This window comes from Melanotaenia boesemani, chromosome 19, assembly GCF_017639745.1.
Source record: "Melanotaenia boesemani isolate fMelBoe1 chromosome 19, fMelBoe1.pri, whole genome shotgun sequence".
NCBI classification, from domain to species: domain Eukaryota; kingdom Metazoa; phylum Chordata; class Actinopteri; order Atheriniformes; family Melanotaeniidae; genus Melanotaenia; species Melanotaenia boesemani.
The window spans coordinates 17767597-17828544 of record NC_055700.1 but is presented as its reverse complement, the minus strand read 5'-3'; the positions used below and the strand labels follow the sequence as shown (position 1 = coordinate 17828544).

Here is a 60948-nt window from a genome sequence, read left to right as displayed (position 1 = left end):
CCTAATCTGTTTGAAACAGTGCAAGCTGTTTAGGTGGTGTGACGGTCTGTAGGCACAGCACACCTGGTGCATATTTCTGGCCATTTTAACAAGCTGACATCTGGCGGGGGAGGCAGATAGCTCCTGAAAGCTTCTGTGTCTTGCAGATCTCTTCAATTCAGAGCTCTGTTCCTCGTACTGGATTGCTGCCCAGTGGAGTGAGAGGTGGCGGAAGCTCGTTTGGATACCACTGGGAGAGTGTTTGGCAGATAGCAAGAGCAGCCAACGCTGCTGACACAGACCAGCTAAGTGGCCTGAACTCTTTGCAAGAGAACAGGAAGGACCATTAGGGCAGCTCCCACACTAGAGAGGTAGGAGCATTTGGATGGCTCTTACATCCCTTGACATCATGAATCATACTTGGGTGTCATGCCATGTGGATGCATGTGACATATGAGGATGATGGTGATGGTGATAAGTTGTTTTGTTAAGAGAGTAATAGAAAATACAAATACCCCAGCTTTTCTATCTTTTAACATGAAAAACACACACTCTTTGCACATTAGACATGATGTTCAGCTTCTCAAACCAAACACAGATCTCTAAAGAGATAATACATTCATTCATTCAAAGCAATGGAATTGGATATTACAATATTATGATAGAATAAACAAACATTTTCATAACTTCATGGCTAAAACCTGAGTTATTAAAAAGTATTTCCATATGAAAGTGCACAACAATGCACATCAAAAATAAATGATGAATCATTAATCTGATATAGAGTATTATTTGCATGACTAAAGCTATGCTAATATTCATGAGAACTATACGCACATTAAGACATGGGTTATTTATGTACATGTATGTCTCAGGGGTCTGACAATATCTGAGAGGTCCAGTCAAAACACAGAACCACATTAAGACAGAATGAGTTACGGCATTTTTTCTGAAGTACATCAGCTTCAAAAAGCATGGCCTCACAAGAGAGGTGTGACTAAAATATTTTTTTATATATAATTTGATATTGTTTTTATTTGTATTTCTTTAAATTCTGGATTTTGCTGTGAAACTCAAAAGGCATAAGGATTTCGTGACTATGATGTGGGTTGTCAGGCTTTTTCCTCTTTTTTTCCTGTATGTATTCTGTTTGCACCTTTTTTCTGTTAGTCTTTGAAGAGTGGAGTCACAGCTCTTTATCCTCAGCTTCTTTGTTCTGTTACTGCCTTTTCCCCCTCCTCTAGTCCTCTCCTGGATGAAAGCAGGTATGACTGTTTACGTTGAGTCGACAGCCTGAGCACTACAGTTGAGCAATGTTCGATCAGCAGATTAGCTTTAACAGGGTCCTCGTTGCACTGGAGGGCTCCGCTGCACTCCCTGCCTGGGCGTCTGTCACAAAAAATCCTCATAGTCCAAGAGTTTGGAGTGTTGGCGAGTCTTCCAAAGGCGGTAGAGGCGAAAATCGAAGTACATCTCAATCATCTCTTTGCCTTAAGTAGTAAATGAGATGAGAAAAATCTGTATTAGTTAAGAGACTATAAATCTTCTCAGGGAATAATGTATAAGGAGATTAAAGCTGATCCAGATTAGATGAAGCAAAAGTGTGTGTATTTGTTTCTACAAAGTGTGCAAGTCATTTATAGAAAAACTGTGATAGGGAATCTAGATTTCTCTGTCTGTAGTGTGATGTTCAACTGAAGTGGGAAATTGTGACCTAAAACATAATTTATGACCGTGTTCAACAATAAATATGTAGCTGATTTAACTAAAGAAATATAGTGGGTGCAATTGCACAAAATGTGCTTTGTCTGATGTTTTCTTAGTAGCAGGAATAACAAGTGTGCCTTGGAGGGATGTGTGCCTATCCCATGTGTAATCCATACGTAACCAGATAAAGAGGGGTTTTGTTTTTTAGTGGACAGACAAAGATGGGATGTTACTGTACCGGTTCAAAAGGAGATTGAAGAGAGGATTCAAAGTGAAAATAATGACTAGTTATGTGGAGTGGTCTGCAAAACAAATCATCTCATAACTAATTAGCATCTAAAGATTAAATTTGCAACTCAAATAAAAAAGGGAGAGGAAAAAACAAAAGTCCAAGAAGAAAATGAGGAGATTTGAAATCCAAATGAAATAGAGTGACAGTATAAATAAATCAGATTCTTAAATAAGTGAACAGCTGTTTTTATGAATTCCTCCTTCAGTTGTCATCGCTGGACAGATGGTGTGCATATACATACTGGATGTACTGGTAACATGCGTAAATGTGTGTATGAATCATTGTGTGTGTGTGTGTGTGTGTGTGTGTTGGCTCTGTAATCTGCCTGTTAAAGGGTGTATGGATGTTTGTTCCGACCCACCCTGTGCAGACAGCTCCAGCGGTGACTCGAACTCAACGGAATAAGGCCTCATCAGATTCTTCAATTTCTGGAACAGCTGTTGGAGCGAGATAAAGCAAACACCAATTAATCCTGTTTCCCTTTCAGAAGTGGCACACAAAAACAAAAGCACACACAATGAATCCAGTTTGTGACTACAAATGCAAAGGAATTCATTCAGCTTTCACACGAAGAGTATATTGTAAAAGGTACTTTTGATCTTAGCATCAACATGTCCTGCCCTTGTAGCATCTAGTCTGTGTTAAATCGAATAAGTTGTGCTGACTAGAGACCACACTTCTTTTTTATCTAGTCAATTCAAACCTCTAGTGAATCTAGTTGGAGGGTAGTCAGTAAATAAAACGGTAAACAAAACAATGGCTAGGTTCTTGGCAAGCAACTACTGCAGAGCAGACTGGCCATGAGGGAAGTTGGCAGGTCAGTATTTGCTTCTAGCCTTAGCACAGACCAGTGTTCCCATTCTGAACCTCTGTTTCACTGCACACAGGTTATGATGTTGTCTCTGCTGTGATGGAAGAGCTGGGAGGTTTGGTCCCTGCTGCTAACCTGAGATCTCATGGGCACGGTTCATCCTGGATTTTTTGTTTGTTGGATGATTTCTTTTCCCAATCACAGTCTGTTGATCTATGGTCTATGCTGAAGTCAATAAAATCATTGCACTTATTATTTAAATGTTTTTGAATTTGTGAAGCTTTTTGCTTTCTTATACAATAACTACATATTCATTAGAATTTTTTAAAAACGTTTTTTTTGTGTCATAAACAATCTACAATGTCCAAGAAGCCAAAGGGCAAACATATTTCTGCTTTTGTTTATCCTTTTATGATGTTGAATTGGAAAGGGTGAAGAAAAAAACAGTCCCTTGTGCTTGTTGTGCTGTGTTTGCAGTCTTTTGAAAAAGATGAAAGACGATGGCTTGATGTTGGGTGCGAAGGAGAAAACGTTGAGGGATATGCAGGCAGGGCGGCTTGTCTGTACTGCAGAGTATGCTGGAGGCAAATCACTAATCCAAGAGAAGTGTGGTGCATGTTAGGTAATTTCCTGTCTCTCCTCAGTGGCTTCTTTCAAGCTGTTAAGGCCTGTTGATGCTAAGACATTAGAAGATGCAGACTTTGCGCTCATGAAAGCAAAACACATTAAAGAATCTCTTGAGGGCTGGCATCATTCAAAAACTGGGTTACGCTTTCTTTTTGACCGTCTCAAGATTTACAGCCTTTGTTTTCATTTCAAATGGAGCTCTTCTAAAACCAAACTTATGTCTTAACAGTGATGAAAGTATGGTCCATAAATAAGATTAACAAGGTAATATCAGAGATCAAATTAACATTTCCAAATCAGCTTTTGATGTGCTAACAAGCAACATGCCTTTGATATTTGCTTGTGATTTACTTAATCATACAATCACATTTTTGAAGGAGCTGGTTTAATATTCCTGTCAGATTGAGTGGATCTACTTTATCATGTTTACATGATCCTGTGTGAATTTTAATATTCACCATATGATATTCAGTATATATATATATATATATATATATATATATATAAAGAAATAAATAATATATGCCTCTTACTATAATTACACAAATAAATATGGAGTATATATGAACATGAAATACATTTGTGTGTATCAGTGTGGTATGGTTACAGTATAATGTGTGACTTGACACACTTGCTGTTGTAATTCCAGTGTCTGTATTAAATTCTTACAACATATGGTACTAATGCTTGAGTGGTTTTTGAGGATTATGACATGCTGTCTGGAGTGAAGAATCTGGAAGCATCGACTTGCTCTTGAGGTACTGTTATTACTTCTGCTCGGAGTATGGATAACATGGGCAGGGTGTAAGTCATAAGCAGGCCTAGTGTTTGTAACACAGCTTAGGCTCACTGTAAAATGTGTAATGCATAGATTTGGCTGTTTGTCCAAAATGCAGTAGTTTCACAATCCATGGGTATAAATTCTGGGGTGGCATCGGATCGTTTAACTATTTTTTACTGTTGGGCAGCATCTCTGTGGCATGACAGTCTTAAGAGTTGAAAAAAAAGAAGTTCTGAGCATACTGTTTAGATAAACATGTCATTTTAATGGGCAAATCTTACCTTGCACAACTCTCAGCAATTCTATTTTCTACCTTCACAGTTATAGAGACTAAAGAAGAGAAATCCCTCAGCCAAAAATATCAATTTAGGATGTTGGAATCAATCCAATCCCTTAAAAACAAAGAAATGGACCTGTTTTGACATCCTGGCTTCACATACTCATAAAACATTGTGTTTGTAAGTCTTTTGGGGTGGACATATCACTGATGTGCAGTCTGTTCAGCAGACAGCCCATCAACCCTGGAGAGAACCACTTTATATAACAAAGCATTGTTTGGCAGACATGCCTGGAACAGACAGTTGGGTCAGACAAACACCGCTGGCAGTGGTTTGTGTCTGTGTATGCGAGTGCCAGCTTGTGTGTGCACATACTTTGATTTTGTTCAATTTCTTTTTAGTGTGTATGCGCGTATTGTGGCTGTTTGTTTCTGTTTGTTCACAACAGGTACAAAGAGGCGCATCATCACTCGGTGCTGTGCTTGTTTCGTTTTCTCAGTAACATTACCAAGAGATGTGAAATAATAGTTGTGCAGGTGGAGGAAGAGAGAGAGAGAGATACCAGGACAGCTAGGTGGACAGCATACTGATTATCTGACAGACAGAGATAGCACCCAGACACTGTGAACATTTTATGAAAGAAGAGGGCAGCAAAGAGAGAAATAGGAATAAAGAGAGAGGAGACCAAATTGAGCAGCAGAAAGAGCCAAACTAATTTCAAGCATCTAATCAGTTTATGTAGTATAGAAAACTCAGATTTCAAACATGTTATGAATAAACATAAAGCTGTGTGTAATTCTATACTGTACTGTATGATGGTGCAGATTTGATCCACATATTGGACATTTCATGCACTATGCAGGAGCTTTAGAGTAGATTAGCCTAATCTTTGCACCTGGGCTGTTTGCATATTTTATAAGTGTTGAATGTGCACAGAAGCTAATACATCACCAGCATTTTAACGAAGGAAACTGTCAGTTCAGATTACTCATTATTAATCACTATTTTGCCATCTATTTTTTATTTTGTTTAATGAGATGTTAAAAGAAGGGAAAAACCTGACTATGAACTTGAGGACACCATAGCCCTGTTTCCCCTAACAGCTCTAGCTAAGTACAGGATGGGTTCATTCGCATTTTTTTGTGTTTTGTTAAAGGCAAAAACTGGGATCCTTTTTGGGACCCTTCTGTTGGGGTCCCAGTCTTACCAATCTGACCGTTAATGGTGGAGCTTGACTCACTGCAATATGTCGATTGGTCAAAATAATTGTCACTTCCTGTGCGACTGGGTAAAAAGAAGAAAGTGCCATGTTTAAATAAAGTATGTTTTTCTGTTGTTGTTTTAAGGCCATTCTCATCCGTGATTTCGGTGATGCATTTTTTGTTGTTATAATTCAAAAAAGGTGCTGCACTGCTAAGATGTCATGCAATTAAATGGCTCATGCATCTATTGCTTTCTGGCTTATAACCCACTTAACAGGTAAGGGTATGATTGGATGTGGAAATGCAACAGAGATCAGGGTTTACCACACCAAATGACACCAAACCCTTCAATCCTGAGTCAAACTTGATGGTGGAAACATGGCTTAAGACTGCCTTTATAATAGGAAAATCCACTATCAGTCAAAAGACAGTTTACTGGGGCAACAAATCAAGTAGCAAATCTTAATCAAATCAGACATACTTCTAAACAATCAGTTATTTTTCTGTGAAAGTACATCTTACAAATATTACATTTGGTAGGTCATCATTTCAAGCATCTGTATCAAAGGACCGGAATAATCCAGAAGAAGCATTGAAATTTCACATTTATTTCAGGTCTGCTTGAAAGTGATTCTAACAGATGCATACAGCAGGTTCTAGCTCACTATTTGCTGTTATTTTACATATGTTTATTCTTTTTTTCTTACTTAAACTGTGTTGTTTCAAAGTGGTTTTTTTTTAAGTTTATTTGTTTCCTGTTGTTTTTTAAAAAACTTTAGATACATAAGTAATATAGTAACATAAGTTAGAATAATAATTTAAGAATAAAAAAGTTCTTTCTGCAAAGACAATAATCACCCTCTGCAGGGCTAAGAGAGAATACAAATTCCTGGCAGTAGCACAATTGTCTTTCCTTCTCAAACCTGGAAGAAACATCTTTTTTCGTACTATATGGACTGTTTTATTACACATTGTTATATAAAGAGAAATACAGTGTTTGGTAGTGTATTTGTTGTGATTAGGGTCTGAATACCTTCTCTCCATTGGGGTTCCCCAGAACGTAGCATCCCATTATGTGGATGAGGTTTGGCTCTGGGTTTAACTTGCTCATGAATCGACTGAGCCGCTTCCAGAATCTGGGGAACATCAAAAGCTCAAGTCATGTGGGACAGTCATATGAAAACAAAACAACTGAGAACCGTGCAAGCTCCCAAGGAGCATCTTTGAATCACAAAAAAAACATACAAAAAAAAAAAAACTTTATAGCCTGTAATTAGTAGCTGAGCAAAGAACATTTAAACAGCAAATTTGTTTCAAGTCTAGTGATGCTGTTTAATGCATCATAACATTTAACCAACCACCTCTATCTTAATTATTATTCATTATTCGTATTTTAAAAGTCTGAAATTACCTTGCACAGCTTCCTTAAGTCAAAGTCAGGGTTAAATGTCTAATGACCATGTTTAGGGTTGGCAAACTAGTTCTCCATATTAAGTATCATCATATTTCTGTGTTTCAAGGAACAAAAAAATGAAATATTGAAGCCATCCTTTTGCAAAAATGCAGAATCAGAGCAGTAGCTTACTGGCTCATATCCTCCTCCTTTTCCACTTTAGCAAAGGTTGCCACTTTATTCTTCAATAAATACAGATGTCCAGGTCCTCCCTATCAAAAACACAACATCATTTAGAATACATGCACAGCAGAGCATTGGGATGTAACGGTCAGCAAGTAAAACACATTTCTGTAGAACACAGTTTATCTTTTTTTTTTATCGGTACCTCCTTGTTGCTCACCTGACAGAAGATGAGCATCCTCCAGAATTTGCTTCCTCTCCTGTAAGCTGTGAGCTTCTTGTCTATTTCCTCTGTGACACAAGAAAACGGTAAGATTGACAAATAAGACAGAGTCTGCAAGAGTAAAGATGAAAGGAAAATAAAGATACTGCACTGACAAGAGAGAGAGATGTGAACGTAGAGAGAATCTCTGGAGGGTGGGTTTAAGTACAGATGTAATGACAGACAGCTGGATATGTAATCTAAACTCCAGGCCAAAAGATATTTAGATGAAAACCTTATATCATTATGTGTAAATACATATTTAAGAGAAAATAATTGTAACCTTCGTTGCATTTTTGTCTTTCTGTATGTGGAGTAAATGTTGGAACAGTCTGGATGTCCAACACAAGCAATCTATAGATTTAAGCTGCTATATAAATGTATAATTTGGTCAATTTCACTAATAGTGGTATTGTCAATTCTTACTTTGTTGGTATGTAGTTATCAATTTAATGTAAATAACAGTTAACTGTAACCTTTTGTTACATCACAGCAAATATATCTTTTTCACAAATTTTAGTCAATGAATGCTTTTTCTATTTTTCTCATATTTTGGTAAATAATGTAAAAACTGTTGAATAAGTTCATTGTAATCTGGTGCAGCTAAATACGTTTTCTTCTTCCCACTCCTTTTCAAGCATTAAGGACAATTTTTCTTTTTTTCTTGTTTTTTAATATTGTGCCTGCATTTATCTTATTGAATGAAATTGAATTGTCAGATGCTGTCATTTGGGGGTTATTAGTGCCATAAGTGCTCGGAATAAAAATGAAAAAAAGTGAAAGAAATCTAACCTGTCTATAAGAGCCTGTTATTAGAAAACTCTGGAGATCACTGAATTTAAATGTATCTAGCACCATTTTGTGAACGTAAACACCAATATTCTTAAGCAGTAGTTAAGTCACTCGCAGGATTTCAGTGGTTACAAATAAACATTTAGGAGCAAAAACTAAGCTACTACTTGGGGATTTTGTTGCATGCAAGGTTTTCCCTGGAGCCACTTTCCTGACCTTTAATTCCCTCAGAGCAATATGAGTCAGAGTTCAGACTCCACTCTTCAGCCAAGCTGCTGAACAGTTGAGGCTGAAGACCAAAAGGTTTTCTTCTTTCACATGAGTGAACTGATGTAATCTTACCCTCTTGTTTATAGGCATGATCTCCTGCTACTTTATGTCTAGTAATTTTTTATTTGACTTGTTCAGTGTGTCCTTTGTGTGATCACTTTTCATCTGTTGCATATTTGCTTTTAGTAAAATCTTCACATACAAATTATTGCACTGAATTTGCATTGAAGGATCTGTCACGAGCACACATTCAACAGAAATACTCACCCAAAATATCATCAAAAGTTGCATGTTCATGGTCCTGAGAGGAGAGATATTCAAACACAACATTTTAGACAGAGTAATAAATGTTGGAAAAACTGTTTTTATCATAGAAGAGTTCTTGAATTAATAATTAGCTCGTTTAGCTTTTTTTATTTGTTAGTGTGTACAGCATACTAGTGCTTTAGTGTGTTTGACTCACATAGAGGATGGGGATGATTGATGGATCATCCCTGCGGATTATGGTGGGAATGTACTCTGCTTTGGGAACCTTAGAAGAGATCAGCTGAAGGTGATGTGGAAAACGAGGGAGGATAGATTTGTAAAGTCAGATGTCATGGAAGAGAAAGTGAAAGATAGGAGAAAATAGAGAAAAGTGAGGTAGAATGAGAAACCTGCAAAGACCGATATGCACAGCTCTTAATAATTTTTACAAAATTCAGGACTTGGTTTTGGTGCTCGCACAAATATATGACCTAGAAACCAACCGCTGTAAAATTGGCTAAAAATCCTTAATTTGGACACATTCATCCTTCTTTTCAGTAAATATGTCAAACAGCACCAAATGTTTCACTAAAAATAAGTTCAGTGCATTTAAATAAATACACATCATATAACTTTTGCTATGTTTATGTCTGGACTCAACACTCCTCATTTTGAGGAGAGACTTTTAGAAAATTGCAGATGACCCAGATGGAAAAGTCTAGGTTTTCATTTTATGTGAGAATCAATGTAATTTTCTCTTTCAGCTCTGAAAGTTTAAAGCGGGGGGAATCTTTGGACTCAAAGTTTCCTGTATTTCTCTGGTGGCTTCAGTTATGTTTTCATATACTTGTCACTGATGTTCATGTTTTTCTCAGTTTGTTTTGTGCTCATGGTGATTCTTTGCTTTGTTAATATTTTTGTTGGGTTTCTTTACAGGTGTAGCAGCTGGTTGTCTGCTTTTTTTCCCCTATTTTGGTAGTGTTTGTGGTTGCTGTTGTTTTGTTTATTTTTTTTAACTCTTTTAAACTTTTAATTTTTTCCTCACTTTCCCCTTTTATTGTTTTCTTTCTGTGAGGTCCAGCATTAATATGTGATTCAGCAATAACCAAATTAGAAAATAAAGAAAAATACTCAATGTGAAGGGGAGCCTTGTATCCACAAAGTATCATTCCCTTTATATCCATTAAGTTCCCCCTTGGTACAGCAAATTTGTCCAGCAAAACACGGCAGCCAGACCATCATTCTGCTTGCTTTGATGCTGGACAGGACAAGAAAAAAGACAAAAGGAGAAATAAATATCTATCTTGCCGATTTGAAGCAATAAAATATTGGTCTGGACTGGGAAAAAAACAAAACAAAACAAACAAACAAAAAAAAAAAACTGTTGGAAAGAAAATTGGGGATTCGTCAGTCAAACAAAGACTCCAGCCCCAGCTACCAGTTATTAATTACAAATGGAGAAATTATTCCCCGCGTTTCTGAACATGTTTTGAATTTATGCTCTGCATTCTTTTCATGGCGCTTTTAATTTTTTTATGAGCAGAAGAAAAGCTTTTATTCAAAAGCTGTTATCACAGTCTTCTGGATATCAGTGTAATTGGGTCTGTGTCCCCAGGCGGCTGTTTTTGTCCTAAAAGAGTCCAAACCTTTTTCGCAGAGTGCCTCTTTCAAGCATTCTCAGTAAAACCATGATCAATTTCCTCTACTGTCATTGCTGACCAAGTTTATATTGTAGACAATGGCTCTAACCTTCTGACTGAAAAGTGAGAAGAGTGACACTGGTGAGCTCAACAGTGTTTCAACAGTTGAATTTTCTTCAACTAGACACACAAAGAGTGCAGTTTAAAAGCTAGAAATATGCTGAGGGTGTTGGGGACGAATGTAGAGAGCCATACAGTGTGTGCAGAATTATTAGGCAAATGAGTATTTTGATCACATCATCCTCTTTATGCATGTTGTTCTACTCCAACCGGTACAGGCTTGAAAGCCTACTACCAATTAAGTATATCAGGTGATGTGCACCTCTGTAATGAGAAGGGGTGTGGTCTAATGACATCAACACCCTTTATCAGGTGTGCATAATTATTAGGCAACTTCCATTCCTTTGGCAAAATGGGTCAGAAGAGAAATTTGACGGACTCTGAAAAGTCAAAAATAGTGAGATGTCTTGCAGCGGGATGCAGCACTCTTAAAATTACCAAGCTTTTGAGGCGTGATCATCGAACAATCAAGTGTTTCATTCAAAATAGTCAATAGCGGGTTCTTCAGTCTGGTTGGGTGGCGGCTCCCGGTGCAGACGGCTCCCTGTGATAGTGTTTCCTTACCAGGCTCATCTGTGCTCAACCTCACATTAGTCTTTTAATATGTGCAAGTATGTGTATGTGTATGCTTGCTTGTACACAAGCGGGGATGGAGGGGGTTGTGTGTGGTGGTGGGGGGGGGCATTGTTTTAACCATGGAAAGCACTTTGTGCTGCATTTATGTATGAAAAGTGCTCTATAAATAAAGACTGATTGATTGATTGAACAGGGTCACAAGAAGTGTGTTGAAAAAACAAGGCGCAAAATAACTGCCCATGAACTGAGGAAAATCAAGCGTGAAGCTGCCAAGATGCCATTGGCCACCAGTTTTGCCATATTTCAGAGCTGCAACATCTCTGGAGTGCCAAGAAGCACAAGGTGTGCAGTACTCAGGGACATGGCCAAGGTAAGGAAGGCTGAAAAACGACCACCACTGAACAAGACACACAAGATAAAACGTCAAGACTGGGCCAAGAAATATCATAAGACTGATTTTTCTAAGGTTTTATGGACTGATGAAATGAGAGTGAGTCTTGATGGGCCAGCTGGATGGGCCCGTGGCTGGATCAGTACAGGGTAGAGAGCTCCACTCCGACTCAGACGCCAGCAAGGTGGAGGTGGGGTACTGGTATGGGCTGGTATCATCAAAGATGAGCTTCTGGGACCTTTTCGGGTTGAGGATGGAGTCAAGCTCAACTCCCAGTCCTACTGCCAGTTTCTGGAAGACACCTTCTTCAAGCAGTGGTACAGGAAGAAGTCAGCATCGTTCAAGAAAAACATGATTTTCATGCAGGACGATGCTCCATCACACGCATCCAAGTACTCCACTGCGTGGCTGGCCAGAAAAGGTCTAAAAGAAGAAAAAATAATGACATGGCCTTGTTCACCTGATCTTAACCCCATAGAGAACCTGTGGTCCCTCATCAAATGTGAGATCTACAGGGAGGGAAAACAGTACACCTCTCTGAACAGTGTCTGGGAGGCTGTGGTTGCTGCTGCACGCAATGTTGATCGTGAACAGATCAAGACACTGACAGAATCTATGGATGGCAGGCTTTTGAGTGTCCTCGCAAAGAAAGGTGGTTATATTGGTCACTGATTTGTTTTTGTTTTGTTTTTGAATGCCAGAAATGTATATTTGTAAATTGTGAGTTGTTATATTGGTTTCCCTGGTGAAAATAAATAAGTGAAATGGGTATATATTTTGGTTTTTGTTAAGTTGCCTAATAATTATGCACAGTAATAGTCACCTGCACACACAGATATCCTCCTAAGATACTAAAACTAAAACAGCCCCACTCCAACTTCCAAAAATATTCAGCTTTGATATTTATTAGTCTTTTGTGTTCATTGCGAACATAGTTGTTGTTCCATAATAAAATTAATCCTCAAAAATACAACTTGCCTAATAATTCTGCACACCCTGTAAGTGTAGAACATAATAGACAGCTGTCTGTCAGACATTTAAATAGGTTCCAGTCTCACCTCCTGTTGAAATAATGAAAACAAAACACCTCCGGTTATTTACTGTAACAACAAGCAGCACCTGATCACATAAAATCTGAAGTGATTTTATTTTTATTTTCAAATGTAATTTATGTGCATCAATATTTAAAAGTTTAGACACTCTTGGTGAAATAAGTAAAACCTGATTTCCAAAGATTTTAAAAGATAACAAATTTCTCTATTATAAAGAAACATTACCATAGATTTCTGCTGTTTTGATAACATCACTAAACTTTCACCTTATTGCAAGCCTCTAAATTTTCAAATAGATCTTTTAGAGATCTGTATCCTCCTGTTCAAGCCACCCGCTCATCATCCCCTTTTTTTATACTGTGTGATTATTTTTCTTAATAATTTGATTGTGCTTTCTAAATGTACTCCTCCCTACAAAATACATTTCCTCATGCTACACGCTGAGGCACAAGCCCAAAGCATGATAACTCCACCCTCATGCCTCACAGTAGAAAAGGAAATATTGTGACTCCTTTCATTTATTTTATCTCCAACACAGCTGTGCTAATAGCAACCAAATATTTGTCTTCTACCTTCACTAGTTTGCAGGTGTTGTTCCCAAAGACCATCTGGCTTGTTTGGATGTTTACTAACCATCCTCTAACAAAAAATGTCAAGCAGGATCAATATGAAATTAAAATAGAATTACAGTATGAAATACAAGGATTCTTGGGTGTCTGGAAACCCTTAAATAACAGCTTTAAGCTCTTTCCAATATCAAAATCAAAAGTTTGTTTTCTGATTTTAAAGATTACAAAAGATAAGAACTTTGAAAAAGAACTAACTGTTATTACAAAGACAAAACGTCCTTTATCTTCCATATTCTACAGTCATTTTTTTAGCAGACACTTTTCTCCAAAGCTACTTACATCTGAAGGTGGTTAGGCAGAAGTGTTAAGGGTCTTGCCATTTCCCCAACTGAAAGGTGTTAATATTTATCCCCTGTGGGATTCAAACTCTGGTCTCTCGCATGGGAGACACATGCATTGATCAACAAATAACACAAGTTTAGATGTTCCTGTAGCTTCTGCAATCTACTGGCTGAGATGTGGCTTTTTCTTTTCAATCCAAACCCTTAAACCCTACCACCCTCGTACTGTGTCCACCCATATCTCACATTATGATTAGCCACGTATATAACATTGGTTCTCTTGAACAAATAAATCTATAACATTTGTTGTCACAGAAAACACTTTATGTATTCTATTTGATATTCTATTTAATGTATGTAGCAATTTATCAAATGAACAGAAGCAATAGAAAGTAATTTACATGTAAAAAAAAATAATAACATTAATAAAGACACATGAATAACATGAATAAAGACACAACAATTAACACCTTGATGCTCATTGTTCCAAATTTGTCACAAACCACTTGTGGCCTTTTCTTTTTAACTAGTTCTTTTTTTTTAAATTTATTTATTTTCATCTAATTATTCTATTTTGTTTATTTGTTCTTTACTCTTATTTCTGTATTTATTTTCATATTATTAATTTATGGTTTATTATCTATAACATTTTAATTTGCTATTTTGTTTCTATTAACAAACAATGTCCTTGTACAATAAACAGATAAAATAAATAAAAATCATTATTCTTTTATTTAATATTACATTTAATTTTACTTAATTCCAGTTCTTTCAAGAATAAGAGAATAGTTCTCTCACAAGACTCTTATTAATTTTCTTCTTCTTTGTAGTCTACAAGTTCACAGCCTCTAATTGTAGGGATGATGTTGGAAGAGTCAGAATGCTTATGATATTCCTTTACCATGATTTTAGGAGGTGTAAAGTCATCTCCCTCACAGGCCAGCCTCTCCATCTCTCTTTCCTCCTCCCAGTCTAAGTTGTCATCAATCCCTCCTTCCTCCACAGTGCCACCGGGGGTCTGCAGGTCCCCACCTAGAAGACAATATACAACTCTGCTGAGGAACTAGATAGGGTATAATAGGATGTGTGGAAATGATGGGAGTGGGAGGCAAGAAAGGTGACAGAGAGAAAATTGGGAACTGAAGGAAGAATAAGTACAAGAAGTTAAAACAGGTGTGGAGGAGAGTAAAAAGGAAACAGCTGATAAAGATGGAATGGACATAAGAAAATGACTAAAGGAACAAAAAAGAATGACTGATGGCATGTGTGAGTGCATGATTTAACATGTAAACTGGTATAACTATCTAATAAAATGTAACTTGGTTTAAAGAGACGCTATGGTCAAATGAAAAATTATTAGATTGCATTGAGTCTTGTTCTGTGGTGAGAGCACACAGCGTTGTGTCCTTGTGTCAGAAATGATGACGATCATGAGATGCCAGCAGTTGTGGTAGCAGATAAACAAAGCAAAGTAAAAACGCTCTGTTCTCATTATTTCTATTCTTCCATCTCCACCATTACCCCTTTCTAAATTCCTAAAGTGTCCTGTTGCTTATATGATGTCTATGATGATGATTGTAATAATTTCACAAGTTTTGCAATTAAACAATTATCTCTCCTTTAAAAACAAAAACATTTAACTAATTTTGTGTAAAAAAAAGAGAAAATGACACAATTACATTTAATGTCAACAGCAAAACTCCAGAGGTTCAATACAACAGAACACCTTCCTTCAACGAAGGAAGAGGAACGAGAGGTCAACCACACCAAAAAACATCAACAATTCTTTTATTTTTTAATCTCACAAACACTGAAACACTGAGATGCTGATGGCGGTGAAGAAAAATAAAACATAAACCCACAAACTCACAAACTCACACATTAATACAGACAAACAGCATGCTAGCAGTTTGTTGGTTCACATATTTAAAGCTCTACAAAGGAACTGAGACGCACAAGTCTTCGCAGTAACACCTGGACCAGCTGATCGGACGAGGACACACGCTCCATTTTGGAAGACATACTCACAAAACAAGAGAGCATCACAAAGTTGAAGAAAGACCCATGGTCATAAGGAGACAGATGGACAGGGTCAGAGTCAACAGCAGAGACAGTCAGTTTGTGTGGTTTTATCATCTATGTGTGAATGTCTGCAGATCACATTTTATGTTTGTTAGTCTTCTTAGCTGCAAATCTGTCGTGATAAAATGTCACCTCGCTGGTAGAGAGATGTGCAACACTGTAGACTATGCTATCATTATTACAAGTCCTACTGGTGTGCAGATTGCAGACTAAATGGTCTTTAAGAGTTTTAACTTTGAAGTAAGTTAGACACCTCTGATAAAAACATTGACGTGGTGACTGATTTCCTCAGTCTTAGATCATGAAAGAAACTTTGCTGTGACTTGAATTCCAACAAAAACAAGGCAGCGCTCTTTAGCCAAATTGGAGCTGATTAGCATTTTCTAAATATGCTTACCTGCAAAGTTTTTTTGTGTTTGATGGAAAGCACATAAATATGTAGAAATAGCACTAGCTAACTATTCCATAAAAACTTCAAAAGCCACTATCTTAAAAGACAAGGACAATTTGGACTTTTTGTTTTTCCCAGTTTCACTGTGCCTACAAAAACTATAAACCGACTAAAACTATCAAGCAAAAACTTTCATTATGTTCTGACGTGTAAAATCATCTTAAAAAAAAGTCCAAGCAACATAAATTTGGGCCAAGTGCTGCTTGGTCACAAAGACCATTTTTAAGCACAGATTTCTCTTTACATTTTGGAGTTATTTCTTCAGTATTTTATGTAGATTATTAATACAGAGAACTTACTCCTGCAGCTACTGAAACCATTTTTGTGAATGGAGGCATATTCAATACCAACCTTCATCAATAAAATTGTGCTGTTGTACTGTGATTATTATTGGAATCATTATTGTGACAAATACCGGTGCATGGCTGAGATGTAAAGGAGCAGGTCTAGAAAATCTTTAATAGGGGGGGGGGGGGGGGCTAGGCTGTGATACAGACAAGGAAAAGGGTGGCACAGATAAATGACATCTACTTAAAAAAAGGGTCTAGATTTTAGGAAAAAATGAACTGATTGCTTCGATTAAAGTGGCCATGTAATGTAAAAACATACACCAGTGATATCTTTTTATTTCAATCCAATATTGATCCTGCATTGTATGACTTTAATTATTACTGCTGTTTAACTTCGTCACATCTGGTGGTTTCATGACTTATAAAATGTAAACAGCTTGGACAAACCACCCACGTAGACAGTTGATAATATAAATAATATAAATTCTGCATTAAAATCACAAACATGTTGATTTAGAACAACCTATACCAAGTACATTGCAAGCTGCATTCACCTGCATTTGGGCGTCTGCAGTTTGCCCAAATTAAGGACACTTTATGCTAAATATTGGTGCTTTGCTGTGGGTTACAATGATACATTTTCAAGCAAATGCACAATTCTTATTTCTTGTATTTCTGTAATCAGAACACACTGGAACTTTAAAGAAGATTTCATGAAGACTAATACTCCAATGACACATTATAGGAAGCCTGCTAATATGCTAAATGTAATGAAGTATTTAATGTTCATTCATTTCTTCATATTAAGTCAAAATTGCTCAAGTAATACAAGTTCATACTTTTAGTAGACTGAGAAAACCCATACAGATTCTAATATAAATCGGTTATAAATTGACTTTTTCTTTTACTTAATTCATAATATCCCCTAGCATGCCCAGAGCCAGACATTTATCTGGTGTCAACACTGATAAATGTTTGTAAATGTGACGTGTTTACTTCAAAGTTAATTTTTTTTTCCAGATAATTTTGGCTGCCTTCTATATGTTAGCTTCTGGAGCTGTATGCGCATGTGTCTTTGTGTACATATGTGCACATGTGTGAGTCCATTTTAACTCACTGTCTCTGGGTTCATGAGGAGAGTCAGTCTTGACAGGTGTGGGATCGCTCCAGGAACGGCTGAAACTCTTCGATCTACGTTCAGCGAATGCTAGTGCAGGCGGGGAGAAATAGTCACACACACTCACACACGGTAGTCAGCCTACAAGCTGGCTTTCTGCTATACACTCACCACCTATAACACACGAGGTTGCAACAGCTGAAGCAGCTACAAGTGCACAAATATAGTCTATATACAACGCCATCCCTCCTCTGCATAAACACACAAGCTGCCTACATGTACAAACCACCAAACGAATGAGCACATACAGTAACAGCACAAAAACAGCAATCTTGTTGCTCTCTACTATTTGAATAAGAATTGATTTCAATACACTAAGAAAGTCCACAAGTCTACAATCAGCTCTGCTTTAAACAGTAATTGCTGAGCTCTGAACATTTTCAGCTTCATTCAAAGTGTTGGACATGGTTGATCAACAGTGTCCTTCAAGGTGCTGTAGTTTCTGGCCCTTTGGTGTTTTTGGCTGATGGATCTGCAGCATTGTAAAAGTTTATTCACATATGATACTTTTTTCAAGTACAAGTTTCTTTTAATGTATAGCTTTATTGTACATAAATTTAACATTTAACGTTGTCCTGTGATTGGAGGGACAGTTTGTGATAAAGAAGTCCTTTGAAAAACGAGTAGAAGTGAAATAATTTAAATAATTTGGAATTATTTCAGCATGTTTTGTTAGCATCACATATGCTATCACAAATCTTGGATTTGTTTGTTTTAAATATCCCGAATCAAGTGATTTCAAAATTCATTCATTCAAGTTGTTGAAGACAGCAACAGCAAACTGATTCCATAAGTGTGCAGCTGGGTTGAGGTCTGGACTCATGGCAGGCCATTTCATCCTCTGGCTGTGTAGGGGAGAGCGTTGTCATCCTGCAGGTGTGAGCCAGGTCCTAGATTCTGGAGATATAGGATCACCGCTGGCTCCAGTGTTTCAATCTAAAGCGTCAGGTGGCAGTCATAGATCTGTGACTGGCACATACATGGCAGCAATTAAATCTCTGAACAAGAATGTACAGGAGAATATTAAAAGTGATTTTGGCACATTTTTTGGAGACCTTATATAAAGCTGTTTTGCTCATTTTGCAGAAGAATAATTCTAACAAATTATGCTTCATTGTAAAGGTGACTCATCAGACTTTCCAATGATAATTAATAAAACCCCAATTGGTGTTAAAAAAAGGGGAGAAATAACCCAAATTTCCTTACTTTTTGTGTTAAGGTTATATCATTTTTATATTGTACCATCAGATTCTGTGCACATGAGAACAATGTAATATTACCAGAAACTATTGAAGAATGTGGGAAAAATATATATTTTATTTAATATGAAAGGGATTTAGCTTTTGTAGATCAATTTTCATGTCACAGCAGGGGTACCGGAGGTGTTAAAAAAGCTTGGCATCACTGTAGGCAGCAACGTCATTTGGGCTTCTAGTAAATCTAAAATCTAAAAATAAGAAACCACAAAATAACTATTTATGTCCCAAGATTTTTACAAATGCTGATATCATCGTAACAAAGAAAAGGCATTTAGACAAAAACAAATAGATACATTATGGAAATCTTTCATTTCTAATATACTCTTGGCTTTGTTTTTGCAAAGGCACACACACTCTTCCACCGTTGCTAATCATTACCTTGTTTTTTTGGCGTTTCAGATTTCTCCAGTGTCTTTTATCTGTGTAACCAACCAACACTAAAACAAACCACAATCCAAAAGATACAACAGTAAAAGACACAGCATGTTACATGCTCATATGTCCACACACAAGCACAGAACCATATCAGTGGTGTATTAAACACACACTTGTTAAAATATATCCTCAAGCTAATACAGAGGGGCAAAACACTGTTTAGGGTCACACACACACATGCAAAATCACACACGCACACCCAAACATACATAAAAAATAATAAAACTGATGATGGCGAGGCGAACAACATCACAGTTGACCTGAACAACCATATCAACCACACACACACAGTCACAAGTGACTCACTCTGTGCTTTAATCCTTCTGCTGCCCACCATCCGAAGATGCTTCCGGAAGTTCCTGTGGGTAGAAAAATCAAAGTGGAGGAGGGAAAATGGAGGGCAGAGGAAGAACCGAAATGTGAAGAAGAGAAAGAGAAAACAGTGGGCAAGTGGAAGAATCAGGAATGGAAGAAATAGTAATGGAAAAAGTAAAAAAAAAGGTTAAATATAACCTGCATATTTAATTAAGTTTTTATTCTGCACATGAAATTATGGTTAAAGGACCATTCTGGGTGTAATGCATCATTTCTCAGAACTAGTCCTTGTTTAGGAACTTGCATTTGGGAAAAGATTGTAGCTTGATTTCATGTTTCAGTATGATATTGCTTGTTTAAAACTAACATAAGGCTTTCCTCATCACTGACTTGAGAAACAAGGTGTCCTGAAAAATCATCAATATGTGAAGTCTGCCTGTGCAAAAGGAAACATAATTTAAATTATTTCACAAAAATCACCAGGCTAATTATGATGTATTAAAAACATGGATCAAGTCAGATAACATCTGATTTTAGTTAATCTTTGGCTTAGAACTGGGATGTCAAATACTGTTTCTTTGGAGCAGAAAAACATCTCAAACCTGCAAGATAGTGGCCTTTAAGGACCAGAAGTAGAAACATCTGGAATAAAATAATGGACATTCAAACATGATGGAAGATTGTTTTGTTTTTCTTTTAGTTTTTCTTACTTCTATTAGATTCTTATAAACAATCATTTATGATTGTTATGTTGCTGAGGGCTAGGTGCTCATAAAGATTGACAGGAAATTTTTATGTCTCTTGTTAACAGTAAAACTATGTCATTGCAATCTATAAATGATTAAACATGTAGATTTTACCTAACTGCAATGATGTTGCATTTAGCATCTTTAATAAGAACTGAGGTTACGTGTGGTTTTTCCTTCCTGATCCTGACATAATGTTCTATGCAAGAGCCCCAGATAAACATCCTTTTATCTTTCTGAGCCCCTCCCATGTCACTGCTACAAACCCCAAGCAACCAGTCCGCACTCATTATTAATATCCTCTGCATGTGGTTTTGTGTGAGTGGGAAGTATATTTATCTGGTAGTAGGGAAACACATAAATATATAGAGGCACCATTAAAGGAACGGAAGCATCTTTGCAATCTCTTTGTCACTGGTTAACCTCCATAATAATTAACTTCCAGCATCAAGACATAAATTTAACTGCTATCTCTACTGGCGAAACTCCATTATCACACTTGATTTAAAGAAGTGCCGAAACAATTAAACGTAAACAAAATTACTTGCTTTGAGCTCTTTCAACACAAAGTGGAGGTCAGATGAAATTAAACGAGAAAAAGAAAATTTAACATCATGAACGCCATGAACATGTGAGAGTGATGCATTCAATGTTCACTCATCTTTTCTGGTAAACATAGTAAAGGAATTAATTAAACAGCATTGCCTTTATATTATTGTAGTAAATTCATCGTCATCATTATGCAGAGCGTATAGCATATTACAATCAATCCACTACTATAAACATGGATGAAATCTTAAATAAAGACCATCATCTGGCTTCAATGTCACTTGAAAGAAGCTCTGCACACAAAGCATGACTATATGCAGATAATTATGCTGGCACTGCATTATGGCATAGAAAATATCTACTAAAACGTTTCAATTCATGCTCCTTCCTTTATTACTTTCTTTGAGTTTACCATAAAGACTGAAGAAGCACATAATACACAACTATTTTAATGTTAGGACATAAACGTTGCAGCATCTTTGAATTGCTGCTTTTCAGGTTTTCACTTTGAGCAGGTTTTTCTGTCTTATGTGCTGCTTTTGGTGGTGTAATACTCACCTCATTGTGGTTGGGGAAACACAATTAAACAAGCATTTTTATAATGTGACTGTCTAAGGATAAAGACAAATTTATTTGAAGCATGTTATTCTGGATTTTAGCGCAAGAAGTCAAAGCATCACTAGCAGAATGCAAATGAGCATGGTGAATTATTTACTAAAATATGTTCTAAACTAAAGAAATAAGTTAACTGTTATTCATGTTATTCTATACGTACAGAGGCATAATTATAAATATCATTGTGAACCATTTCTGGTAAGAAATTGCCGTAAATGTTACATAGCACCTTCGAAATTTGTTCTGCCATTTCTTTCGGTTCATTTTGATGAAGTAACACATGGTGTTAATGATGCTGACACTGCAGATGGATGACACTGAGATGTCAAAAGAACTGAGATGTACTATCTGGTGTCACATCCACCATCTGCCCCTTTGTGACAGAGCATCTGGGCCTAAGTGGGACGGTTTCTGAACTTGTTAGTGAAGCCATTATTCTTCCAAGTGTAACAGAATCTCGCTCTGTCTTTCCAAACGATTTGAAAATGTAATTTCTCATCTTCAGAAGTATATTTAGATTGATGCAGTAATCAGCTTGTGCTGCACAGTCAGTCTAAATGTTAAAATGGAGTACAACATTTTTAAAATCAATTTAAAAAGACTACGAGATCTATCAACCAGAACTAGAAATCAGTTAAATGTTATTTTAAGTCCTCACATTGCATGTGCTTGTTTTAAAGTTTAAAGTATGATTGACTAAGGCTACCAGAACAACTCTGCAGACTGAAACACTTTGAGCAGACATATTTATACCTTCAAGTGTCAAATTCTGACTCCTTGGCTGAGTCACATTAGATACGGTTGTAAATAAGCAAACGCAGAGCTGCAACCTGAAACGAAGGTGAAACGAACATCACTCTGGCAAAGTGCAGCCTGCCACGGGGACGCTTCGTACCTCTGAATGACTTCTGCTGAATCCTGCTCCCTCTCTCTCCTTTTTCTCTGCACAAATCCACGGAAAGCCCTGCCAGAATGTGGCGCAGTATTAAAGGGATGAGAGAGGGAGAATGCTGGCATTGTGAGGGGTAGGACCGTGCAGGGAGGCTGATGCCATGGCTTTTAGCTGCAGGATTTATTTGGCCGTGAAGGGGACACCTTTAGATAGCTTTGATGACAAAGACCAGACGGTCAGATCACATCACTGGCTTATATTTTATTTTCTATTCACTCCTATTGCAGATGCGCCATTCTGCATGTCCACCGCTGAATTTAAGACTTAAGGTGACATCTCAGTCCACATTCAGTCCTTAAAAGAATAGCTTGTTTGGGGGGAATTTTATATTTTCATACTTCAATGGAATTAGTAATGCTTGCTTGTCCTGTGCTGGAGCTTACCCTGGCCTTCAGCTCCTAAACAAACAGCTCAAATCAGAAACCGTACATTCCCCAGTGCTGTGTGCTTGATACTTCTTGTTCACAGACTAGAAAATGTGCATTTTTCCTGAATACATTTTCTATGCCTGAAGTCTCATCTATATCTGCCACTAAAAAACTTGTTCTGAGTTTCAGAAAGTGAGTCCTCGGTGTTCACACTGGACTTGTGTCAAAGCACAAACATGGTGTGAAATGCATCACTTTCAATGCGTGTTTTCAGATATAATTGCTGTCAACAATTCCTGTGAAACTATTTAATATGTGCCAAAATACGCTAAAAATCTAGATTTTCAGTTCCTCCAAGCATGTTTTATAACGTTATGGTTTGTGCGGTTAATCCTACTTGCCTGTTAGAATACAGGAAAGTTGAGTTTTCCTTGTAAAATTCCCCTCCAAACATGTTTCATTTATTACAAACTGGCACCTCTCAAGTCCAGATATAAAATCTTGTAACTCAAACTAAGTAATAAAATTTACTTTACTGAGGGTGAAAATGACCAGTGCCAGCAGGACTTATAGTGAATGTCACTCAAACAAGAATAAACTATACCCAATACAGTTTTTGGGATGATGGCGAAGGTTTATCGTATCAACAGATATCTAGAGGTCCACAGTTTGTGGTTTTACCACTAGAACCTCAAATGTTCACTTTAAACTAAGATCAGACATCCTAGTCTCACATCAAAATGTGTAGCAGCCACACATGTCCACAGTTCAAGGAATATCAGTTGAGAAATATTAGATATGTCTTAGGATCCTGTTGCTCTCTGTGTGTGTGTGGTATGCATGGGCATGTCTGTTTTGCAAGTGGAGCTGTGGATTAGGGAGCAGGTTTTCAGACACAGCTGAGAGTGATCATTTCATCTTTCCCTTAGTATTTCAACTCTGGTCTGATCGTCAGTTTGCCAGAACGTCCCTGCTGCCGACCCTCTAGTTTATTCCTGCCTGCTCGCTTGCCAACCCACGCTGCGCTGACCCACCTGTTCTCATCAAACCAAATGCCTGGACATCAGCATTTGTTTCTCCTAAATAAACTATTAAAACTTCAAGAGTTGCACATCTGCTTCTGGGTTCTGTTTCCACCCTTTAAAGCAGCAGTGGAGCTACACTCCTAACATTTAATCAAGAAATCTGAGTAAATCTTCAGTCCTACCAAATTGTTTTTACTCTGCAATGTTTTTAGGTTTTGTTTTCACTGGCAGCTTTGTTAGGTTTAGAAACTCCAGCTACCTTGTTTAGTTTAAGAAAAGTACTTGGTAAGGGTTATGGGAAACCTGTGGTTTGCCTTTAAACATTTTAGACAGCACAGCTCAATGATTAAGTCAATTACAGTTAGCATAAACCAATCTTAACACTACACCAATAAAGTGAATAAGAAATTAATTTGAACAATTTATGTCCATCTGTTTTCGGATACAGTGTTTCAGGCCTATTTCATGAGCAAAAGATGAGGCTGTAAAGTAACTAAAGTCAAACACATAACTCTGACTCAGTTCTCTAATATGTTTCGACCTCTTTCATCTTCAGCTTCTGTTTAGTGGCAGTTCCCATTCCAAGAATTTTCTTCAGAAAACGTAACGCTGACATCTCACAAGTCTTTTAGCCTTTAATGTAAAGTTGATATAATTTTCTCTGTGGACTAATGTAGCTGTCACACATTTCACAGTTCAGCAGCAGCTCGTGTTAGTTGGGCTTAGTTAGATAAGGTGTGCTGGGGGTGGGGATGTGCAGAATGAAATGTCAAGTTTCAACTTGGTAAAATATACTGTGTTAATATTGTTAGCAGTTATCACAAAAACTATTTGACCGAGGTTAGTGATGCACACAATGCATACCAGGTATTTATCTGTATTACATTTTACATTGAACTTGTTTTTATAAACTGACAACTGATGTCTTATTAAATTACAAGTTTTAGAAAAGAAAACACCAGGGACTATATTTGAGTATTATACTTTTCTAAACAAACCTCCCAAAACCAAATTTTCACATTCACTTCCAGACACATCTGAAGTAAGCCAATACCAGTTCAGTGATAAATTGGACTGCTGTGGAAATGTAAGATTACCACACTTATTTCAGCCCTCACTCATGACCACCTTAAATATCTTAAATGGCTATAGTCAAACTATCTGTGACCTGTGTTTGCATGTGTGTGTATGTGTATGTGCCAAAGTTACAGAGCTTCTAGACGTTCGTGAGCTGGCAGGGTTTAGGTCAGACAGCACAAAGACAGACACCCTCCGGATTTCAGCTTGACAGATTTACTCAGTTGCAGTGGATTACACTAGACTACATCCACTTTGTTGCATGGAAATCCTATAACTTAATCTTTTCTGGCCTTTTTAGTTGAATTAAATGACCTAATATGTGTCAACTGACCATCCATAACAATCATTCAGAAAGCAAACCTTAAGAAAAATCCTTATTTAATGTATATTTAATGTAAATTAAATAAGTCAAAAAGAAAAGAAGAACCTGAAATTGCCTAAAAACCTGTCCAAAACCCAGACACTGATTCATGTACACAGCCTCTCTACTATATAATTACATGTTTTATACTATAATGATTTGTTTTCTGGCTCTCAACATATGGATGAAGGTTAAATGTAGACATCAAAGTTAAGGAGCAGGCATTAGGGACATGAATTAAGTGAGGTTTAAAATAAAAAAACAGCAGGGAGGAATACTCACGATATCCTGTTTGAGAGTCCCAAGATTAATTAGAATGCAAGAAGAGAGGCAAGAGAAAGAAAAGAGCATGTCAGTGTTTGACCTCCTTGAATTAAAAGTCAACACATAATGCCACATAATTGCTGCTGCTCTGTGATGATTTAAAAAGTCAAATAAGTGAAGTACGTATACAGTATATCAGCTGACTTTGTGCTCTAAAACGAGGCAAACAAGCATCTAATGTGGATTATAGATAAAGGAGCAAAATCATACATTTTATAAAGAGATCACGTGGCAGGGATGACACAAGCAGATCACAGGAAACGGCAGCAGATTCTGGGTTTTTATGTGAACTGGTTGTGACAGTTGAAATGTCTTTTAAAGCTGCTGGTGATCTCAAGACAGAGTCTCATTTTGCTTTCAAACTCAGACTCTCACAAGAACTTTAATGCAGTAGCAAAGACTTATATTCACACTCACATGCATGTGGCACTTATTTTACCTCTTTGCAGAAACACTTATGTGTTCCCCAGCTCATGGACTACCAGCTGCATAGATCTACCATTACTGTGATACAGCTTTGTTCGGAGTCTTATTTAAACAGTAATAACCTGTCTTTCAATATGTGTAGGAAAAGTCAATCTAAACCAGCCATTTCCGACAATTTGACTCTATTTTCTATCTGAACTCTTTTCATACGTCCTCAGAAACCACTTTGAAACACTGCTTGCAACAGCCTTATGCATCAATTATTTAACTGTACGTTGACAAATTATTCATTATGATGAATTGTCTTCCTTGAGCTTGTTTCAAGACTTTGAAGGCTAATTTTTATAGCTTATGCAAATGCTAATAATATAAGCCTGGAAGAATAAAAATTAATCTTAAACCTAATAGCCCAGTTTGGAAAATGTCTGGTGTTGCTGTTAAGTATGAGGTTAATGGATTATTTGTTGTAAGTGGCTGGAAAAGCAAGTATCATTAAAACTACTTTGACCTTTTCTGTAGTAGATACACTACAAAATGTAATCATGTGTGCCTGAAGGTTGGACACTCACGCTTGCATGGTTGTTGTGGCTGTTTGAAAGCTGAACATATTTTCCTTTGGGAACCAGTTAGTGTCCTCTGCAAAATGAGGAGTCCAAAGTTAAGACAAAGGAGAAAAAAATCAATGCACTGTATTGGAAAATGTTGCAATAAATGTAAAACAAAAGCACAAAAGCAGCACCAGCACTTCACAGTCCACCACTCCACACATGGAGAGAGGGAGACACAAAGGAGGAGACAGCACAGGAGAGACGGAGAGACGAAGAGTCAGAAATACAGACCACCACGTCACATCCAACATCAAACCCAGAACCCACCACCAGACCTCAGAAGAAATAGATTTGGACTTCAGATTGGCTTCTCTTAGTCAAATAACTTTAACAAAGTTTAGTTTTTTTATTTATCCTACATTAATGAAAACTAGATCTGTCTTTGGTTTCACATTTTTGTGAAATTTGACAATAACTGGATTGTAAAAAGCTAAAATACTAAAGTAAGTGTGTCTAAATAAATCTATAAAGTAATCCTGTGCAAAACCTTAGTGATGGATCATGATGTCCGATCTTTGTATTACAATCCTTTGTTTCCACCGAAATCTGGAAGACTGGAGAAAAGCCAAATAACTAAAAATAATTACTTGGTACCAAAAAAAAAACAAAAACAAAAGAAATATTTAATTTCTAATCCTATGCTTGAATACCAGTCCATCATTTACTTACCTAAGTACTGTCCAAACATGTCAGGGTCATTGGATTTTAAATAAAGAAATGAATAAGGCAACACCAGCAAGTAAACAACAAAGATAGATAGACTGACATTTTTGCAAGTGACTAAATGTAATCAAATGCTATTTCTTCTCAAATTGGTTCAAAACCAATAATTCAAATCCCAGTTGCAGGGGACCACCTCCCTTCCCTCCCTTGTTTGGATTTTAGTGCCTCTCCCTTCCTCTGTGTCCTCAACCCTCTCACCTCTCTCCAGCCCAGTCACCCGGTCTACACTCCACATCCGCTCTAGGCGTCGGTGCTGCTTGCCTGCGTCTCGAGATGTGCTCTCCAGGTCCAAGGAGCCTTGACTACGTGAGGGAGCACCACTGCATGAGTCACAAGCCAGACCGCTGCACTCCGCCTCCCCTTTTCCACCTTCACCCCAGCTTCGAATGTTGTGGGCACTGACAGAGGTCTGCAGCAGAGGTTGGGACAAGTGATGGTGGTGATGGCTGTGGTGCTGTGATGCATGATGGGAGTGGGACACATTTAACTGCTGCTGCTGATTACTACTGCTGCTGCCACTTGCCATGCTGCTTCCTCCATTGTTAGAAGGTGCATTTGTGCCAGAGACAGTGTGGTGGTGGTGGTTCCCGTGGTGATGATTGCTGTGGTGATGGTTGCTGTGATGGTGGCTTCCTGCAAGGCTGCTCATTGCCCGACTGCTGCTTGCACGGTGATATTGGGTTGGAGATGATGAAGCGGAAGACGGGGAAGTGGAGGGCTGGATCGTGGCACCTCTAGACCCTACCCCACTACTCCCCGACTTCTCCTTTAGGACATCCAGTTCTAGGTTCTCCTTACTGCCCCGGCCGCTGCTCATCAACATGCCGTGCTCAGTGGTGATGGTATACACACAGGCAGGTTGCAAGTTGCACTCAACAGATTTCTGTTGGTCTTCTTCTGCTGAGAAGCTATGTTCAAGGGACAGACGAGAAGACTTGGTAGATATGGTAATCGATGGAAGAGCAGGCTGGAGTAATACCAGCTTCTCTGTTGCTAGGCTGGCCTCTGGCTTGTCCTCACAGGCCTTGATGGTAGAGCAGGGAGGGAGATGGTTGTTGCTGTCGGGGCCAGTGGTATCACTTGGTGACTCTGGATCGGAACCCACCAAGGTTTCACACAAAAGATGAGCTAGAGAGTGAAAGAGGGAAGTGGATATAAAAATAAGAAAAAAAAATCAGTGCTAAAGAAATAGAAATATTTCCAGGTGCTAAGGAGAAAGATATGGAAAAAGGACAAAAAAAGAAGCTAGGCTTAGGGTGACACAGGATAACGTCATCAACTTTTTTCCATTATCAGCCATTGTAGTGACACACCAGTGAGCACAGCCTGGCATTTCAACAGAGGATGAGGTGTAGCAGGTGGAGGAAGGATTAAAACCTCAAAGCAATACACACAACAGGGTAGATGGATGGACAAATGGCAGGATGAGAGAGACGCTGACCTGATCCGTTTCGGTTTTCAGGGTGCGTGTGGGACAGGTACTCTCCAAATGCTCGTGCTGCTCTGTGGACACACACACACACATATACAGACACGGCACACATAAAGACATTAATTTACAGGGGGAGAGGGAGGATGAGTGAAAGACAAGGCAAAAAGGAAAGAGCGAGGAGAAAAGGGCAAGGGAACTATAAATTATAATCCTAATTGCCTTCTTTGTAGGCTTGTGCCACCCACAGATTAAGATTCAGCTGTTTTATCTCCTCTCCTCAGCCAATGTCAGCCTGAGACAGCGGGAGCAGATAAAGTGAAGGATTGTTTTAGCTACAGTAAACTTAATTTCTCTGTATGACCTCAGTTTGAATTTCTGTAACTAACTAACCAGCATACTGAAAGTGTGTTTGCAGGTGTGACTGTATGCTGTGTACAAGTGTCAAGAAAATGACTTAACCATGACATCACGTGAAGTTGATTGTTCAGAGATGTGCTGGAAATAGATAGCGAAAGCTCCGTAACCAGAGTTCTGCATCTGGTGCTTAACTTCTTTGTCTTCTCTGTCTTTAACACACAGAAATAGATGGACTATAAATATTCTGCAGAAACAAATTTAACTGCACACAGCTAAAAGACTTAATATAAAGACCTCTGGGCTCACAGTTGAGAGACATCAACCTCCGTATTTTCTATGATGAAAGTGTGAGGGAAATTTGAGAATAACAGGATTAAAGGAGATATATCCCAAAGGATGTTCTTTTGGTGTTAAGTGCTAACTGTACTGTAGCAATGTCGGTTAGGGGTACTGATTTGAGATCATACTTAAGAATGAAAAAAGAGACACAAGAGGATGGGTGAAATGAGAGTAACTTAAAATGATTTTAACTGAATTATCATTTAGGTGAGCTAACAATGTTCATGTAGGTTAGACATTTTAAAGACAGAATGCCCCACACAATGTTTTATCTGACTGTTCACAAAGGTGAAATATACCATATAGCTGAATGAAATTACAGTATTACAGAGTACTTGGTTAAGGTTAGGGATTTAAAAAACAAGATGGTTAAAGTTAGATATTACAGATGATATTTTAAAGTTAGACATTAAAAGTATTTGGTTGAACTTATGCATTTAAAGTTAAGAAAAAACCAACAAAGTCCTGCTGGGTGGGTTTAGTTTTTCTGTTCACATCTGAAAAACACAACATATATATATATATATATATATATATATATATATATATATATATATATATATATATATATATATATATATATATATATATATATATACACACTACCGTTCAAAGGTTTGGGGTCACTTCCCTATTGAATCCCATGGCAAAAGGACCCCAAACTTTTGAACGGTAGTGTATATATATATATATATATATATATATATATATACTATGTATGCATTGGGAGGAGGCTCACTTTGCATTTAGTCCTGCATCAAAAAATAAGTTAATGCAGTAGATGCAGACATTAAATGACTCCACTAGTCAACTGTAGAGTCAAGCTTACACCTGAATGAACACATTCATTTTGCTGACCTTGCTGTGCTTGAGCTACACTGACTGGATACAACTCACCTTTTTTCTCTTTTTGGGTTTACATGAGTATAGTGACTTTAATATCTCACTGTGCAGGGTTGACTTTGTTGGGTCAAATCAAATATTAAACAGTTTTTCCCAGAGTTGTTTTTGTGAGAAACAGTGGTTCACCGCAGTCTGTAGGACACATTGCAACCACAACCCTTCCCGTTTAAGTAACTGACAGACTTGTCATTTTGGAGAAAATTGTAATAACATCACATTACTAGAGTTACATGTGTACGTGCATAATCTTAAACACACTAAAATTAAAAATGCTAAATTGGGAAAGGATTTGATCTCCTTGCAGTAGCATGTGTACTTCATTTACATCTACATGCCTGTTTTGGTTTAAGAACAGTTTAACATACATAATTACTAGGAATGAATCTAAGACAACACCCAAACACTCATTTTCATTAGTTTTACATTTTTGGATTGTTCGTAAATCAAAATAGCAGTTCGGTTTCCAAAATCCTGGTGGAAAAACTCTTCCCAATTTAAGCACTTTATGTAATTATAATCCAGAATAATTACCTGATCTTTTCTGAGTGGCAGTTAATTAACTGTTCACATCCTCAAGTAGTTTCTGGAGCACCAGTCAGCTTTTCCAAAGTGAGCAACTTACTTATTCACTACTTACTTTCACTGCTGTTTGGACAGCACAGAACCAAAGCCCTTATCTGATTTAAACAGAATCTTTTACTGTGAAAGGGAACAAACTTCCTTTACAAGCTGCCACTCCCACCAACTTCCTCCAACCTTAGCACCCCACTTCTGCCTATCTTTAGGCCGGACTTTGAACCAGGGCTCAATTACCCTACACACTACCCCTTCACTACACCCAGTGAAGTCCCACTCGCAGCTGTGGAGGTTACTTTAATTGGAGAGGGAGGGTATAAATAAGAAGGGCAGGAATAGGATGCCCTACAGGTCCCACCACTCTTTGCTTTGATCTTTCAGGATCATGGCACACACTAGGTTGTGTCTTTGGCAAGTTTTACTGCCAACTAGAGGCCTGGCACACGCACTACATCATTTCGGGTCCTACTTTCTTTTTTTTATTTTACCCTGGCACGGAGATATAGTCATATATAGAGAGATATAGTTTTTATTCTGCTGTTGTTGTGTCCTTTTTTTTTCAAATAATCAAAGGAAATAGTTTAGTGTTTTGCGTGTAAAATGTGGTGGAAACAGGCCTTTAGACAAAGGAAAGTTTCCCTACATGATGGCTGCTTAGCTAGCCTCCCTTATCTCTCCATCTGATAAGAAGCAACCAGTCTCCTTGTTCTAAAGAGCACCCAACACAACACAACTTAGACCTAAGTAGACACAACTATTTACCTGGACAAAGGATCCCTTTCAAGATCCCATTTTTCTTCAAGAACCAACTGTTTCCAAAGGAATGTGGTAGCAAAAGACGTAACCTGGGCTTTAGTAGTAGTTAGCATCAACATTAGCTTTAGCATAACATGGCTAAACATGATCAGCTTAATTGTTTTGTTTACTGACTTTTCCTTTGAGTTTGTGTTGTTGATTAAAGAAGGTTATTTTTGACTAATTCTCTTATGTTAAGAAGTGCTCTCGCATGCTAAACTAACATCTCCAATGTCTAAAATGACATCTTTGGAATTTCAACATCCACAACCATTTTGATTAGTCTTTATATAATTTCTTTGTTCTACTGTACCATGTGTTGTTGCTAACAAATGCTAACACATGTGGTTACATAGACAAAGGACTTCACTGGTCATATCTTGTGACTCCATGATCTCCATGGCATTGGGAGCCATCTTATGACATCCCTGTTCCTACAGCAACAGTGGCAATCTTGCGACTTTGCTAACCACACAGTGAAGTCCCCATTCAGCCCCCCATAGAGAATACGCACCGGCATCATCAATGCACAGAACTGTCTGACAATTTGCCATTTTGGGTGTACCCGCCGTTTATTTACATCGGTTCACCAGTGACTTTCCTTTTTTAAATCTCTGTCTTATTGAGGATTTCTGACGAGTATTTCATCCTAGAATTTTTGATTCTGAGTTGTGTACTCAGCTGCAGCAGCAACTTTGTGATCAGCACACAAAAAGGAAATTAACCAGTGGATTTTCATCCTCCGTTTCCATCTTGGTGCAGTAAATATGTTGCATAAACATCTCAGAGAACAGCAAACTTCTGTAAAACTTTTCCAGGTGATGTGGTTTTAGCTCACAGTGGTTTGGTTATAAAGGACAGTTTGGGCTTTATGTGCACAGAAGTAAAGATGGCTGCATTTACAACGTGCCAGCTATGAACGGGATAAACAGGTGTGGTGGTAGCCTACCTGTAATGACCTACCTATTTTTCTCCCAAAATAGTACAACACCCCATGCTTTCATGTTCACTCAGGTTAAAGTGCCCACCTGGACTAATTAACATAAAGAAAAGAAGATATAGGCACCCATGCTAAAGAAACCCCTGACCACGAGGTAATCTATGAGTGTGCACCTCCTTTCTAGCAGTTTCTTCAATTATTAAAGCCTGTCCAGCCCAGAAAGCATGCAGCTCAAACACTCATGCACTCTCACCCAAAGGAAGAGCAGATCTGCAGTGAAAACAGACCTTTTTCCAAACACTTATTTCATGCTCCAGCTTTCATATGTCTCATTATTCCTTATTTAATACTATTTATTTCCAGAGTTACCTGAGGACGACATGGCCATGATAGAATGCAAGTTTAAAATAGTCATTGTATAATTGAGACAAACAACTATAGTACAACTTTACCAAGCACCTGTATATAGTTGGGATGATGGCAGTTTTAACAGAAATACCCATTCTGTAACATAAACTAAAACACTTACAACTCTAAGTATTATAGGCCTCAGTTCACCAATGTCTTATTGCTGTGCTGAAATGGCAAACTCATTAAGTAAAACTTTTAATTACAGGGCCTCTTTAGTAGACTGAAAAGTTGTTGCATTAAATTACAACTTATTGGAGCTTTTACATCCATCTAATTTCTCTGTTTTCTTGCAGTGCAGCACTTAAAAATGGAAAAATTCTTGTTATGCTTGCAGTTTCATTTTGGTTCCACCATTGTTTGCTGCTAATGGTAAAGACCACAGCCAAAAGAAATACGACTCAAATTAGTTTAGTGGTAATACTGAGGGCTGAGAGGCTGTGCACGTGCTGCGACACCATCCAGCTCCTTTCACTACACTTCTAAAAATAGATCGCCATGCCGCTGCAATTTTGCTCCACTGCATCTTCTTAGAAACCCACTTCTTCTTGTATTGTAATAGTTCTATCTATGTGAGAATGTGCATTGTGTAAATTAGTTTCTGTTTTTATTTATAGGCAATAATCTGATATATCAGTGTGTCCCTTTCGCTCTCTCTCTCTGTAATAAGCAACAATCATACAGCTGTAATGAACATTGCCACTACACTTTAACTAGCAGGTATCCCTACGAAGGTCTAAGGCATTTTCATTTTGCTTGTTTCTTTATTCAACATGCTGGACTCTGATTAGAATCAGCAAACAATGGTGCAAGAGACTCACATCATTCATTATGCATGAGAGGAAACAGCAAAACACCTTTCCATCCATCCATTAATGGAAACCTTGCTGTAGTGTGCTGTCTCCAGTTACTGTTGTGCATCAGCTTCAGATTATCATATAGCTTTTTGAGCAACACACATCAGGGACACAGGTGTGCAAAGTGGCAGCTTAGTGATCCACAAAGGTGGAATGTGGAGAATGATAGGCTGCAGAGGCAGATGTAAAATTCGTTCTGCATGCTCTCAGACATGTGATAGGGTTTAAGGAAAGAAATGAGTAAGGGAGGGGAGTTTCTGAGGAGAAGAGAAGTGATTATAGCAGAGAGGAAGACAAGTGTACGGAGATAAATTGGGGGCATATTCACAATGATGGCTGGAGTAAGCCTGGAAAAATGGAGGCAGACAGAGAACACAGTCAGCAAATCGAAGAGGTGAAAGATGAAAATGACAATGGACTCTCAAATGGAGGAATGTCTTTTAAAAGCAACTAAATGTATAAAGTAAAGATTTTTTGAGTAACTCAATTTATATAGGCTTTGATATTATGAAAGATGCTGTTTACAGCCTACAAAAGGACCTGACAGATTGGACTTCAGACTTAGGAGGAGTAAAAGGTCAAGTAAGTGATAAAGATGGTGCAGTTTCAAGTTGTGAGACAGAAACCTTTAATCATAAACTTTGAGAATCATTTAGCATCTGTGAAGATCATATTTGTCACTTTGCTCATTGTATCTCATTCAACATGAAGGATTACAGCTACATGAAGGATGCATTATATTGGGCTTTTTGTTTACAAATGTAAACTACATTTAGTCACATGTAAAACATTCCTTATTTCTTTTCAGAGTGTAATCACAGGCTAAGGATGCAAACTATTTGAAACTGAAAATGCTAATATGTTACTGTAAAACCTTTATTGCCCATTAGTAATCCCAGTATTGTCCTTATTTTATTACACATTATTGCAAATCTTATATTTTCACACAATTAATATTTCATTGGCAAAATAAACATTAATGACAATACTCTCATCAAAAAGTCAATTTAGTTCAAGACCATTTATGGTCTTTCATTTTTCACATGATTTTCCTCAGCACATCAACTTGTAATGGAATTTAAGAAGCTTGAATTTGTAATTAACAAACAAAAACTTAGACTTTCTAGTCTGGTTGCTTAAAACAAGTACATTTTTTGTATCAGGGAGAAAAGGGTCACTTCAAATCTGTGGTTTGTTGTTTGTCCTTTTATGTAAGCCATCAAATTACATGCTACAATAACATGCCCTCCACAATGAGGCATATTGTACAAGCGTCTCCTCGTCTGCAGCTCTTCTCAATTGGAAGTTGCAAATCAATAATTCAGTTTTATGATGTAATGTTATGTTTAAAGAACAAGGCAAACAGAACGTTGTATTTAACCTTTTAAAATCTGAGGGATACTGAGAACAGAAGGTACCAAACTGTGCCAAAATGGCTATTTTGGAAACTTCTCTTATTTTGTTCTTCTTCACTCGATCAGAGTTGACCTTTGCAGAAATGATGTTCACTTATTACGCTATGATTCAGTAGAGATTTAGAGATACAGGTGGATCGTTCAGAAGGGATATTCATAACCATCCTGAAAGTACTTTTTCTATGAAAGCCTGAAACTTTTTTTTAATTTGTGCTATGTGCCATCTTCATTTATTTATTCACCAGTAACACATATACTGATATTTAGACATCTTAAAAACGTGTTCAACTTATTAAGTAAATTTATTTATGGGGACATAATATTTTGAGCAAAAGCATATAAAATAGGCAGAGGGATAAAAGGGTCCATTTAAAATGACATTCAATCAAATCAAACTTGAAATCGCATGTTGTTTTGGATTAAGAGCATCACTTTAGTAAAATTAGGGGACTTTTGTCATTATATCTGATAATAGTTTCCTAGTGAAATTGGGGAACAATTGCTGCCTTTTTTTTCACAAAAATACAACAAAGACAATAAGTGGAGCATGACAGAGAAACATTTTTTCTATTATGCTGATCCCCAAGAAGCCCTTTTAACACCACAACACCCCAATCTCACCAACATCATTGATTTCACACTTTCATTAAACAATCACGTACGAGGCATCTCACTGACTATCATGAACATGAACACAAAATTATTTCAGCTATTTGTTGATACAAGGGCCCTGTCGGCCTTGTGCATAGCAGCTATGCATTTTTAATTAAAATGTGGTTTTACATTTACACATTAGCATATTATGCAGATTTGATTTATTACAAAAGTATGGAAAACACCCGTGACACCTCGCTAGTTAAAGCAATTTTGTTATACTTACTTATTTCCATGCCAACAAGCAACACAGCAGGAAACAAATTATTCAACCCTACGACCCACTAATACAAAGGTATTCTTAAATGGGGGTGGTTTTCAAATATATAATGTCACTTAAAGCGATAATGGCACACCTTTTCAGTGCATTGAAAACAAAAGGCCTCTTTTTCTCACTCTGGCAGTTGATACTTTGGAAGACTGGCAGGTCTGTAACATCAACATAACTCAGCTACTCGAGCAGCTGTAATTCTCTTTTGGAAACTACTGTGTAAAGCATGAAACCCTAGAGACCAACCTATTGTTTGACCATTCTTTCTGCTCCTTCTTAACAACCGAGGAATAGTGAATTTCAGCATATTTAAGCCTGTGTCTGGGTGTACAGTTGAGCAGAGGGTGTAGTGTGCTCAGCATTTCATAAGCTGAATGAGTCAGACACAATTACACACACTCCACTTCCTTTTCCACAAACACCACTAACTACTTCAAAGGACCCTTGAAAAGACCTCAGTGCTACAGCTTGTTTTACAGATCTAGACAGAGCAGAGAATGACTAGGAACTTGACGGATGGGAACACGGCAAAACTGTAAACAAGCATATTTTCTTTATCCTCATCTGGCTATTGCCTACTAATAGATACAGATAGTTGAACATTATCTGTTTGTTCTCCAGTGCCACGTTGTCCATCTCTTTTGCAACTTTTCTCTCTGATAGCCCTGTTCGTGACATTTCTTGAGTTTCTTCTGTCATGTATAAAATAATCACATGGATCCATTTCTAATTAGATATGCACAAGTAAGTGATCCATATGGATTTCTATAAGTGACTGGGGATGAATAAAATATGAAGGAATGTGTGAATTGCGTGCACACATTAATACAGTTGGATGAGGGGTGTGAAAAGGTCATTTTCAATGAGATGATTGCTTTGTTTGGAACAGAAAGCAGCTATGTAAAATACATAGATTATGTAAAATATTTTCTCATATTTATAGTGTATTTTAAGCTCTGCTGTCCTATTCTACACTGTTTTAGTCACCTATTCATAATGATGAATCATTTATGTATGTAAAACAATTAACTAAAATGTAAAACTAAAACTAAAACAATTTGCAACATTTAATAGTGCAAAACAGCAAGACAGTTCCTGAAGTCCCAGGATTAAACAAATAACCCACTTCTTATGATGCAGGCATAAAAAGTTTCAGTGAAATAATAACCTAGTACATATCTAATATCTATGGCTATTTCCTTGTGGATTCTGCCAACATTAAACACAGAGGTTGTATTTAGGTTCATAGGGGGTAAATTGAAGCACCTCTTGGCTAAAATCAGGTCACCACTCCCATGTCGGTATTCCCACTGGTGTGAATATCATCAGAGCTGATGCCTCCTCTGGGGTATTTCTCCACCTAAACAACAGGCTGCCAAGAAAAGTGATACCTCACTCTTAATGATCCTTAATCGAATTCTCATCTCAGATGTACTAATTGAATTGGGTTTCCTACAAACACACAGACACACACACATGCAGAAGAGCATACATGTACAAATGAGCACAGTTGGGGTGATGAGAACCTGTTAAGAGCTTTGCTGCATGACTGAGGGTCGAGGGGCTTTAATTGCTCATCTGAAGGTGCAGAGTATCAGTGGGACATGTAGGAGCCAGGCATCTGATCAGTGAGCTGTTTGAAATGTCAACACACTTGTGGCTGAATGCAACCAATTCAAACAAATGCTACTGGTTTTATAACAGTAAACCTGGTAATTTGATTTCCCACTGAGCCAAAACATGCAGTGGAAACTGTACATTTTTAACTAATTTCATTTCTGTATGTAAAGTGAGAATTAAAAAAAAAGATGTTTGTCTTTTAGTGACAAGAAAATGTTTGTGCATTACAAATCAAAGCCTTTAAACTAAATTTTGATGTAAACAATTTAAGCTGACAGTCAAAGATGTCAGAAAAAGAAGGATCAAAATGTTTATTGATCCATTGTTCTGAGGTTCAGTCTTGCAAGTATTTTGTTGTTCCCCTGTGGTCCATTGCCAGTAAATTGGCATCACCAACAATAGTACTAGTGGATGTGAAATGTTTGCATTGTCCTTTCATGATTTGGGGGGAAATTTAAGTTTGTTGCATTTGGACAAAAACTGAAAACTGGTGTTAAAGTCTTACTACATAAATTTCTAACCTTGAAACTGTGATTCTGACATATTTTGATAGATGCTGATATTAAATATGCATATTCGTGGAGAAGTTGTTGCCCTGCAGCATCCCAAAGCTGAGGAACTGCTGTTCGAACTCAAGGCATCATGTGATGGTATGTTTTGCTTTATGGCAGCACATCACTCAACAGGAACTGGATATCATCACTCTGGCTGTTTTGGATGTGCACTGTACCTGATTGGGCAAAGACACGCAGGAAGACATTATTGGAGGAAGCAAGGAAAAGATAGAGAGTCAACATCAGACTGACTTCTACTGGCTGGAGAGAGCTCAAAAAAGAGACAGCATGCAAGACGAATGCTGAATTAGCCTTTGTGCAGGTGAGCTTAAAGTATGCAAATGTAGTGTTGCTATTTAAGGTAGATAATACTGTTATTGTTGATGAAACTGTTATACTGAAGCACACATAAAAAGAATCCTCAAGAAATAACTGCAAACTGAACAATTTTCACTCATGCATGCCTTACAATGCATATTTGTTCTTGTGCTTTTTTTCTCCTCACATGGTTTTCATGATCAAGAAATATAAGTTGGTTGAACTTCAGAGGAAAAAAAAGTCTACATTTTAACAACAAATTAGAAAGCCAAGCTGTTTTGTCAAAGATAAATTGTAAAAATAGATAAAGATTGGAGCAGACAGAAAAACAACATCACAGCACTGCCGGAGTCCTCATAATTGTTCAGACTGTAATCAACTAAATCCGACTCATTCAGCAGATTTAAAGCAAATATTAACTGTGTTTGAACAAAGGAGGAGAGAAAGGGACAGAGTTAAAGACAAAAGATTATCGAGAGATTATCTTTTTAAAAGACGATGTGCACATCATACACACTGTAAAACATGATGTAAAGAAAGAGCACAGCTCAAGAAGCACAATTCTTAAAAATATCAGAAAGAAGCACAAAAAGATATTACATAACATTTTAAGGCTCCATTTACACAGTGACTCCAGGCCAATAACTAAGTCACACCTGGCTGTACTGAATAAGCTAACACATTTGCATCCTTCTGTTGAACCAACCCTTTTATCTCATGCCATTCTTCACACTCACACCTTTGTGAACCCTGTTGTTCGGTGCCCTTCAGTCCAACCACTGCACAGCTCCCCTCTGAGGCTGATCGACACATCAAAGCATTTGCTTTCTCACTCAGTGTTGCTGATTTTGACTGAGTAAATAAGATGTAACCTCTCCCTTGTTTTTTCATTCTTGATTGCCAGCCACTTGTTTGAGCTTCTAAGGGAGACGTCGTCATAAACAGCAATACAAAAATGTGCATAATATGATACATGCATCAGAAACACAACCAGCTAGTATCTATTGAGTTTTTCCTGTGTTTTTTCTATGTATTGTTAAACCTGTACTGGTCTAGACCAGCTCTGTATTCTCTAAGGCATCATTTGTCCCTGCCTGCCATGATAAACCTTATCAGTATTTTCAACTCTAGCACATCTTTGTTAGCATAACTGTGGGTACAGCAGTGCCAGTCTCTCCGCTAATCTCATAAACTGTCAGATGGATTGCCAATAAACTAGTACAGACCAAACTTTAACCTACAGCCTTTTTAGAAAAACCATCAAACAAAAAAGCCATCTCTTCTAGAGGACACTTGAGGCTGGTGCCTTAAATAAGTCAACCCTCAACAACTAGCATGTTAAAATACTCAACTTCACAGCAGTTTAAAGTTTAAAGCCGGAATAAAAATGAAAGTAACTTTGGTTTTGATCTCTTATTCCCAGTTGAGTGTCAGTCAGATCAATTTCTTGCACAAAAAATGCCAAAAGCTAAACTCACAGTTAAAAAAAACTAACAAAAAACAGAGAAAACAATGCACACCCAAATGACTATGTCCATTTTTTATCTTTTAATCTGTTTCCAAATGGATGAAACTCAGTGATTGTGTTCATTCACTGAGCTTTTCTTTAACACCTACTGTGATGTTAATTTTTATGTGAATATTGTAGAATATCTGCTACACAAATAATTCCTCGCAGTCTATCATGTTAACTTAAGTGCCATTAACCTATTGTGATTTATATGTCTTCTATTTATATGTATGTATATTGATATGTCTTGGGCTTTTCTTTTTTTAAATATATCTTTATTTTGTGTTAATAAATGGTGACCATTAGACTTGCTGTCCTGTTAGCTTAAGGGTCCCTGTACCAGAGTACAGCATGCAGAGTTTATACAGGACAAATTGGATGTTTAAAGTTACCTTCATTACATTTTAACATGCAAATAATCTGTTATGGCTAATATTTACTTTAATTTGGTTCTCTACTAGAGAAAGAGAAAGAGCTATCCCTGGAAGAGGGTTGAAAGAACATCTGCTCATTCTTGACTCTTGGTTGCACTCTTCCTGCTACTAGTACTTAAGTAATTTGATCAACATATAACCCTTTTCACACCCATTGTGCTCATTCAGCAGCCTACAGACTGGCATACATATGTCTTGGATTTTATCTGGTAGTAGCTGACACCACCTTTCTGAACTAGCCTATAAAAGTGTTTATTCTGCGAACACTGGGAAATTACTGACTTTTGAATGTCTGACTTGCCATTTCTAGCTTGTCAGCCAGAGATGTTATGTAAATCATTTCTAATCTAAAACTTTAGGGAAGTGCTGATACATGTTACCTGTCTGAAGAGGAATCTGAAAACTTTGCATATATGCAAAGTTAGTCAAAGTTCATTTTTTTATACTTTTAAAGTGAGGGGATGTATAATTTATCATAAAATAAAAATAGAGAAAGGTTAAGGCATACCAATTAAAGAGGCTCATTGTAATTGTATAAAGAAACATAGTATAAGCTATGATATCCACCAACAGGTTAGTTTATATCATAAATCTTTCATAATCCTCTGTTGGAGTAATGCCTCTTCTTCTATGTCTTGTCCTGCTGCAGCGGTGCGTCTGATGTAATCAGGAGGGAGCGGGTTTATTAATATGAAGACTGGCACTTAAGAAAGAAGGAAAAGAACCGACATTTCTCTCTGTCCTTCAAAACCCATGCAAATCTTCAGAAAACTGAGATTTATAAACAGGAAACTGCTCCCAAAAGACAATGAGAAACAAAGTTTTTTTTTTTTTTTTTTTTTTTAACTAAATGCAGTTCTATCCTGGTGCGTTTAAATTTTGACAGCAAAGGTAAGACATTTTATGACTATGTTTTACAAACGTGAAGCATAAATTGGGCCTTCTTTTGTCTCTGGTTCGGTAAATCTTGGTCATAGCAAGATGAAACTTACAGTTTTGGAATCTGTGAAATGTGTGCTTTCGGTAAAGGGTGTCGTTTGTCCATGTTCATGATGTCGGAGGGACACAGGGAGCCATAATTTGTGTTTACATATTTCTTTTTAGTTTGTGTACCTGGTTTTTTAATTGTTTGTTTTCTTTACTGTGTTTGGTGGTCAGAGAAATGGTTTAATTGAGCTGTTAGCTGAGATGCTGGACTTTCTGTGGATATCACACCTGACGTTACACCCGTAAAACCGGATGTTAACCCCTTAATTCCTGGTAGCGGAGGTTACAGGCGCAAGAACTTAAGCTAAAAAATCAAGCTACGATTGCAAAGTTAGAGAATTTATAGGCAAGAAATCTGTATATATACCTATATATATATGTGTGTGTGTGTGTGTGTGTGTGTGTGTGGGTGTGTGTGTGTGTGTGTATTTTTTATTTTCTTTAACTTGCAACAAACCCTAGAAAACCTAAAGCAGCTGATTCTTAAAGTAAGATAGAAAGCCCTTGAATCTGCTTGTAGATCTGACTATCTGGAAAAAAAACAGCAACTTTGATTCAAGATTTCTCCTAATTGGATGCTTATTAGACAAAGAACATGTTTTTTTTTTTCAGTGACGGATGATCTGGATGTTTTCCAGCTTTGAACTAACTTACATATAAAAATGTACACACACAGCCAGTCCAAATGTCACACTGCATAAAAGGACTTCAACTGTGTAAAGAAAAAGAAAAATAAAAAGCCATTATACTGCTAGGATTAAGATTGAATCAAAATATTCTAATAATGTGTAGTGTCAAACATGTCATGTAAAATACTGAGTACATAAGTTTATATGTAATGCCTAAGGTGGTTTATAAATAAATAAAAATAAAGTGTTTGTTGTGTGTGTGAATATGCGGAGAGCGTATTTACAGTCCACTTGTGTTTGCAGATGAGTTGGCAAAGGACGATGACTCAGACTTTTATAGTGTTATGTACCAGCTGTCATTTGCTACTGAGATTCTCAAACCATGTTAATGTGTTATATAACTTATTGCTCTGTTGGGAAAATCTTCCCATTTAGGGTCAAACAACAATAGTCTATAACAAATTATTAAATTTAGCCATGGCAACTTCATTTAAAGCTACAGTAAGGGGTCAGGGTGAGGTAAGTCAATGTAACCACTTTGAAATGGATCTGGGTGTTTATGTGCAGGTAGCTCATTAGTCATAGAATTCCCAGAATGATGGAACATGAAGGTGCCATATGCTGGATTTGTACAGCAATTGCACTGATGTGCACTGCAAACCTGGGATCCTTCAATTCAAAACTTGGACTTTTTAACAATAAGTCTGTTTTTCCTTATATAGCAACCAACTGAAAATAGACAGACCTTTTCCAGCCTCATTAAAATATGATGAGAAAAATTTTTTGTTGAATCAGTGGTAAGAATGACTAAATACTAGCAATTAAGCTGCCAAGTACATTCACCCTCAACTTCATATTGTCAACTTAGCTTTATATTGTCATGGCTCAAGCTGTTTTTGAATTCTCCATCCCATGTTCATGAGGTTGTGTGCATGTGAAAGGTTGATAAATACTGGATGAGATTCAGCTGCATTAACCATTTACTGCAGCTAGTAATACCCATGTTCCCATGAACTAAAAAATAAGATAAAATGAATAAATAAAATGAAGTAAAAATCACCTAAAATGTACTGATGCAAAATACAAATTGAATAAAGCGAGCATTTCAGAAAGCAGTGTGTGTAAAGCATCTGTAGCCAGTTTGAGTCAGATGGATGATAGTATTTCTGTTTTTCTGCTGTAGTATTAAAACACACATTCAACCTTTATATGTACCCTCTTCTTCTGACACACGTTCTCAAAGAAACTGTAGCTACTTGTCATTGTCAAATTCTTATTATCTTCTATTTAAGGTGGTGCACAGACACATCACACACTCCATATATACCATAGGCTTTATGACAGACACATGGAGGGAATGACGTAATATCACATCAGCCCACATCTGTGGACGTTGGAGTCCGCACAAATGAAGGTCATTCATTGACCGAATTTCAGTCACACACTATAAATCCTGGTGTGAGTCAAATCTGAGGGGCAAATACTGAATTTGAATTCAGATCTCACTTTGAGGTCGTGGCTCACTGCGCATCATGTGTATTCATACATGAACACACAGCCACACGTGTTCAGCTCACAGCCTTGAAGACAGCGCGGGATGGATTTATTACTTTTTCTGCATGTTGCTGGGTGCAATCCCGATTATTAAAAGAGATGTATCTCGTAAGAGGGAGTCGTTAACAGTTTTAACAGGCTGGACTCCTGCCAAACAGTCTGGACCCCAAAGCTTTTCCAAATAAAATTAAAAATTAAAACCACTTCCCCAGTGCTTTACCCTCTTTGACTGACCCAGGTAACTAACCGTGATAGGTGATCACTGCGTGACAGTATCGATTGCGGTGACTGATTAATTGACAGCTGGTTCATTTGGCCACCGGAGGAGTGAAGGCAGCTTCTTCGTCGCTGCACCGCTCGCCCGGGTCGATGCGGCCAGACAGAAAGCCATTTTTGTTTAACTTGCAATAACAATCAAATGTGTAGGCTATGTTGCAGCGGCTGATGGAGTGTTAAGATGAGGCCAAACTGAGCAAATGTGGCAGGGTTACTGTGAGTCGCGGCAGTCCCCTCTTTGCCTCTGCATGACTTTGGTTATACAATGATGCTTCATTCAGAACATCAGTGAAAGCACGGACGTGCCAGAGGCAAACACCCCTCTCCTCCTAATTTAGAGATGTTAAAACACATCCTCGTGAAAATACATGCGACCTAAACCTGTAAATATTTTGTAATTGCAAGTGGAGTTTGGAGACAACAAGAAGCCATTTGAAGATTTATTTGTTCAGCCTGGGGCTATAGATGGGACAGTCGGCAGCGCAAGCAGCCTCTCTGCACATTACCAGTAGAGATGTGACGTTCATGAACGAATCGATTCTTTTGAACGGCTCTGGTAAATGACCGATGAGAATCGAGTCACAGTAGTGAGCCGTTCGTTTGAGATCCGTTCATTTTTATATACAAATTGCCCACGCAATGTGACATGGATGTCTGATTTCCGACATGCTCAATTCACCTGAATGCATCGCAGAGCAGCTCTAGGGTGGAGCTAAAGGTAATGCGGGAACAACGAAGTAAACACTACGGTACAAAAGGGGATTAATTAATGAGCATTGCCGAACTCGGGGGGAAAAAAGAAAACAAAAAAACAAAACAAAACAAAAAAAACTCTCCAATAAGATGCGCAAACGGAGCAGCATTTGGATGCACTTTTCTGTTGAAAGCCAAGGTAAGGCAAAGTGCAATATTTGCCAGAAAAGCCTATCTTTCAAGTCAGTCAATTTTGCGTGGAAGCTAATTGTAGCCAGCTCAGTTTTATTTGTGCCACAAAGTCTTGTTAAGTATGGGGATATGGGGCTACGGTAACCATGGAAACACAAGCCAACTTAAATATAATAACCAATATTTCAAGATAATTCCCACCAACAGAGTCTATATTAGTGGGGTGTGCCAGTTTTAATTTAAATTTTACCATATAATCACTACCACTGATTATTCCCTTTATAAATATGAGTTACCCTGCAATCTTTAAAAGAAAAAAAAAAAAAAAAAAAAAAAATGAACGAGCCAGTCTTTTGAATGGCTCTTTGGAAGGAACGGATCCTCAAGATCCGGCTCCCTTCAAAGAGCCATAAATCCCATCTCTAATTACCAGGCGACCAGGCTGCACCTGGGATAGCGCAGTGGTAATTCATCAAAACACACATCTGTCACACCTGTTTACTTGGTCTGACTTGCACCCGACGGCCGAAATACCTCTCAAGACTTAATGTGGGTGTAACAAAACGGGTATGCAGGCGGAGAGCTCCATGTGCCACTCACCTAACTTTTGCTGCCACAGAAGATATCGCATCGTTTCTTAAATTCTTCCTTTTGGACACAGCAGTTCCCATGCTGACATGGAAACGGCGCAGGCGGGAAAGCTGTTCATTCCAAAGACTTGTAAGGAATGTGAAAAGGAAAATAGTAGCCTACAAAAACAGAAAATTAAAAAAGAAAAAGAAAGGGAAAAAAGTTAAAGGGAAATCCGTAGATAGGTCACGCACACGTCTGCAGAGCAACGAGACGGACGATGGTCTGCCTCCCCTCTCTTTCCTCCTCTCTTTCTGCGTGTCTCCGGATATGAGCACGTACGTGGGGTAGCTCAACAGCTGTGGCTGAAAATACACAGAGCTCTCTCTCTCTTTCATTGATCTAAAAATGCACCGGGAGGTGATATCAACATCTTGCTCACAGAGAAAGGAGGGGGAGTCCTAGTGTCATCCCTCATTTCCATTCATGTAATCCTTTTTTTTTTCGGGGGGTGGGGGGGATTTATATCTCTGTGTATTCATATTTTGTGTGGCGTTATATAATCGGTCACTTTGGTTAAAACACCCCTCATCCTCCCGCCCCCTTCTCACACACTTATCCACCTTGCAATGGACTCTTGAACAGCCAAGGACAGAGGTGGTGCAGCAAGTTTGGTCAAAAATCATTATAGTTAGCCCAGGATGGATGAATATTTTATAACCATTAAAAGGAAATATTATAAATAATACAGAACAAAGAACAGAATTAAAAATGTATCACTGCAGTGCAATATACCCCACCAAACACAGATATGAAATGTCAACTTAAAACATGGGGACTCATTCAAAAAGTTGCTTGTGAGACTAGTGGGTTTTAAAGATCTATGCACATATCAACAAAAATAGCATGGCTGTGAATTTGTAATATTTTTCAGTATTGATTCTAAAGAAACATGAAACTCCACATTTTCATTGACAAAATAAATGCCAGTGCTACAAGCCAGAAAAGCATTCAGAGAACATTACTTATCTTAATTAAGTTGCACAGATCAATATTACTGTATAAGCAGACTTCCTGTTTATTTACATAATGCCACACTGCACAGTTTATTTTCCCTTCCATTAAGGAAGTTTTGTTCCCATCAGAAAATGTGTTAACTCATATAGTCCAGAGGGACTTACAGGAACTTTTTTATAAACTGAGTTTTCATTCATTTTAATAGTGGGTTAAATGAAAAAAAAAATTAAAAGTTGGTAGTCACATAGTTAAATGACTATCACCTGAGTACAATATAAGTGTCAGTATATATATATATATATATATATATATATATATATATATATATATATATATATATATATATATATATATATATATATATATATATATATATATATATATACACTTTGCTTATCAACAGGCAAGTATGTAAAACCATGAACATCATTCTGACAGTGAAACATGGTAGTGGCAGCATCATGCTGGGGAAACTGGTCGGAAATGAGGGAATGAAATGGTACTAAATAAAGAAATAATCCTAATGGAAACATATTACTATTAGGCAATTAAGGCAAGACAGTTTATTTGTATAGCACATTTCATGTGCTTTACATAAAACAATAAAAGCATTACAGATATTAACAAATAGTAAAAAGGCTGCAGCAAATAGCAAAAATTACAAGAAAAACATAAATAATATTGAAATAATTAAAAGCATGATAGTTTAAAAAGGTCTGTTGGAGAACCTTTTCATTGGAATCTGGTGTGTTACAGCAGCAAAACAAAATAAAATTCAAGTCGTTTTTTTTAATTGCCTTGCCAAACCCCCCGTCTCAATCCAACTTGAGACGGGGGGTGGGGTATGACTGAGGTTGTTGTACATCAATAGAGCCTAACTTGTAGGAGCTGGAGCTATTTCCTTGAATAGCAAACACTCAAGTGGCTAGATGTGCAAAGCCCATGGAGATGTACCCAAAGAAATTGTCGCTGCTGAAAAAGATGGCTCCACCAGGTAGTCTGTTGAAGGGATTACTTTAGCACAACTTTAAGTTTTTCATTTGACTTCACAAATTTGGACCAAAATAATTGAAACAAAGCCATTTTAAGCTGCAGGTCGTGTGAACCACTGTGATTTTTACAGTCATTGTTTATCATTATGGTGTATGCACACACCAAGATGCAAATACGGTCGCATGCATATATCATGTAAACAGATGGAAGCACCGGCAGCAGTTTAATTATCCATTAGCCTTCAAACATCAAATCAATCAATCAATTTTTAAATCCACAGGTCATTTCACCAGCAGCTTAAATGTGCAGAATGTCCTTGGTTCTTTTTCTTTCCAGTCTTTACAGTGTGTCCTTGTCCTGCACATGCACACCCATAGTCACTGTCATGGACACACACAATAAGACAAAAGGAATGAAAATCGATAAATAAAGCAAAGCACTGCTGGGCTGGTGTGAGCTGTTGTTGGCCATTAAGCAGTAAATAATTCCAGGCAGCTCTGACAAGACTGAGGAAGCGTGTGCAGATAGACTGTAAATGAGCATGAAGAAGAAAGTATGAATGAATGAAAAGACAGAGGAGTTGCTTGTACCAGTCTGAAAAGAAAGGAGGATAAAGATGATAAAACAAAAAGGGTGCTTGTGATTTTTTACTAAAAACAGTAAAAATCAGGGCTATAAGAAACACTCAGCCATAAATCCATATCATCCTAAGATATTAGTGTCTCCACTGACCTTGGCAAGCAATCACCATTTGATTGATAGCAAATCAGATTGATGTTTGAGTCCGATAGAGCAAAAGTACGGCAAGTAGTTTTATTTATTTATCCATTTTTCTGTTTGGGGGGTGGGGGGGGTGGGGGGGTGGGGGGGGGGGGGTGTTGCCTCCAGTCAAATGTTTAAGCTCAGACAGAGTGCTACATTGCTAAATGGATATAGATCCTCTCAGTGTTTCTCAGCCACAGTTACAGACAATCTCAACTTTTTTTCAGCTAAAACACCCAGATTTACCCACAAACTATTTTTTCCCTAAACCTAAATAAGTAGTTTTGGTGCCTAAACCAAAACAAAGAGTGAGAAAAAATAAAATGATAGAAATATATAAAGAAAAGCAATTGCTTCAAAATAGACTGGGACCAGTGTCCAATGTGAAACAAAAGTGGAAAAGAATTGTTTCACACCATAGCCAACTCTGTCAAACAAGGTGAAGAAGGAAGGAGAAGAAGAAGAAGTTCTTGACGCATAAAATGTCACAACAGTAAATAAAACCATATACATAAACAGGGGCTCTTTGTTGTTCAGATCCACCTGTTCTTTTTCTAACATCTGAAATTTGATGATGCATCCTTTTTTACTGAATTTTAGATTGCTTCTTTTTGGGTTTTTACATGCAACTTCTACCACCCTCTAACTTCCACGTATGGACTTGTTTAATGGTAGCAGGGAAAGACACACTGCTGGAACATTTGCCAAACACACGCGTTTCCATGATTTCTAAACATAAAAAGGCATCTTTAATTCTGATAACTAGTCCAGCTTGGTTTATGACTAGCAAACCTTTGATCAGCCATGTTTATGTGATCATTAATATTGAATCACCATCATGCCTCACAGACTCAACAGTGTGACTAAACTCTCAACATAGTTTCTTCTTGGAGGAACATAAACACTTTCAAGAAGGGATTAAAGTAAGTTCTGCCTTATTTAACCACTGTCAAATAAATTTAACTGTGGCATACTTCCACTCCTACATCAGAGCTTTATCACTCCATCTGACAGGGAGTAAATGTGAGCAAACCAATTGGAAATGGGATTTGATCTCCCTGGCTATCACGATGCCTGATCGGTGCAAACACAGTTACAGCAAATTTAAAATTAGAACTGTGCAGAATTTCTGTTTGTTTGGAAACGTTTGAAGACACTAGACATATTTTCAGTAAAATATTTAGGGATGGGGATGATTAATGCATGTGTAGATGGTATAGTTGGTCGTAGTAAAGCTTAGAGAGGGATTATGTCTGAAAGCTAGAAAAGCTCTAACAGAGGCAATTATAAACTTTGAATCCCACCCAAGAGTATATTAATAGTATTGAACTCCTAAATTCTGTGTTTTTCTTTAATATTCTGTTTAATGAGAATGATGTGGAGGGTCTAACCCACATTAACAGATGATACTTCCCAAGGGCAATAAATTTTGATAATGCATTATAGGCTCATTATAGGCTTTGCTATATTTGACTGTTTAAGTCATAAGCTGCACTCATGACCATTAGTTAGCATAGTTACACAAAGCTTCACTGTATAAATACTTAATAACCTTTGTTTTAATTGAGAATGCCTGATATACTACACAGTGTGAAATATCTTTAGTATAACTTGTTTTAAATGTCTAAAAGTCAGACAAACAGATCAAACATATGACACGTTTTCAGCTGTGTACATGGAGAATTTATAAGAATGCAATGGAGGGAGTAAACTCTGAGTCACTCTCTTAGTCAGCAAGTTGTTATTGAGCTGTCAGTGTTAATGTTTTTTTCTGCTTGTTAGAATAAATAAAATGTTATATATATATAGTACAACCTTATCATATAATCAGCAACTACTCAGCTATTCTGGGTTTCTTTTATGTATGTGAAAATTTCAAGATGCTTCCTCAAAAATCTTACTAATGTTGAAAATATTAATAGCGTCTGCTGACTGTCTGTTGCTTTGAGCCAGATAAGTCATTTTATCTCTAAGTTAAGACTATAATGAATAAATGGGGATCGGGCTTATTGGAGATCAGTGAACATAAAGATGTGATGGAAAGCAAATAAAGAGAACAAATAAAGCCTCCCTACAACCATTGCTTGGTGTGAACAAATACTGAGATGGATTTTAAAAAATACAATAAAATAACAGCTGTTTTAGTGTGGGAGAATTCTGTTAAGGATATCTAGTCTATTTAAAGAAAGGCAGTCAAAGAGCTGCTGCAAGCCTCTGTGTACGTGAGGAAAATACCCACCTGATGCAGCAGGGAGGGGTGGGAGGAGATGGATGGCAGCAGTGAAGTGACAGAAAGCTATAGGCACAGAAATGAAGTGCACTGGAGGAGGGGGAGAGATTTTCATGGGGACATGATGGATAGATCAATCCGGGGCAGGAATAGCAAACGTGTTGAGTGTGTCTGTATGTGTGTGTTTTAGTATGTCAGGTTTAACAGAGGTTTAATCAAAGAGGTTGAAAAGTCCCAAGTCTCTATGGATTGAGCACCAGAACATAGTCCAGAAATTAAATTATACCTTCTTACAGCAACTTTAAAAATAACAAGTAGATCTTTTCTAATAAGTGTGCAGGATTTTTCTATATTATAAATACAGTAATTATTGTTCTTGGTACACTCTGCTGCTTCAGCTTTTAGAAAAAAAACCTACATACAGTATTATATCTGTTACAGAGACTCAATTTCCACCCTGTTTCTCTGCTATGCTACATGCAAGAGTCAACAAAGGAAAACAGAAATTAACAAACAAGGCTGACCTGGAGACACTCCTGCATACATTAACTCACCCCGGCATCAGTCTGATAATGAAAAATCTATGTTAAAAGATCATGGCACACATTTTAGGCTGATGAATGAAAAATTAGCAATTTCAGAGGCAGGCTGTGCGTGGTATTACTTAAGTACAAGCAGATTCCTATCAAAGGGCCCTGTCCATAGTGAACATGTAATTTGCACTATGTGCCTGCATATCACATTTGTAAGCTAAACAGAACAGACAAGCTGCCAGCAGCAGGTTAAATGAGCTGTCTGTCTAAATAAGCATTTGGGTATTATGTAAATGCGGCCTGCAACAAATTGTCCAATTTAAAATGACAATAACAGTTGAATATTTTGATGATCAGGGAGAAGAAGTATAATAATCAAACGTGTTATTACGCTTTCAGTTTGAGTTTCAGTGTTCTTGAGTTCATGCGGTTCATGGTGAACATCTTAAGAATAATAAGAATAAGAAACCTTTATTAGTCCCTCATTGGGCAAATTGTTTTGTTGCAACAGTACAGGTGCAGTATGCAGAAGCACACAGGTGATATCAAAATGACACACAGTAAGTAAAAAATGTACTCTTGTCTGATTCTGTAATCTTTTCTGGTTTCATTAACATCACTTATTATATCTTTCAGTTTCTTCTTTTGTAAAATTAACGTTTGTTTAACAATAAGGGAACACAGGAGTCTGAAAATATATGAGCTGCAAGCCTGGAGTTCCACACTTTTAAAATATAAATGATAAAAATGGAAGTAAATAAAGTGGAACTGAACAATTCCCTCTGTACATGTAACAATGTACAAAAACAATCAAACAACTGGATTTACGAAAGCATTCCCACACATTGAAAATGAATAGCTAGATGTATCTATTTAACAGGTACTCACACAATCATTCCAGTTTCTATTAAACAAGATATGTTTCAGTTGAGTTATGTTTTGATAAATGTAGCCTTATAACATTTTTCAAAGGTACCCATTACAGCTGTGTGACTCTCTAATTCAGCCAAGAAAGTCACACCAAGATCAAAAATCCCTCTTAGAAAGATCATCCTGGTCAGGACAGCAACAACAGCAAAGTTAAAGTACAAACACACATTTCCATAACAGCCATATACACAAGAACAACACAAAATTTGCACACTTAAGGTAAATTAGGAATGCAATATTAAAATAATCAAATCAACAAATAAATATCACACATGTCATTGTGATAAACAATCAGTCAAATCATGTTCACCTTAAAGTACCTCTGTCTAACTCACATGAAAGTGGTTTTAATGAATTCAGAGAGATCAACTTTTATTGTAAATACTGTTTATGCTGTTTTTATGCAAGGATATTGGCTCTGCTGTCTTTGCTTGTGTATCTATGTTTAACTTTATTTTTTAAAGAGAGAAATGGCAAAAGAATTTCATTCTACTTTTACTTGATATCAATAAAGATTCATTCATTCATTCACTCATGCCCTTTTCTGCTGTCCAGTGTGGGCTCTAGGAATGGATAAAAACATATAGAACAAAGAGGAAATCCTCCAGAGCTTTTTCTTTTTTTTTAAAAAAATATATAAGTCAGTAAACATGGAGGAAGCAATCCAGGAAAAGCTTTGCTAGGTATAGCATACCAGTAAGAAATGAATCTACGAATAGATGAGGTAGGCCATGCAACACAAGCTTACAACAAAAACTTGGAGCTTCATTGTAAAGCACATACACATGACCAAGGCTTTACAAGAATACATGTACACACTCATGCAGATATTCAACACAGACATAAAAATGACAATGACAAGTCTCTTTTTAAATAAAAGGATAAAAGACATTACCTAACTCTAAAATAAAAATCTTATTTTAACTGCATAACTGGACAGGTTTCTATGCAGACAGTACTTAAACACTTGATTTAGTCTATTTGGAAGATATGGGACTGTGCAATGTTTTGTATTTATTTACAAAGATAACTGAGAAAAACAAAAAGGAGAACCATAACCTGGAAAGCTCCAAGTAAGAATAACTTTATGTAATGCTTTGTATCCAGCCTTTTAACTAATACTGCTGTGCCACCATACCCCAATGAAAAAGTAAGTAACTACGTTGTTACTAAAATAAAAGTTTATTATTGTCAAAATCTTGAAAAGTTTGTTTAATAAGAAAAACTTTGTTGCTCTATTATATAGGGTCCTTGCCACAGAGGAGTTTGCCTCTGTCCATGGTTTTGAAACAGAAACCAGTGTGTTATGGTCTTCATGGTGAAACTAGACACCATTCACAAATGGAAGGAGAACTACAGAGGGAACGTCTGCTGTGAATACTAATGTTTAGAATGACCTAGACAGAACATTTGGCACAGTCTGGGAAAATAGATGGCTGACCCCAAAAGTGTCCAAGGAGAAAAACAAAAAGGAGTGAACACACACTTCTTAAGTTAGGACAGTAAGTGGGCAGATGGGACGCAATATCTTAATAGACAGAACTAAGTAAAAATAGGAGCTAAAAAGATGTTAGAAAACATATGTGTACTGTAACTAAAAAGTAAACCATGAATCACAGGGGCCACCTCCACTTCCACCTTATGTCCCCAGCAACTGAGAGCATCTCGTTATTCATTATCAGTGGACATAGGATTCATTAGACAGGTCTCTCTTCAAATGACTCATCCACCACTGCTCTGTCTCAGTTCTCTTCTCTGCTTGACAAAGGGAGCAGGATAGTAATTGTCATTCTCCCTGGTTAACGGGAATCCCATGGTCACGTCGTCCACCCACGCCCTGTGACATTCAGGCAGCTACGATAAATGAGCTGCGGAATCCCGTTGCTGATGCTGAGCATTAAAGGTCTTAATTCACTGGCACCACGAGGGGGACTGACAGAGAGCAAGTGACAAAATGCAGATAACTCCCTTCACATTTATTCAATCCACTTATCATGCAAGTTCCTTGTTTTTAAGACATGATTTCATTACATAGAATTAAACTGAATGAATCTGTCTTGCATACACACAAGGTTTTCTCTATTATCAGTTGTGGCAATATAATAGTGCCATTTTGGAGAGTTTCCTTATAAGCAAACAAAGCACATCTTGTACTTCGTTAGAAAATATCTGCAAGCTGTACTCCTATGAGAACCCAACCACACTGAACTTGCTAAGAAGATATATTATTACCCTATATTATATGGGTATAACTATTATTATTATTACCAAATTGTTGCTAGTACAACTATTATTAAGTTTCATGATAAAAAACATATTATATATGATATTGATTGTGTAAAGTGAATATTGTTATTAGCACTACTGTTTCTAGTGCCTGGTAGTGGCTGTGATGTTATAATATCTGAAGATTGTGTGTAGTTTACTGGGGTGGGATTAGCTTATGCTTCCACCTACTCCTTTTGAATTTTTTGTTTTTCTTTTTTTTTTTTTTTTTTTTCGTCATGTATTTTAATTTATTTTTGTTTTTATATTTGTCATTATGTTCAAATAAATTTTCTAAAAATCTAAAAATAAATATAATTTTTTTAACATTAAAGTTAATGGAAAATATAAAGAATAAAAATGGAAAATGTTGTCAACTAAGATTTTGTGAGAATACTCTCGCATTGCTGTTGTGATATTTAGTCTCTACATGAATCACATTTGATGTCACTGTATGAAAGTAATCACAGTTGAATATTGCAGCTGAAAATAATTGTGAAACAGAATTATCTTCTTTTCTTTCATAGAGGATAGTCGAGTTTTTCAAATACTAAAAGAATTAAGGGAGCATTAAAACTGGTTTCCTTACAAATTACAGTGTTCAGTCAGTTCTTGTCATGCCTGCCACTTAGATAGCTCTGGGTCATTGCCCTCTATTAGGAACATTAAGTAAATCTAGAGCCTGGGCTTCATAAGGAGGCAGGAGGGGTGGATGGGGGTAAGTCACTTACCTAAATTCAAGAAGAACACCATGAGTCCTTTTTAAATTTAGAGCCTCATCTGTTTGGCAATATTTTAAGATACACAGCTTCACAGTGTTAATCTGGCACGTTAAATGATCAATGCCATTAGACAGCATGTTGAAAAGTGATGCTCATGTATAAGTGTGAATTTGTGATGATGAAGGGTCCTGACAAAACAGCAGTATGTGATGCCTTGCAGGTGAGAACAGGTTCACTCAGCTGTGATGTGAACTGTGCTGTGTGTTGAGAGTACTGTAAGTAACTAAGTCAACCTGCAAGGCAAACTGTGTAATGATGTGTCTAAATTTTCCCTTGCCACATTTTTCTTTCTCTCTTTTTTTTTGTTTCTTTGTTTAATTTTGGGATTTTTTTTATACCAGTGAAAGACATATAACATGAATGCATATAGTGGTGCTTCTGTGAAATATCAGTTGAGGATCAGGTCCTGCTTTCCTTCCATGTGCATAAGGTGAATTGCTTCTGTAAATACCTCATCCTGCAGCTCTGGATGGTGCTGACATTGATGAGATGGCCTTTTGCTCTACACGGGCAGCTATTACTGTCAGGTCTGTCATCTGTGTGGCCCTGAACATAAGCAGGCTTTCTGTCTGATGGGGGTGCAGAGGAGAGTCAGGACAAAGCTTCACCATCTATAAGGTCAAACAGTCACATCCTCCTCTGTGGTGCTTTCTGACAGCAGAGTCATACACTTGACATTTGAAATTATTTCCCATTTAAATGTATGCCCGATTCCTACAGCATTGTAGGTTTTATGATAAACTTGTAGGAAAAGCATGAGCTGGACAAATTAATAAAAAATGATGCATCTAATTTTACTAAGTTTTAATTTAAAAATATATACTCTGAATAGTGAATTTAACTTCTGCTGGGCTTGTACAATATTTGAAAGATCAGCTTCTCCTTTCACACATTTCTAACCGCTTAGAAAAAAAATCTAGTTTTTACGCAAATGCATCAGACATTTTATATAACATAATAAAAATTGTGTTGTATTGTTGCTCCCTGCTGCCTTTACCAACAGTTCAGTAACACCTCAGGGGATTCCTTACAACACAATCCACAGGCAGAGTTTGTATCACAAAAAATCTAAAATCATAGCAACACGCACAAACCCCAAGAAAAGAGACGTCTCATTGTCTTTCAGTGCAACTCTTCCATTTCTGGCATACTGTACATCTGCCTTGAAAAAAATGTATATTTTTTCTGTATTATCAAATCCTAAATCATCAAAAAATACAATCTTAGTTTTTTGTTTTTTTCTTCTTTCTTTTAAGCTAATCACCTCAGGAGATAAAGATTGTTCTGAGAACACAAGCAAAAAATGCCACGACTCTCATTCACTTTAGTCAATTGTTGCCAATGACTGGTGCACAGAAGATCATGACTTCACATATTTCCAAATTGTTTTAAACACTGGGTGAGTTCCAACACTTGTCCAGCTCAAAGATATAATATATAGAAGTAATATAAATTAAACAAATAATTAAATAAAAAGCTTTTTGAAGAAATAATACTAAGCACATTTCTCACAGCTTGTGTCACTGCATGGTTTCTGCCAGCATTTAAAAGCTATGAGGATTCAGTATACTAACTTATTTTCATTGCGGCAAAAAATTCTATGTGTCAGACCTCACTGATCTAGACACACTGCCTGGCCAAAGCAAAAGCTGCCACCTGGTTTTAATTAAACAAATAGGTATGAGCTTCCTATTAGATTATCACTGCGTGGGCAATTATACCCCAGCTCATGCATTGAGTAGGTTCTCATTTCTTGAATAACCATTTAGAAAGACACATCCCATGTTCATGGAAAACATATTAGTCTAAGAAAGGCATTATCAATGGCATCAAGCAGAGAAAACATCTAAGGAGATTGCAGAAACAACTAAAATTTGGTTAAGAACTGTCCAACACATTAAATTGAACACTAAATTAAACACATTAGAAATTAAAAGGATAGTAAATAAGTAAGTAAGTAAGTAAATGTTTATTTATAAAGCACCTTTCAAGATAAAAATGACAATGGGCTTAACAATAAAACAGAACACAAAATAACACAATAACACAGAGAACACAGGCATAAACAAAAGCTAAGATGGCGGCGCGCACAGACGCAGCGGCCTGGAGCTCCTGCTACCACCGTAGTTTTTGCACTTTATTGGTGGTGCTGTGCATTATCTCGTACAGTTTTGGGACATTTCAGTACAGCAGAAGTGATCTCCTACAACTAAACAGCGGAGTACATCACCTGCCAGCCGAGTTTTTAATCCCTCCGGAGATCACCAGATCGCCTCCCGGGACACCCGCAGCTGAAGGCCGGAGGAGGAGACGCTGTGAGCGGAGTCGAAAGAGAGGCAAGCGGGGGGGCCTGTGGGCCAGGCTAAAGGCTAGCCCGTTTAAACCACCGCTCCCGACCATCTTTCTCTCAAACGCACGGTCTATCCAGAACAAACTGGACGAGATTCGGCTGCTAATGAACACGCTGAGGGCCATCAAAAACTGTTGCTGCATGATTTTTTGTGAGACCTGGCTAGACGGCTCCGTTCCGGACACGGCCATAGAGTTGGCTGGTCGCACCGCCTACCGAGCCGACAGGACCGCGGACTCTGGTAAGAAGACGGGCGGAGGACTATGCATTTACATCAACAACTGCTGGTGCACTAACGTGACGGTAATGAATGAACTGTGTAGCCCAGATGCAGAATTGTTGCTGTTAAAGTGTCGGCCAATCTATCTCCCACGCGAATTCTCTGCTGTTTACATTGGTGCTGTTTACATACCACCGGACGCTAATACTAAGCTAGCGCTAGCACAAGTGAGCAGTAGTATTAACAACAGCCTAGTAGCACACCCAGACAGTGTTTTTATCGCAGCTGGGGACTTTAATCACGCAGATCTGAAATCAGTGCTTCACAAATTCCATCGAAATGTGAAGTGTGCTACTAGAGGAGATAGAACTTTGGACCAGGTGTATACTAATGTAGCAGATGCATACAAAGCCCAGGCCTATCCCCACCTGGGTCTTTCAGACCACCTTTCTCTCCTGCTACACCCACGGTACACACCAAAGATCAAGAGCACGGGGACCACAGTCAGCACAGTGAGAATATGGCCAGAGGACGCAATTCCTTTGCTCCAAGATTGTTTCCAATGCACGGAGTGGGATGTATTCAGAGAACAGGGCACCGATAATCGTGATGCACTGGATAATTACACCTCCACTGTTCTGGCCTATATCGGCTTCTGTGTGGACCAAGTTACATTCTGGAAACAATACCGTGTATTTCCCAACACACCACCCTGGATGACACATGGAGTACAACAACTTATCCGGAAAAGGAATTTAGCTTTTACCTCTGGGGACCAGGGGGCGTACAGCGCTGCCAGGGCTGACCTGAGGAGAGGCATCAATGCTGCCAAACAACAACACAAGAGGCGCATTGAGGCCAGATTTGACAACGCCACAGACTCTAGGCAGGTCTGGGAGGGCATCAGGGCCATTACGGACTATGGGAGGAAACCACCGTCACCCTCAGCTGACTGTCCCACCTTGGCTGAGGACTTAAACCGCTTCTATGCCCGTTTCGACAGGGACAATACTGACCCTGCCCTTCCCCCTCTCCCCTCCACAGATCCTGCTCCGGTCCTGAGCACACACGAGGTGAGACGTGTCTTCCAAGGCATTAACATCAGGAAAGCAGCCGGACCAGACGGAGTGCTGGGCCGTGTACTCAAAGACTGTGCTGCGGAGCTGGCAGATGTGTTCACCTCCATCTACAACACTTCACTGTCCTGCGCTCTGGTCCCAGCCTGCTTCAAGGCTGCCACAATCGTTCCCCTCCCGAAACAGCCAAACATCACATGTCTTAATGATTACAGACCTGTGGCACTCACCTCTATTCCTGCCAAATGCCTGGAGAGATTGGTTATCAAGCACATAAAAGCCGTTATATCACCATTACTGGATCCACACCAATTCGCCTACAGAGAGAACCGCTCAACTGAGGATGCCATCGCTAAGGTGCTGCACACGGTACTGGAGCACCTGGAGAACAGGAACAGCTATGCACGGCTCCTCTTTGTAGACTACAGTTCGGCTTTTAATACCATCCGGCCGTTTAAACTGCGGTCCAAACTCCATCAGCTGGGACTCAATACCACCCTGTGCAATTGGATTGTGGACTTCTTAACTAATCGCACGCAGAGTGTTAGAGTGGGTAATAACACCTCCTCCACCCTTGTCATCAACACCGGGGCCCCCCAAGGGTGTGTTTTGAGCCCCCTGCTCTACACTCTGTTCACCCACGACTGTTCTGCCACCTCCTCGTCCAACCTCATTGTTAAGTTTGCCGATGACACCACAGTGCTCGGACTTATCACCAAGGACAGTGAGACATACTACAGGACTGAGGTGCAACATCTGGTGTCTTGGTGCCATAACAACAACTTGGCCCTAAATATCAAGAAGACCAAAGAGATAGTCGTGGATTTCCGAAAGAAAGGACGAAACAACCACCAACCTCTCTTCATTGGCACTGACGTGGTGGAGAGGGTGAGCAGTTTTAAGTTTCTGGGGGTGACAGTGACTGAGGACCTGTCCTGGGGTACTCACATCGCCTCAGCTGTGGGAAAAGCCCAACAACGCCTATATTACCTGAGGAAGCTGAGGAGCGCTCGTATCCCCAGATGCCTGATGGTGAACTTTTACAACTGTGCCATCAGTAGTGTGCTGACATATGGGTTTTTAGTGTGGTTCTCCAGCTGCACTAAGGCTGACCAGCAGGCACTTCAGCAGGTGGTGAAAACAGCGGGGAAGGTCATCGGGATGGCTCTCCCAGAGATTAGCACCATCTACCCCACTCGCTGTCTGAGAAGAGTGCGCAACATCCTGCGGGACCAGTACCACCCAGCTCATCACCTCTTCCACCTGCTGCCCTCAGGGAGAAGGTACAGGGCCATAAAGGCCAGAACATCCAGACTGGCCAACAGCCTGTACCCTCAAGCTGTAAGACTTCTGAACACTGTCCCCCTCCCCTTTCTGCCACCCTCCCATGGACAATAACCACACCCACCGATCAATAGCACTGAACTGGTTTTGCATTGCTGCATAATGTCACTATCTTCATGTACTGTATCTGCCTGAATGTCCCCGCTCTCCAATACACTTTATCATCGCCCTGTTGCTGCTGCCAATATGCTGTACTGATGTCATACTGTGCTAACTGTGCTAATGTTTACACCCGGGTTATATTGGGGTTATTTATTACACTGGGCTAGCACTTACCAATTTTTTTGCACTTTATCAACTACATGTGGATGCTCCAAACGTAATTTCGTTGTTTTTTGTGACAATGACAATAAATACTTGAATTGAATTGAATTGAATTGAAACATAAAAACAAATAAAACTAAGTAGAAGCGAGTGGGGATAGTGGGGAACCATTGTTTTCCAGGAAGAAATGTGATCAGAAGGAAATCCTAAATTATGGTCATTCGGTGAAATTAAATTGAAGAAAAACAACAGTAGAACTCAGGGCTATGTTTGACAGTGATGGCAAGAGCATTTCCACATACACAATGCAAAGGGAGCACAAGTGATGGGGACTGAACTGTGTAGCCATGAGAAAACCACTAATCAGTGAGAAAAAGGCTTTAGTTTAGGGAGAATAAATGGTCTGTACTTATATAGCACTTTTACCCAAAGCACTTTACATATATGTCACATTCACCTATTCACACACACATACATTCACACACTGATGGCAGAAGCTGCCATGCAAGGCACTCAACCACGACCCATCGGGAGCAATTAGGGGTTCAGTATCTTGCTCAGGGACACCTCAACATGAGCTCTCCGGGCCAGGATTGAACC

At 38.0% G+C, this 60948-nt stretch overlaps 1 protein-coding gene across 4 annotated transcripts; it reads right to left on the bottom strand.

The window, feature by feature from the left end:
- Positions 1-495: 495 nt before the first annotated feature.
- On the bottom strand, positions 496-45870 carry LOC121630551 (NMDA receptor synaptonuclear signaling and neuronal migration factor). 4 transcript variants are annotated; one of them, XM_041970898.1, is made up of 15 exons: positions 45613-45870; positions 28740-28801; positions 27497-28426; positions 26537-26603; positions 25500-25505; positions 19513-19565; positions 17453-17542; positions 14414-14544; positions 9041-9124; positions 8845-8878; positions 7474-7544; positions 7263-7342; positions 6711-6813; positions 2340-2415; positions 496-1469 (listed from the first exon to the last, which is right to left on the bottom strand). In XM_041970898.1, the coding sequence occupies exons 1-15, from the start codon at positions 45681-45683 to the stop codon at positions 1372-1374; spliced, it is 1956 nt and encodes a 651-aa protein (XP_041826832.1). In that variant the 5' UTR covers positions 45684-45870; the 3' UTR covers positions 496-1371. The 4 variants fall into 4 exon arrangements, with proteins under 4 accessions (XP_041826832.1, XP_041826833.1, XP_041826834.1 ...); XM_041970899.1 differs by having other exon boundaries at positions 27560-28426; XM_041970900.1 differs by lacking the exon at positions 17453-17542.
- Positions 45871-60948: the final 15078 nt, after the last annotated feature.

What these genes read in the sequence shown, in the direction of transcription:
- LOC121630551 (XM_041970898.1), bottom strand. Translation starts at nt 45,683, where the DNA reads ATGGGAACTGCTGTGTCCAAAAGGAAGAATTTAAGAAACGATGCGATA. An exon ending in CAGAAGGATTAAAGCACAGA is followed by an intron (nt 17,543 to 19,512) that starts GTGAGTCACTTG and finishes CGCCTGCACTAG; the next exon opens with CATTCGCTGAACGTAGATCG. An exon ending in GGAACCCCAATGGAGAGAAG is followed by an intron (nt 2,416 to 6,710) that starts GTATTCAGACCC and finishes TCGCTCCAACAG; the next exon opens with CTGTTCCAGAAATTGAAGAA.